Source organism: Panthera pardus, unplaced genomic scaffold, assembly GCF_024362965.1.
Source record: "Panthera pardus isolate Hobbes unplaced genomic scaffold, ASM2436296v1 HiC_scaffold_1, whole genome shotgun sequence".
Classification (NCBI taxonomy): domain Eukaryota; kingdom Metazoa; phylum Chordata; class Mammalia; order Carnivora; family Felidae; genus Panthera; species Panthera pardus.
In genome coordinates, this window is record NW_026526654.1 from 5,587,842 (window position 1) to 5,659,930 (window position 72,089).

General features: G+C 40.0%; 1 protein-coding gene across 3 annotated transcripts; it reads right to left on the reverse strand.

The window, feature by feature from the left end:
- Window positions 1-18,338: 18,338 nt before the first annotated feature.
- On the reverse strand, window positions 18,339-54,881 carry PGBD2 (piggyBac transposable element derived 2). Of its 3 annotated transcripts, XM_019433141.2 has the most exons (4): window positions 54,738-54,881; window positions 51,538-51,662; window positions 39,181-39,244; window positions 18,339-20,346 (listed from the first exon to the last, which is right to left on the reverse strand). In XM_019433141.2, exons 2-4 carry the CDS (start codon window positions 51,539-51,541, stop codon window positions 18,585-18,587), a joined length of 1,830 nt encoding a protein of 609 aa, XP_019288686.2. In that variant the 5' UTR covers window positions 51,542-51,662; window positions 54,738-54,881; the 3' UTR covers window positions 18,339-18,584. The 3 variants fall into 3 exon arrangements, with proteins under 3 accessions (XP_019288686.2, XP_019288688.1, XP_019288685.2); XM_019433143.2 differs by lacking the exon at window positions 39,181-39,244; XM_019433140.2 differs by lacking the exons at window positions 39,181-39,244; window positions 51,538-51,662; window positions 54,738-54,881 and adding an exon at window positions 25,724-25,969.
- Between the last annotated feature and the right edge of the window lie 17,208 nt (window positions 54,882-72,089).

A 72,089-nucleotide genomic window follows, 5' to 3' on the forward strand; every position in this document is an offset into this window, starting at 1 on the left:
GTTTAGAGTGATAACTGAAAGATATGAACTTATTCCCATTATGTTGGTTGCAGAGTTGGAGTTTCTGGTGGCGTTCTCTGGTCCTTTCTAGTCTCTGTTGTCTTGTTTGTTTGTTTGTTTGTTTGTTTATTATTTCATCTTTTCTCCCCTCAGAGAATCCCCCTTAAAATTTCTTCCAGGGCTGGTTTAGTGTTCACAAACTCCTTTAATTTTCGTTTGTCTGGGAAACTTTTTATCTCTCCTTCTATTTTGAATGACAGCCTTGCTGGATAAAGAATTCTTGGCTGCATATTTTTCTGATTCACCACATTGAATATATACTGCAACTTCTTTTTTGCCTGCCAAGTTTCTGTGGATAGATCTGCTACAAACATGATCTGTCTTCCCTTGTAGGTTAAGGACTCTTTTTCTCCCTTGCTGCTTTCATGATTCTTTCCTTGCCTGAGTATTTTGTGAATTTGACTATGATATGCCTTGTTGATGGTCAGTTTTTGTTGAACCTAATGGGGGTCCTCTGTGCTTTCTGGATTTTGTTGTCTGTTTTCTGCTATGATTTTCTCACATAACCCTTCTACCCCTATTTCTCTCTCTTCTTCTCCTGGGACCCCTATGATTCTGATGTTCCTTGTTAATGAGTCACTGATTTCTCTAATTCTTAAATCGTGCTCTTTTGCCTTAGTCTACCCCTTTTTTGTGCATTATTCTCCATAAGTTTCTTTTCTATATTGCTGATTCTCTGCTCTGCCTCATCCACCCATGCTGCCGTGGCATCCGTTTGAGATTACAGCTCAGTTACAACATTTTTTATTTCATCCTGACTAGCGTTTACTTCTTTTATCTCTGCATAAAGTATTCTAATCTATTTTCAATGCCAACTAGTATTCTTATTATCATGATTCTAAATTCTGGTTCAGACATCTTGCTTCTGTCTGTGTTGGTTAAGTCCCTGGATGTCATTTATTCCTGCTCTTTCTTTTGGGCTGAATCCCTTCATTTCATCATTTTGAAAGAAGAAAAGGAATTGATGAGGTAAAGATATTAATATTAAATTTTTTTATTTAAAAAAAATTTAAGTTAAAAAATTAAACACAACACACACACACAAATCTAATCAGTGATGCTAGATCATAGGTGTGTTTTGGTCTGGGTATTGAAAGGGGCTTCATAGATTAGAGATAAAAAGGGAAATAAAGGGAAAAAATGAAATCATTTGAAAATTTGAAAAAAATGAATACCCTGTAGTAGAATAAAATGAAATGATGGAATTAAACTAGAATTTGAAAAACCTACACAAAAGTAAAAAATAGTAGAAAAAGAGTTAAAGAAAAATATTTTAATGAAAATTGAAAACAAAAATAGTTTTTTTCTGTATTCAAGAAAAATAAAAGAAATGAAAAGGAGAAAAAAGAAAAAAAAACAGAAAATTTAATACATAGACCAGAGAACAGACTGAAATGTGATTGAAATTACTTCTTTTTTCCCTAGAAGTCAAACTGTGAAGCACTTTATAGTCCATAAACTAAGCAGGCAGAAAGACTTGTGCTCCTGAAGAGCAAGGTTAGCCCAGTTGGGAGGGACTTAGTGTAATGGCTCCATTCTCTAATAGATGGCACTGCTTAGCTTCCTGGGGTGATTGTTTTGGCGCTTGTAGGTGCATATGCACATGTGCAAAAGTGGTGAAATGACGTTACCCAGCAACCCAATCTCTAGTATCCGAACTCTGGTCTCCCTGATCAGCAATTGAACACAACTCCTTTGTATTCAAAGTGTCTTCCGTACACTCCCCACTTTTACAGTGTCTGTGACCAAACCCCAGGAAGCACCTCCCTCCTAAGTTTTGTCTCAGATGCGGCTGTTTTCTCAGCCCCTTACTTCTGATGGACTGTGGCCCTGACACTCTATGGGAGGATCTCACCAAGCAATGGCCAGGTGCCAGCCACACCAAGGAATGTTTGCAGGACCATTCTGTGGCCAATGCTCAGAGACTGTGACTGGGTGCCAGCCTGCACCATAAAAAGTTTGCACAATCATGTAGCAGTAGGTTTCAGGGATTGTGGAAAATCACAAGACACATCTGGCACCAAGCTTCATCCTTAACGACCATGTTCCAGCATGAGTGAATGTGGTTGTTCTCTTGGGTAAACCTGGGGCCTTTGCCTTTGGGGGAACCACACAGCCTCTACCAGGTGTCCACCTAGCATGGGAGCCATCTCTCCCCATGTGACCTGAAGACCCCTGGACTTCACTGTGCTCCTGGGAATTCACCTTTCTCACCAGAGCCACCAGGTATCGAGCTTCAGCATTTCAGACTCTACACTTCTCCTGTTTATGAAGTCTTAATGGAATTTCATCCTTCTCCTTCCTCCCTTTTTATCAGTCCCTGTGGCTGTTTCCACTTTTCCACTTTCCAGCTGCTTTTGGGAGGAGTGCTTTTCCCTTATTCCTCCCACCCCCATCTCTGTCCTCTCTCTGCTTGCAAAAAGAGCTACCTGCCCTCTGTGGCTTCTCTCTCCCCCAGTTCACCTTTCCACGCTGTGTACCTGCTGAGTTCTGTGGTTCAGCTTGTACAGATTGTTGTGTTAATCCTCATATCAGTTTTCTAGGTATGCAGGATGGTTTAGTGTTGATCTGGTTGTACTTCATGGATGCGAGACACAAAAAAACTTCCATACTGTTCCTCCATCTTGGCTCCTGCTCTAAACCCATATTTTTCAATAATAACACTGAATGTATATGGACTAAATGTTCCAATCAAAATACACAGGGTATCAGAATAGATTAAAAAAAAAAAAAAACCCAAGACGCATCTATTTGTTGCCTACAAGAGACTCATTTAGAACTGAGAACACCTTCAGATTGAAAGTGAGGGTATGGAGAATTATCTATCATGCTACTGGAAGTTCAAAAAAACAAAAAGCTGGAGGAGCCATACTTCTTTCAGGAAAACTAGACTTTAAATTAAAGGCTGTAACAAGAGATGAACAAGGGCATTATATAATAATTACAGGGTCTACCCATCAGGAAAAGCTAACAATTATGTTAGCTTTAGACATTAACAAAATGTCCTTTGACCAATTTTGGGAGGCCCCAAATAACAAAAAACAAGTAATCATAAACATAAGAAATCTTATTGAAAAGAATGTGGTAATTGCAGGGGACTTTAATACTCCACTTACAACAATGGACAGATCATCTAGACAGAGAATCAATAAAGAAACAATGCCCTGAATGAAACATTGGTCCTAGATGGACTTGACAGATATATTTAGAATTCTACATCCCAAAGCAGCAGAATGTACTTTATTCTCAAGTGAACATGGAACATTTTCCAAGATAGATCACATACTGGGTCACAAAACAGCCTTCAATAAATATAAAAGAATTGATATTTAAATATAAAAGAATTGTGTATGGTAACATGCACACTTTCAGATGACAATGCTATGAAACTTGAAATCAACCACAGGAAAAAATCTGGAAAACCTCCAAAAGCATGGAGGTTAAAGAACATCATACTAAAGAAAGAGTGGGTAAACCAGGCAATTAGAGAAGAAATTTTAAAAAATATATGGAAACAAATGAAAATTAAAATAAAACAATCCAAAACCTTTGGGATGCAGCAAAGGCAGTCCTAAGAGGTCTTCAATCGAGGACTATCACAAGAAACAAGAAAAATCCCAAATACAAAATCTAACAGCACACCTAAGAAACTAGAAGCACAACAGCAAAGACACTCAAAACCCAGCAGAAAAAAGTAAATAATAAATATCAGAGCATAAACAATAAAGAATAAAAAAAACACAAAAAACAGTTGAACATATCAATGAACCCAAGAGTTGTTTTCTTTCTTTCTTTCTTTTTTTTTTTTTTTTTGAAAAAATAAGCAAAATTGTTAAACCTCCAGCCAGGCTTCTAAAAAAGAAAAGAGACAGGACCCAAATAGACAAAATCACAAATTAAAATTGAATTATTACAACCAATCCCTCAGAAATACAAGCAATTATCAGGGAATACTATGAAAAATTATATGCCAACAAATTGGACAACCTGGAAGAAATGGACAAATTCCTAAACATCCACATCCTACCAAAACTCAAATGGGAAGAAATAGAAAATTTTAACAGACCCATAACTAGTGAATATACTGAATATATTGAATCAGCTATCAAAAATCTCCCAACAAATAAGAGTCCAGGACCAGAGGGATTCCCTAGGAATTCTTACAGACATTTAAAGCAGAGATAATACCTATCCTCAAGTTGTGCCAAAAAATAGAAATGGAAGGAAAACTTCTGTATTCATTCCATGAAATCAGCATTACTTTGATTCCAAAACAGAGACCCAGCAAAAAAAGAGAACTATAGGCCAATATCCCTGATGAATATGGATGCAAAAATTCTCAACAAGATACTAGCATATCAAATTCAACAGCATATAAAAAGAATTATTCACCACGATCAAGTGGGATTCATTCATGGGCTTCAGGTCTACTTCAATATTTGCAAATCAATCAATGTGATATATCACATTAATAAAAGAAAAGATAAGAACCTTACGGTCCTGTCAATCGATGCAGAAAAACATTTGACAAAATTCAGCATTTCTTAATAAAAATCCTCGAGAAAGTCGGGATAGAAGGAACATACTTAAACATCATAAAAGCCATTTACAAAAAACCCACAGCTAACATCATCCTCAATGAGGAAAAACTGAGAGCTCTCCCCCTGAGATCAGGAACACAACAGGGATGTCCACTCTCACCACTGTTGTTTGACATAGGGTTGGATGTCCTATCCTCATAAATCAGAAAATGAAATGAAATCAAAGGCATCAAAATTGGTAAAGAAGAAGTCAAACTTTCACTTTTCACAGAGGACATGATACTCTACATGGAAAACCCGACAGACTCCACCAAAAGTCTGCTAGAACTGATGCATGAATTCAGCAAAGTAGCAGCACAGAAAATTAACCTGCAGAAATTGATTGCATTTTTATACACCAGTAATGAAGAAACTGAAACAGAAGGAAAGAAACTGATCCCATTCATGATTTCACCAAGAATCATAAAATACCTAGAAATAAACCTAACCAAAGATGTAAAAGATCTGTATGCTGAAAACTATAGAAAGCTTATGAAGGAAATTGAAGAAGACAAAAGGAAATGGAAAAATACTCCATGCCCATGGATTAGAAGAATAAATATTGTTAAAATGTCAATACTACCCAAAGCAAAAAGGTCATTGCAATCCCAATCAAAATAGCACCAGCATTCTTCTCAAAGGTAGAACAAACAATCCTAAAATTTGTATGGAACCACAAAAGACCCCGAATAGCCAAAGTAATATTGAAGAAGAAAACGAAAGTGGGAGGCATCACAATCCCAGACTTTAGCCTCTACTGCAAAGCTGTAATCATCAAGACAGTATGGTATTGGCACAAAAACAGACACATAGGCCAATGTAATAGAAGAGAACCCAGAACTGGACCCACAAATGTATGGCCAACTAATCTGTAACAAAGCAGTAAAGAGTATCCAATGGGGGGGAAAAAAAAGACAGTCTCTTTAACAAATGGTGCCTGAAGAACTGGACAGCAACATGCAGAAGAATAAAACTATACCACTTTCTTACACCATACACAAAAATAAACTCAAAATGGATAAAGGATCTGAAAATGAGAAAGGAAACCATCAATAAACCCTAGAAGATAAAGCAGGCAACAACCTCTTTGACCTCAGCCACAGCAATTTCTTACTCAACACATCTCCAAAGGCAAGGGAATTAAAAGCAAAAATGAACTATTGGGATCTCAAGATAAAAAATCTTCTGCACTGCAAAGGAAACAATAAAAAAAAAAAACTAAAAGGCAACAAACGGAATGGGAAAGATATTTGTAAATGACATATCAGATAAAGGGCTAGTATCAAAAACCTATAAAGGACTCACCAAACTCCACACCTGAAAAAAAAATAATAATAATAATCCAGTGAAGAAACGGGCAGAAGACATGAATAGACACTTTTTCAAAGAAGACATCCAGATGGCCAACAGACACATGAAAAGATGCTCAACATCACTCATCAGGTAAATACAAATCAAAACCACACTGAGATACCACCCCATGCCAGTCAGAGTAGCTAAAATGAACAAATCAGGAGACTATAGATCCTGGAGAGGATGTGGAGAAATGGGAACCCTCTTGCACTGTTGGTGGGAATACAAATTGGTGCAGCCGCTCTGGAGGTTTGTCAAAAAATTAAAATTTGTTTTACCCAAGGGACACAAGAGAACTGATTCATGTGGTCACATGTACCCCAATGTTTGTAGTAGCACTTTCAACAATAGCCAAATTATGGAAAAAGCTTAAATGTCCACCAACTGACGAATGGATAAAGATGTGGTTTATATATACAATGGAATACTACTTGACAATGAGAAAGAACATAATCTGGCCATTTATTGCCACGTGGATGGAACTGGAGGGTATATGCTAAGTGAAATAAGTCAGAGAAAGATACCATATATTTTCACTCATAGGGGGATCTTGAGAAACTTAACAGAAAACCATGGGGGAGGGGAAAGGGGAAAAAAAGTTGCAAAGGAGAGAGGCAAACCATAAGAGACTCTTGAATACTGAGAACAAACTGAGGGTTGATGGGGGGTGAGGGAGAGGGGAAAGTGGGTTCTGGGCGTTGATGAGGGCACTTGTTGGGATGAGCACTGGATGTTGTGTGGAAACCACTTTGGCAATAAATTATATTTAAAAATAAAATAAAATAAAATAAAATAGTATTGAATGATAGTAAAATAAAATCTAGTTTGTCTGATATAAGTATAGGTTCTCCAGGTTTCTTTTGACTTGAAAAGTTCTCCCTTTCAATCTACAGGTGCCCTCAGGTCTAAAATGAGTCTCTTTCAGGAATAGCACTACTAGGAATTTATCCAAAGGATACAGGAGTGCTGATTTGTAGGGAAATATGTACCCCCAATGTTTATAGCAGCACTATTAACAATAGCCAAATTATGTAGAGTCCTAATGTCCATCAACTGATGAATGGATAAAGAAGGTGTGGTATATGTATACAATGGAATACTCGGCGATGAAAAAGAATGAAATCTTGCCATTTGCAACAACGTGGATAAACTGGAGGGTATTATGCTAAGTGAAATCAGTCAGAAAAAGACACATATCATGTTTTCACTCTTATATGGAATTTGAGACACTGAACAGAAGACCACAGGGGAAGGAAAGGAAAAGTAAGTTACAAACAGAGTGAGGCAAACCATAAGAGACTCTTAAGCACAGAGAACAAACTGAGGTTTGATGGGGGTGGGGAGTTGAGGGGATGGGCAAATGGGAGATTGGATTTGAGGAGGGCACTTGTTGGGATGAGCACTGGGTGTTGTATGTAAATAATGAACAACAGGAACCTACTGCCAAAGCCAAGACTACACTGTATACGTTGTATGTTATCTGAATTGAAAATAAATTATAAAAACAAACAAGCATTAAAATAAAATAAAATAAAATAAAATAAAATAAAATAAAATGAGTCTCTTATAAGCAGTATATAGATGGATTTTTTTTTATCCAGTCTGATATGGGGTTTGAGGTAAGGGGGTCCCACTGCCACTGGGGGCTGCTGTGTTCTCTGAAGTCCTACAATGGTGGTATTGGACAGGAAAATGGCATCATCCCAATTCTCATCCCCAGACTGAGAATTTCAACCCATGCTCTTCTGGTGGCTCTCATAGAATAGTGAGAGCAGGCAGCTCATCCCATGCCTCATCTTTCCTGTGCCTTCTCCTTGGCACTTGGCTGAGATAAACGAGAAGTCTTAAAACTGGCATGGCACAGCTCCACTCTCCTGCTCCTGAATAGAGCCTCTCCACCTGCTGATTAAAGGCCTTTGGCTGGAACCTCCTGGGTCTTCTGTCCCTGGGATGCAATAAACCCTCTTCCAAATACACTCCAGAAAGGGGACTATTCCCTCCCAGTGGGCCATGGAAATCTCTACACTATGCTATGAATTCTGCAGCCAACTCCCTCCTCACCAGGAGTGCATTGGAGAAAGTCATGCACTTCCAAAACCTCCAAGTTTGAGCTCTCAAAGCTGTTTGCAAAAAAGTACTGGGACACTCAGTACCTTATCACCCAGTTGATGGTCCAGAGAGGTTTTCCTCTTGTGTTCATTTAATGCTGTACTATCTCAACTACCACCTCCCTTTTGTCTTCCTACAGAAAGGGTTCCCTCCCCTCCATAGCTCTGACATTTTTTCTTCCCCAACTCAATCCACACAACTTGCACATCCCAAGATGTCTCCCTCCAAGTGTGGAGATCTTTCTGGTGCACTTCAGACTGATTTCCTGACTGTGCCAAGTAACCTTACCTCAATAAAGCTGTGTTTGAGGGACATGGGAAGCCCAGGGATCCCCTACCTCTCTGCCATCTTAACTCCTCCAAAAATTTTCTTCCTTTTTGAGGAAGGTCTGTAATGCTATACACTTCAATCTTATGGCTGCATTTGTTACATCTCAGAGGTTGAGGAATGGCATGCTTTCACTTTAATTTGTTTCCCTGTGTTTCTTTTATAGTTCTTGAATTTCCTGGTTAATCCAGTCATTCTCTAGTAGGATGTTCTTTAAGAGGGAAAGGAAAGTATTAGATCGCCAGGGGAGAACTAGAAAAGTTTGTGATTCCATAAAATGAAACAATATCATATTATAGGAGTCCCAGAAGAAGACTAGGAAAAGAGGGCAGAAAGTTTATTTGAACAGTTTAGCTTGCAACATCCCTAGTCTGGGGAGGAATCAGGCATTCATGTCCACAAGGCACAGACAACTCCCTTCAAAATCAACAAAAACAGGTAAACACCATGACATATCATAATGAAACAGGAAAAATACAAAGATAGAGAATTCTAAAAGCATCTAGGGATAAAATGACCTTACCCTACAAAGGTAGACACCTAAGGTTAGCAGACCTGTCCACTGAAATGTGGCAGGCCAGAAGGGAGTGGTAGAAAATATTTAATATTCTGAATGGGAAAAATATGCAGCCAAGAATCCTTATCCAGCAAAGCTGTCACTCTGAATAGAAAGATACAGACTTTCCCAGACAAACAAAAATGAAAGGAGTTTCTGAGAACTAATCCAGCCCTGGAAGAAATTTTAAGGGGGACTCTCTGAGTGGAGAAAAAAACCCAGAAGGCCAAAGCAACAAACACTAAAAAGGGCCAGATAACATCACCAGAAACACCAACTCTACAGGAAACACAATGGCACTAAATTCATATTTTTCACAATCACTCTGAATGAAAATGGACTGAATGCTCCAGTCAAAAGACATACAGCAGGTGCGCCTGGGTAGTTTAGTCAGTTAAGCATCCGACTTTGGCTCAGGTCATGATCTCGCAGTTTGTGAGTTCGAGAACCACATCAGACTCTGCACTGACAGTGCAGAGCCTGCTAGGTTTCTCCATATCTCTCTCTCTCTCTCTGCCCCATCTCGCTCGCTCTCTAAAAATAAATATATAAACTAAAAAAAAAAAAAAAAGATATAGCGTATAAGTAGATCAAAAAACAAGATCAATATATATTCTGCCTGCAAGAGACTCATTTTAGACCTAAGGACACCAGGTTGAAAGTGAGGAGATGTAGAATCATATATCATGGTAATGGAGGTCAAAAGAAAGGCAGAATAGCCATTCTTATATCAGACAAACTAGATTTTAAAAGAAAGGCCATAACAAGAGATGAAGTAGGCCATTATATCATAAGTAAGGGGTCTATCCATCAAGAAAATGTAACAAATGCCAATATTTATGTCCCCAACTTGAGAGAATGAAATATATAAATCAATTAATTATGAACATAAAGAAACACATTGATAATAACACCATAGGAGTAGGGGACTTTAAAACCCACTTATAACAATGGACAGATCAACTAAGCAGAAAAATAAGAAAACAATGGCTTAGAAAGATACACTGGAAGAGATGGACTTAACAGATATATTCAGAATTTTCATTCTAAAGCAGACTAATACACATTATTCTTGAGTGCACATGGAGCATTCTCTAGAAGAGATCACATACTGGGTCACAAATCAGCCTACAACATGGACAAAAAGATCAAGATCATACTGTGCATATTTTCAGATCACAACACTATGAAACTTGAAATCAACTACAAGACAACACCCTCAAAAATACATGGAGGTTAAAAAAATATCCTACTAAAAATAAGTTGGTTAACCAAGAAATTAAAGAAAAAACAAAAAATACATGGAAGCAAATGAAAATAAAAATTCAGTCCAAACCCTTTGAAGTGCAGCAAAGGAAGTTCTAAGGGTAAAATACATTGCAATTCAGACCTGTCTCAAGAAGCAATAAAGGTCTCAGATATGCAACCTAATCTTATACCCTAAAAGAGCTAGAAAAGAGCAACAAAGAAAGCCTAAGCCAGAAGCAGAAGAAAATAATGAAGATTAGAGCAGAAATAAATGATATAAAAACAAACAAACAAGAAAACCCACAGTAGAACACATCAATGAAAACTAAGAGATGGCTCTTTGAAAGAATAAACAAAATTGATAGACCACTAGCCAACTTATCACAAAGAAAACAGAATGGACCCAAATAGATAAAATCATGAATGAAAGAAGAGAGATTACAACCAACAACACAGAAGTACAAGTAATTATAAGAGAATACTATGAAAATTATATGCCAACAAACAGGGCAATTTGGAAGAAATGGATCAATTACTAGAAATTCATAAACTACCAAAGCTGAAACAGAAAGAAATGAAAAATTTGAACAGACTCATAACTGGCAAAGAAACTGAATAATTAAAAATATCCCAACAATAAGCTTTATGGCTTCCCAGGGAAGTTCTACCAGATATTTAAAGAAGAGTTAATTCTTATTCTTCTCAAACTGTTCCAAAAAAATAGAAATGGGAGAAAAGCTTCCAGCTCAGCTATGAAGCCACCATTACCTTGATTCCAAAACCAGTCAAAGACCCCATTAAAAAGGAGAATTACAGGCCAATATCCCTAATGAAAGTGGATGCAAAAATTCTCAACAAGATACTAGAAAATCAAATTCAAGGGGCGCCTGGGTGGCTCAGTCAGTTAAGCGTCCGACTTCGGCTCAGGTCATGATCTCGTGGTCCATGAGTTCAAGCCCTGCGTCAGGCTCTGTGCTGACTGCTCAGAGCCTGGAGCCTGTTTCAGATTCTGTGTCTCCCTCTCTCTCTGACCCTCCCCCATTCATGCTCTGTCTCTCTCTGTCTCAAAAATAAATAAACGTTAAAAAATAAAAAAAAATAAAAAAGAAAATCAAATTCAACACTACATTATAATTATTCACCATGAGTAAGTGGAATTTATTCTTGGGCTACAGAGCTGGTTCAATGTTTGTAAATCAATCAACGTGATACACCACATTAGTAAAAGAAAAGATAAAAACCATATGATGGTCTCAATAGATGCAGAAAAAGTATTTGACAAAATACAGCATCCTTTCTTGATAAGAAAAACCCTCAAGAAAGTAGGGATAGAAGGAACATACCTCAACATCATAATGGCCACATTTGAAAGACCCACGGCTATTATCATCTTCAATGGGGAAAAACTGAGAGATCAGGAACAGGACAGGGATGTCCACTCTCACCACTGTTGTTCAACATACTACTTGGAGGTCCTAACCTCACCATCAGACAACAAAAGGAAATAAAAAGCATACCAATTGGCAATGAAGAAGTTAAGCTTTCATTCTTGGCAGATGACATGATACTCTATGTGGAAAACCTAGACTCCACCAATTAATTGCTAGAACTGATACATGAATTCAGCTAAGTCACAGCATATAAAATCAACATAATTAGTTGCATTTCTATACACCAATAATAAAGCTGCAGAAAGAGAATTCAAGGAATCGATCCCATTGATGGTTGAACCAAAAACCATAAAATACCCAGGAATAAACTTATCCAAAGAAGTTAAAGATCTGTACACTGAAAACTATAGAAAACTCAGAAAGAAATTGAAGAAGATACAAAGAAATGGAAATAGAAAAACATTCCATGCTCATGGATTAGAAGAACAAATAGTGTTAAAATGTTGATACTATCCATAGCAACCCACACATTCATGCAATCCCTATCAAAATAACGACAGCATTCTTCACAGAGTGGGAGATGCAGGAGAGAAGCATCAAAGGAAAAGACTTCAAAAGGGAAGGGCTGGAGAAGGTGCAAGGCCTTAGGACATGTTTACACAGCTGAATGCAGGTGGCTACAGCTTGGCTTTGGCTCCTAAAGAATGCCTAGAGTCATTAACATTGCCCAGGGCCAGATCCTCCTTCACACCTGACACTTCCTAGTGTTATAGAAACCAATTAACTTGAAATTCAACCTTGAAAAGCTAAACTATTAGATTGATTAACACACTTGCTTAGCTGACTTTATGCACATAGTCTTTAGGAATTATCCTAATAAAAAGAGGCTTCATTCTGGAGTCAGGGCCTCATTCAGACTGGAGTATGAGGACCTTCACTTAACTGCACTTTGTGTGCGGACTCATCTTTGTGACTCCGGCCATACTCCCTGCAACAACAGAGTTGGAACAAATGATTTTAAAGTTTGTATTGAACCAGAAAAGACCCCAAATAACCAAAATAATGTTGAAAAAGAAAACCAATGTTGGAGGCATCACAATTCTGAACTTCAAGCTGTATTACAAAGCTGTAATCATCAGGATGGTATGGTACTCGCACAAAAATAGACACATAGATCAATGGAACAGAATAGGGAACAAAGAAATTGTTCCACAAATGTATGCCCAATTAACCTTCAAAAAGTAGGAAAGGATATCCAAAGGAAAAAAAGAAGTCTCTTCAGCAAATTGTTTTGGGAAAACTGAACAGGGACATGCAGAAGACTGAAGCTGAACCACTTTCTTACACCATACACAAAAGTAAATTCAAAATGGATGAAAGACCTAAATGTGACAGGAAACCATCAAAATCCTAGAGGAAAAAACAGGCAACAATCCTCTTTGACTTTGTTATGCCCAGAATTCGTGATCCCCGAAGACCACCATGGAGCCGAGTCTGAGGCAAAAGCAAAGAGCCTTTATTCGAGCTAGCTCGAGCTCAATCCCCTACATGCACCGACGCAGCGGTGAGATGCCAGAGAGAGAGAGAGCATGTTTCAAAAGCACAAAGGTTTTATAGGGATCTAGGGGCAGTTGGGGGGCCTTAGCTAATTGGCTGGGGAAGGGTCAGAGTCCCGTTGCACAGGTTGCTGGGCGTGGTTTGAACGGGAAGTTTGAACTGGTGAGCAGGAAGTTACTCAAGGGGAGGAGGCATGGTCTGAGATTTGAGCAGGAATTTCTTTCCATGGTTTTTCCGGAAAGGGGGCCATGTTGGGGACATAGTCACTCAAGATGGAGGACACAGAACAAAATGGAGTCGGCCGGTCTAGGTCTACTCTTTCAACCTCAGTCACAGCAACTTCTTATGTCTCTGGAGGCAAGGGAAACAAACCCAAAAGTGAATTATTGGGACCTCATCAAGATAAAAAGCTTCTGCACAGAAAAGGGAACAATCAAGATAACTAAAAGTAACCTGACGGAATTGGAGAAGATATTTGCAAATGTGTAATCGGGTGAAAGGTTGTATCCAAAATCTATAAAGAACTTATCAAACTCAACACCCAAGAAACAAATAATCCAGTGAAGAAATGGGCAAAAGACATGAACAGACACTTTTTCAAAGAAGTCATCCAGATGGCTAATAGACACATGAAAAGTCACAATCTGGTGCAGCCTTTCTGGAAAATAGTATGGAGGTTCCTCAACAAAATTAAAGTAAAAATGAAGCATTGGGACCTCATCAAAATAAGCTTCTGCACAGTGAATGAAACAAAAAAACTAAAAGGTAACTGATGGAATGGAAGAAGATATTTGGAAATGAAATATCAGATAATGGGTCAGTAGCCAAAATGTATAAAAAACTTACCAAACAACGCCCAAAATCAAATAATCCAGTGAAATGGGCAGAAGACATGAATAGCCACTTTCCGAAGAAGACACCCAGATGGCTAACAGACACATGAAAAGAGCAGAAGACATGAATAGCCACTTTCCAAAGAAGACACCCAGATGGCTAACAGACACATGAAAAGATACTCAACATCACTCAGCATCAGGAAAATACAAAGCAAAACCACAGTGAGACACCAGTCAGAATGGCTAAAATTAACAACTCAGGAAACAATAGATATTGGCGAGGATGAGGAGAAAGGGCGACCCTTTTGCATTCTCAGTGGGAATGCAAACTGATATGGCCATTCTGGAAAACAGTGTGGAGGTTCCTCAAAAAACTAAAAAAAAGAACTACCCTGCAACCCAGCAATTTCATTATTAAGTATTTATCCAAATGATAGAAATATGCTGATTTGCAGGGGCACAGGCACCCTATTGTTTATAGCACTAGTATCAACAATTGCCAAATTACAGAAAGAGCCTAAATGCCCATCAATTGACCAATGGCAAAGAAGATGTGGTATATATATGCAATGGAATACTACTTGGCAATGAAAAGGAATGAAATCTTGCCATTTGCAATAAGGCAAGGATGGAACTAGAAGGTATTATGTTAAATGAGATAAGTCAGTAGAGAAAGACAAATATCATATGATTTCACTCATGTGGAATTTAAGAAACACAACAGATAAGGGAGAAGGGGGGAAAAAGATAAAAATACAAAGAGAGATAAAACATAAAAGACTCAAATACAGAGAACAAACTGAGGGTTGCTTGAGGGGAGGTTGGTGGGGATGGGTTAAATGGCTTACAGGCAGGGGTGCCTGGGTGGCTCAATTGGTTAAGTGTCCAACACTTGATTTCGGCTCAGGTCATGATCTCATGATTCATGAGATCAAGCCCCATGTTGGGCTCTGGGTACTGACAGTATGGAACCTGCTTGGGATTCCTCCCCCCACCCCCTCTGTCCCTCCCCTGCCAATGTTGCTCTCTTTCTCTCTCTCAAAATAAATAAATTTTTAAAAAATGCGTGATAGGCATTAAGGAGGACACCTATTGGGAGGAGCACTGGATGCTATATGTAAGTGATCAATCACCAGGCTCTCCTGAAACCAACACTACACTGTAGGTTAACTAACTTGAATTTAAATAAAGTTTAAAGTAATTCTTCGAGAACTGTTTTATTGTTCACAAACTCCTATAGCTTTTGCTAAGGAGTTTTGCTAAGAATCTACAGATTCTTAGAATCTCTTCAGATATCCTTCTATTCTGAATGATAGTCTTGCCGGAGGAAGTATTGTTGGTTGCATATTTTTCACATTTAGCACATTAAATATATCATATCACTCCCTTCTGGCCTTCCAAGATACTGTTGACTTGTCTGCTTCCAACCTCATGTGTCTACCCTTGTAGGTTAAGGACCTTTTGTCTTTAGCTGCTTTCAGAATTCTCTTTATCTTTGCATTTTGCAAGTTTCATTATATGTCGTGGTTTTGACCTGTTTTTGTTGATTTTGAGGGGAGTTCTCTGTGACTCTTGGATTTGAATGCCTGTTCCTTTCCGAATATCAAGGAATTTCTCAGCTATAACTTATTCAAATAAATCTTCTATCACTTTTCCCTGCTATTCTTTGACTCTTATGAGATGGATATTATTGCACTTTGTAGAATCACTGAGTTCCCTAAGTTTATATTTGTGATCTAATAGTTTTATTCCCCTCTCCTTTTCTGGCTCATTATTTTCTATAATTTTACCTTCTGTATCACCTATTCAATCCTCTGCTTCTTTCATCCTCGTTGTAATTACACCCAGTCAGTTTTGATCTCAGTTATAGCATTATTCATTTCAGACTGACTAGTTTTTAGCTCTTTTACCTCTACAGCCATGGTTTCTCTGGAGCCTTCTATGTTTTGTTTTGTTTTGTTTGTTTCAAGTCCAACTAGTTATGACTGTCGTTCCAAATTCTCCTTCAGATATATTACTTATATCTGTTTTGAACAAATCCATGCCTGTGGTTTCTTCTTGATCTTTCTTTGTGGAAGAATCATCTTGTCATTCTGTCCAGGTTTCTGGTTTTGGTGTGTTATGAAAGTTTGTTAGGCTTCCTGTTCCTGGATATAATACTATATTAAGCGTTATACACTCTCCAGGGCCTTGTACTTCAGGAAGTGTTTCTGGTGTATGGTGTGTGCACCATACATCTCCTGTTGTGATTTGGCTGCTCTTTCCCCCAGGTCAGTCCTCTGTAGAGTTCCTCCTTACCTGTAGCAGGGAGTGTTTGGACCTTTAACCAGGTATGCTTTTGACTTATTAAAATAAGCCCGATTTAAAAAACAATACAAATTAACGAAAACAAAAAGGTCTTATCCAAAAAAAAAAGGTATAGCAACCAAAAAACAAAAAAACAAAAAAACCCAAATACACAGACAAAATACTATAAGCTGAATTCAAGAATAAAAAAAAGAAAAAGTAGTCAGTTTCAAAACATGAGAAAAGGAAACAAAAAAAAACTATAGGCCTGATTAAAAAAAAAAAAAAAAAAAAAAAAAAAAAAAAAGGCCTCTTCTTGTTTCCAGCATAACTGATGCTGATGCTTTGGAGCACTCTATGATCATTAGACTTAGTGCATGTGGGGGAGCCTGTGTTGTTCCTCTGGGGGAAAAGCCCAGTGCACTGGCTCACAATCAGACCTGCCCCTGTAAGATAACCATTGTAGGGGCCAGGGGGCCAGGCTTTGGTATAAGTAGCTGTAGCCTCAATTAGGAGTGCTGTGTATGATGGGCTGGTGTGATGGGCTGGTAGGTGGGGGTAGACGGTACCATACCACTCTCTTTTTCCCCAGGCAGAAAAGATGGAACCTGCAGCTGTTCAGGTAGCCCTCACAGACAAGCAACCAATCTCCTCTCCTGTGACCCATGGTTCATCAGATTCTTCCCCTTTTGTGCCTGGGCCATCAACTTGCCTGGTGCCACAGCTCTCCAGTGTTTTATCTATGGCATACAACTGGGATTCCCAACTCTCAAATTTTAAAGGACCAGGCAAGGCACAGACCCGCTCCCCCACTTCAGAGGAGAGCTTCACAGCACTGCATCTGGTACTATTCTGTCCCAGAAAAGCAGTCCCATGGCCATTCTGGTGCCTAGAGTTTATGGTGAAGCACAACGAAAAGCTACGACCACTTTATCCACCCTCTGCATGTGCCCCTGTCCCTTGCTGTTGAATACATGTTCAAAGGTGCCAGCTGGGTCTTTTGTCCTTGGAAAGGCATTATAGTCTCTTCCAAATACACTTGGGGAAGGAGAACTTTCTCTCCCAGTGAGACCAAAGGAATCTTTGCACCACACTGTCCACTGTCTGCTCTTGGGCTTCCCCTCCTTCTCCCCAGGAGCACTGCTGCCCATCCAGATCTATTACAGCAAACAGCACAGACTTCCAAAAACTCAGAATTTCACCTCCACTGTTTGCAAAACCTTGGGATATTCAGTTCCTCACAATTCCCCCATCAATGGTTTTGGGGGATTGCTTTTCTTATGCAAATCTGACACACTACTCTCTCCCCACTTCCCTTTCTCCTCTCTGCAAGTAGGACTCCCATCCCTTCTGCAGCACCATGGCTTTTCTCTCCCCCAAATCTCCTCTCCACACCTGCCATGTTCTCTCCCTCAAATTATGCAGACTGTTCTTTTAATCCTCAGGTCAATTTCCTAGGTGTTTAAAATGATTTGATGTTGATTGAGCTGTGTTTGAGGGACTGAGACTAGCCCAGGTTCCCCTTACTACACCACCATCTTAACTCCTCCCCCCTTATAAAATTAGAATTTAAATCAGTGGGAAAATATAAATATTTTAATAAATGATGCAAACCATTGCTTAAGGGGGAAAAACCAGATACCTATCTTACACTAGTTATAAAAATGAATTCCAGAAGGATATACTTGTATTAGGAAAATAATTTTATCAAGGAAATACAAAGTCTACAAATCTAGCCCTCTGGATAAACACAAAGCTGATTATCTATTCCTAAACAGCTTGCTAGTGTTAAAGTGAAATAACTATGATTAAAATCTCTTTCATCATATTGATACCATACTTACACAGTATTGTCTCATCTTATGTTAAAACCAATAGTATACAATTATAAAATCTTTTTACTATTCATGAAAGTTTCTCTAAAGTTTTTGGTTCTATTTGATTTTCCTAACTAGGACTCATCTATCACCCACAGGAAATTTTTTATTTGAATAAAAAGGGGCCCATTATTTGAAATAAGTAACAGTATAATCTATAGATTTACAAACATCTATAATTACCAATATAAATATTAATTTATGTTACATGTAGGTATCACAGAAGACAATAAAAAGATAACTGTAATGGAGGTCGGTAGAAAATACAAGACCAAATCATTAGCGATTAGATGTTGTTTTTCCAACACAAATAAAACACAAGTGCTCTATCTGCTTTATGAAATTAGCTGTAAACATTTCATTATAAACCAAATATCCACAGGGCTCCCTCTGTCCATTCTGCATCACCGAATGTGGTACTCCCTGAAACACTTGGCATGGACACCCTTCTGGCATTTCTCGCAGCGGGTGTTGGTCTGCGAGTGGCAAAGGGCACACCGAGTCCTCTTGTCCTGGTGGACGATCCAGTGACCAATCATGTCAAAGCGGCTCTCAGTTTCCAGCCGTCTGCTTCGCCTCCCTTGGGAGGACATGTCAGCATTGCTCTCTAGGTACACACAGGCCACATATCTCCGGAAGGCCAGGAGGTCTACCTGGGCATCATGGCTGCAGATCCTGTGTAGTTGCCAAGCATTATTGAGGGCAGCATCAATGACATAGCCAATGAAGCTTGAGTACCACTTCATGCCCCGGATCTTTACCTTGTATTTGGCAATATTCTGGTCCATCCGGCTGACACCCCCCACTTTCTCCTGGTACAGCTTCACCAGGGATGGTTGATGGACTTGGGTCCGTGTTTTGGCTATTCCTGAATGATGGCTGGTCAGCTCCACTGGCTCTATGCCCACAGCATTAGAGCAGATGTTAACCACACTGCTATCATGCCAGCGGCACACGATAATCTCCTCACTCTCATCAACTTTATAATCAAATGAACCCCTCTTCATTTTCTTAAGTTCTTTGGGATCTTTGAGGGGACATCGCTCAGTCCTGTATTCACGAACAGTTCCTGTGGCCTTCACCCCCTTTTTCCTCAAAATGGACATGAGTTTGACACTTGTAAAAACCTTGTCAAAAAATATGTGGTATGGCAAACAGCCACGCTCCTGAAGAGCATCCACAAATTTTACCACCATACTACCTCCTAAGTCTAAGCCCCTGTCTGACTTGGTGAACAGTGTGCCCTGTGAGGGCTCAAACCACACCAGATAGCCCCTGCTGGTTGTCCCACACCAGATCTTGTAGCCCAGACGCATGGGTTTCCCTGCTGGCAGCTGTTTGGATCCCCGGTGTCCAAAGTATTCACACATGGATTCACCAAAGCTGTAGAACTCTTCCAAGGGTGCGTGCTTCTGGAAATTGCAATTCATTCGGACAATGAGAGGCCTGACCTTGGCAAACCTATCACTTTCATCCAGCTCATTATTATCTGCAAAATGCAGGTATGAAAAGATCAGTTCAAATCTGTCCCTTCTAATTGCATCAGCCACAAGATGATGATGTGAATCAGGAGATGTTTCCCAAAACATCCTTCTCCTTGGATAGGATATATACCCACTTAAAATCAAAATTCCCAAAACACACTTTAATTCCTGGGCTGTGAGCCCAAGGTTGACATTTTTTTGCCAAGCGTAACGATTGGTTTCATTAACAATAAAATTAATAGTTCCTTCATCAAAAAACAACTCAAATAGGCCTACAGGACTCAGTTCCTGGCTTTTGAGATCCTCTATATGGGGATCTGATGGAGTCCAGCTGCGGAAGTTGGGCTGGATATCTCTTTTGATCCAAACACGCTGAGGTTCCACTACTGCCTTCTGCCTCTTCATGGCTGGTGGTGGCTGCAGGTCGTCATCCTCCTCCTCAGTGCCAGAGTCCTCAGGTACAACAGAGGCATGCAGCACACTACCGGGCACATGGGAGCCTCGCTGGCCATCTTCATCACCTGAGTCCTCATCAGTGAAATCCCCTGAGGCATTGTCAGGTGGCGCAATGAAGATCTCTTCCCTGCGGTGGCTAGGACTCTCCTCCTCCAATGCATTCAGAACCTCAAGTAGCTTCATGGACTTGAGCTTTGAACTGGCATCTCTCCCAACAGTGGGATTGCTGCAATGACAGGAAACGAAATAAAGCGAGGTCACACAGGAGACAGTGTTTCAGCAGAAAACTCTGTTGAAGCATCACCTGAGAGGAGGGCGCTCCCACTGCAGACCACCTGAGCTTGAACCGCATTTTGGAACCAGTACCACCAGGCACAGTACCAGGTAAGGGAATTTTCCTAACATAGGTTACTCTTTCAAGTGCAAAAGTATTTTAATGATAGGAGGCATTCTAAAGAGAAGTTCCAGGGGGAGGAGGTAAGATAGAGGAGAAATAGGGGAACCCTGAGCTTTCTCATCCCCCAAACATAGCTATACCGAGGTCACATCACTTGGAACACCCAGGAGATCGATCTGCAGAGTGGCAGAAGGACCTGCATGGTTGGAGGGAGACAGGGTGGCAGGTGTGAGGCACATGGATATGAATTGGTGGATAGAAAAATGGCAGTGCTGCAGAGGGGGAGGAAACCCTTTCTGGTAAGAGAAAAGAAGGGAGGGAAAGAGAGAGGTGTTGACAGAGTATAGCACTGGGTTCACACAAGAGGAAAATCTCTCTAGACCACAGACTGGGGTGCAAGAAGTACTGAGAGTTACAGGTTTTTGTTATGTTTTGTAGTAGTTTGCAAACAGCGTGTGGAGTTCAACCCTGAAGTTTTGGAAGTGTGTGACTCTCTAGCAGAGAGCTGTAGTGTGTGATCATGGGGGGAAGGAAGGAGCTGGACCCAGAGTGCATAGCCTGGTGTAGGGACCTTCAAGGCACACTGGGAGAGAACATTCCCCTTCCTGGAGTACTTTTGGAAGAGGTTTATTGCCTCTCCAAGGACAAAAGAACCTATAGGTGCCAGCTAATGGCGTTTCATCAGCAGGGGACAGAGATACAGCAGATAGCATATGACCTTGTTGCTGCTTTCAGTGGTGCTACAGTATACACTCCACACAACATGCTGGCGAGGAACTATTCTTCTGGGACAAAAACCATCTGACACAGCACGCAGAGGCTCTACTCCAGAGGAGGGAAGCAGGTCCATGTAGTGCTTTGCCCATTAAGTTTTCAAGTTTTGTATTCCAGCTGCACACCAAGGAAAAACTCAAAAAAGCTGTGGTGCAGGGCAAGTTGACTGCCCTTACTATCTGTGAGGACTGCCTGAATGGTGGGGGATGTGAGATTCTTTCTGGGGACAAAGATTGGGGTGGTGTCATTTTCCCCCAACACCAACACAGTGGGACTTCTGAGACCAACACAGCAGCCCCCAGCAGAGGTGGGACCCGGTTACACCACAACCTGCCTCAAAGTGCCTGGTAACTGCTTATTTACTGGAGTAAGACTGACTCTGAGCCATTTCAGTCAGTCTTTCACGCAGAAGACCACCATAGGCAGCACCCTGCATGTACCAACTGTACTGAAAATTGAATGCTTCAAAATGACACATGTAGTTCTGGTGGAAACAGGACCAGGTTTACTTTTTTTCTACCACAGCCCCCCCCCCCCCCCATTTCCCCATTTGTTTGTTTATTTGTTTTTCTTTCTTTTTTCTTCTAGAATCAGGCTCATACTGTTTTATATGTTTGTTAGTTTGCTATTTTCATTTCCTTTCTCCTTTTTGGGAGGGTCAAGCTTCTTTTTTCTTTTATTTGTCTTTTTTTTTTTAGCTTTCTTTCTCTTTGAATTCAGCTTATAGTTTTTTGATTGGTGTTTTTTGTTCCTTTTCCCTTTCTTCGTTTACAGGATCAGGTTTTTTATTGTTTGTTTGTTTGTTTTGTTTGTTTTTTTTTCCAGGCTTATTTTAATGAACAAATCAAAGCAATCCCAGCTAAAGGTCCAAACACTCTCCACTGTAAGAAAGGAGGAGCTCTATGGATGAATGGATAAAGAAGATGTGGAGTATTACTTGGCAATCAAAAAGAATGAAATCTTGTCATTTGTAACTACATGGATGGAACTAGAAGGGGTTATGAGCAAATCACAGCAGAAAACTTTCCTAACCTGGGGAAAGACACAGACATCAAAATCCAGGAATCACAGAGGGCCCCCATTAGATTCAACAAAAACTGACCATCAACAAGGCATATCATAGTCAAATTCACAAAATACTCAGGCAAGGAAGAATCATGAAAGCAGCAAGGGAGAAAAAGTCCCTAAATTACAAGGGAAGACAGATCAGGTTTGCAGGAGACCTATCCAAAGAAACTTGGCAGGCCAAAAAGGAGTGGCAGGATTATGTTCAATGTGCTGATTCAGAAAAATATGCAGCGAAGAATTCTTTATCCAGCAAGGCTGTCATTCAAAATAGAAGGAGAGATAAAAAGTTTCCCAGACAAAAGAAAATTAAAGGAGTTTGTGAGCACTAAACCAGCCCTGGAAGAAATTTTAAGGGGGATTCTCTGAGGGGAGAAAGATGAAATAATAAACAAACAAACAAAAAAAAGGCAACAAAGACTAGAAAGGACCAGAGAACTCCACCAGAAACTCCAACTCTGCAACCAACATAATGGCAATAAGTTCATACCTTTCAGTTATCACTCTAAATGTCAACGGACTCAGTGCTCCAATCAAAAGACACAGGGTAACAGAATGTATAAGAAAACAAGATCCATGTATATTCTGTTTACAAGAGACCTACTTTAGACTTAAAGACACCTTCAGATTGAAAGTAAGGGGATGGAGAGCCATCTATCATGTTAATGGTCCACAAAATAAAGCCGGAGTAGCCATACTTATATCAGACACTCTAGACTTTAAACTAAAGACTGTATCAAGAGATGAAGAAGGGCATTATATCATAATTAAGGGGTCTATCCACCAAGAAGACCTAACCATTGTAAACATTTATGCTCCAAATGTGAAAGCGCCCAAATATATAAATCAATTAATCACAAACATAAAGAAACTCATTGATAGTAATACCATAATAGTAGGGGACTTCAACACCCCACTCACAGCAATGGACAGATCATCTAATCAAAACATCAACAAGGAAACAATGGCTTTGAATCACACACTGGACCAGATGGACTTAATAGATATATTCAGAACATTTCATCCTAAAGCAGCAGAATATACATTCATCTCCAGTGCACATGGAACGTTTCTCCAGAATAGACCACATACTGGGACACAAATCACCCCTCAACAAGTACAAAAGTATTGAGATCATACCATGCATATTTTCAGACCACAATGCTATGAAACTTGAAATCAACCACAAGAAAAAATTTGGAAAGGTAACAAATACTTGGAGACTAAATAACATCCTACTAAAGAATGAATGGGCTAAGAAGTTAAAGAGAAAATTAAAAAGTTCACGGAAGCCAATGAAAATGATAACACCACAACCCAGAACCTCTGGGACTCAGCAAAGGTGGTCATAAGAGGAAAGTATATAGCAATCCAGGCCTTCCTAAAGAAGGAAGAAAGGTCTCAGATACAAAACCTAACTTTACGCCTTAAAGAGCTGGAAAAACAACAGCAAATAAAACCCAAGACGAGCTGAAGACAGGAAATAACAAAGATTAGAGCAGAAATCAATGCTATGGAAACCAAAAAAACAGTAGAACAGAACAATGAAACCAGAAGCTGGTTCTTTGAAAGAATTAACAAAATTGATAAACCACTAGCCAGTTTGATCAAAAAGAAAAAGGAAAGGACCCAAATAAATATAATCAAGAATGAAAGAGGAGAGATCACAACCAACACAGCAGAAATAAAAACAATACTAAGAGAATATTATGAGAAATTATATGCCAATAAAATGGGCAATCTGGAAGAAATGGACAAATTCCTAGAAACATATACACGACCAAAACTGAAACAGGAAGAAACAGAAAATTTGAACAGACCCATAACCAATAAGGAAATCGAATGAGTAATCAAAAATCTCCTAAAAAACAAGAGTCCAGGGCCAGATGGCTTCCAGGGGAATTCTACCAAACATTTAAGGAAGAATTAACACCTATTCTTTTGAAGCTGTTCCAAAAAATAGGAATGGAAGGAAAACTTCCAAATCCTTTCTATGAAGCCAGCATTACCTTGATTCCAAAATGAGACAGAGGTCCCACTAAAAAGGAGAACTAACTATAGACCAATTTCCCTGATGAACATGGATGCAAAAATCCTCAACAAGATATTAGCCAACCAGATCCAACAATACATTAAACAAATTATTCACCATGACCAAGTGGGATTTATACCTGGGATGCAGGGCTGGTTCAATATCCACAAAACAATTAACGTGATTCATCACATCAATTAAAGAAAGGAAAGAACCATATGATCCTTTCAATAGATGCAGAGAAGGCATTTGACAAAATACAGCATCCTTTCTTGATAAAAAACCTCAAGAAATTAGGGATAGAAGGAGCATATCTCGAGATCATAAAAGTCATATATGAATGACCCAACGGTAATATCATTCTCAATGGGGAAAAACTGAGAGCTTTCCCCCTAAGGTCAGGAACAAGACAGGCATGCCCACTCTTGCCACTGTTATTCAACATACTATTGGAAATCTTAGCCTCTGCAATCAGACAACACAAAGAAATAAAACGCATCTAAATCAGCCAGGAGGAGGTCAAACTTTCACTCTTTGCAGATGACATGATACGGTATATGGAAAACCCAAAAGATTCCACCAAAAAAATGCTAGAATGAATTCATGAATTCAGCAAAGTTGCAGGATATAAAATCAATACACAGAAATCGGGTGCATTCCTATACACCAACAATGAAGCGACAGAAAGAGTAATCAAGGAATCAATCCCATTTACAGTTGCACCAAAAAACATAAAATACCTAGGAATAAATCTAACCAAAGAGGTGAAAAATCTATACACTGAAAACTATAGAAAGCTTATGAAAGAAATTGAAGATGACACAAAAAAAATAGAAAGAGATTTCATGCTCCTGGATAGTAAGAACAAATATTGTTAAAATGTCGATATTACCCAAAGTAATCTACACAGTCAATGCAATCCCTATCAAAATAACACCAGCATTCTTCACAGAGCTAGAACAAATCATCCTAAAATTTGTATGGAACCAGGAAAGACCCCGAATAGCCAAAGCAATCTTGAAAAAGAAAACCAAAGCAGGATGCATCACAATCCCAGACTTCAAGCTATACTATAAAGCTGTAATCATCAAGACAGTATGGTACTGGCATAAGAACAGACACTCAGATCAATCCAACAGAATAGAGAACCCAGAAATGGACCCACAAATGTATGGCCAACTAATGTTGGACAAAGCAGGAAAGACTATCCAATGGAATAAAGACAGTCTCTTCAGCAAGTGGTGCTGGAAAAACTGGACAGCGACATGCAGAAGAATGAACCTGGACCATTTTCTTACACCATACACAAAAGTAAATTCAAAATAGATGAAAGACCTCAATGTAAGACAAGAAGCCATCAAAGTTCTCGAGGAGAAAGCAGGCAAAAACCTCTTTGATCTTGGCTGCAGCAACTTCTTACTCAACACGTCTCTGGAGGCAAGGGAAACAAAAGCAAAAATCAACTACTGGGACCTCATCAAAATAAAAATCTTCTGCATAGCGAAGGAAACAATCAGCAAAACTAAAAGGCAACCGAAAGAATGGGAGAAGATATTTGCAAACGACATATCAGATAAAGGGTTAGTTGCAAAATCTCTAAAGAACTTATCAACAACACCCAAAAAAACAAATAATTCAGTGAAGAAATGGGCAAAAAGTATGAATAGACATTTCTCCAAAGAAGACATCCAGATGGCCAACCAACACATGAAAAAATGCTTAACGTCACTCATCATCAGGGCAATAGAAATCAAAACTACCATGAGATACCACCTCACCCCTGTCAGAATGGCTAACATTAACAACTCAGGCAACAACAGATGTTGGCAAGGATGTAGAGAAAGAGGATCTCTTTCCACTGCTGGTAGGAATGCAAGCTGGTGCAGCCACTCTGGAAAAGTGTGGAGATTCCTCAAAAAATTAAAAATAGAACTACCCTATGACCCAGCAATTGCACTACTAGGTATTTATGCAAGGGATACAGGTATGCTGTTTCAAAGAGACACATGCACCCCAATGTTTATAGCAGTACTATCAACAATAGCCAAAGAATGGAAAGATCCCAAATGTCCACACACGGATGAATGGATAAAGAAGATGTGGTATATGTATATATACACAATGGAATATTACTAGGCAATCAAAAGGAATGAAATCTTGCCATTTGCATCTACATGGATGGAACTAGAGGGTATTATGCTAAGCAAAATTAGTCAGAGAAAGACAAATATCATATGTCTTCACTCATATGAGGACTTTAAGACACAGAACAGATGGACACAAGGGAAGGAAGCAAATATCATATAAAAACAGGGAGGGGGACAAAACATAAAAGACTCTTAAATATGGAGAACAAACTGAGGGTTATTGGAGGGTTGGGAGGGGGGATGGGCTAAATGGGCAAGGGGCATTAAGGAATCTACTCCTGAAATTATTGTTGGACTATATGCTAACTAATTTGAATGTAAATTAAAAAAATAAAATAAATTAAAAAAGAAGATGTGGTGTATATGTATACATATATATACATACATACATACAATGGAATATTAGCATCAAAAGGAATGAAATCTTGCCATTTCCAATGACGTAGATGGAGCTAGAATATATTTTGCTAAACAAAATAAGTCAATCAGAGAAAGCAAACATCATATGATTCCACTTATATGTGGAATGTACGAAACAAAACAGATGAACATATGGGAATGGAGGGAAGAAGGAGAAGAAAAGAAACCACAAGAGACTTAACAACAGAGAACAAACAGGGCTGATGGTGGGAGATAGGCTAAATTGGTGTTGGGTATTAAGGAGGGCACTTGTGATGAGCACTGGGTGTTATATGTAAGTGATAAATCACTAAATTCTACTTCTGATACACCTATATGTTAAGTAACTTGAATTTAAATAAAATCTTGGGGAAAAAAATGCCAACTTTGTAAATCACTGAATTCTAGTTCTGAAACCAATACTGGACTGTATATTAACTAACTATATTTAAATAAAAACTAGGTAACAACAACAAAGAAATGTTACATACCTCCTTCCTTCTTAATGTGTCTTGAATACAGAATTCCCTTTACTGATAAATGACAGGTGCTACTGTCATTACCCAAATGACAGTAACCACCAAAAAGGAAGCCTAGACTGCTGAAGTGACATCCACTGATATCTTCTGATTCATTGGCTCCAGCAGCTCTACTTTCATGCTTCAGTCTTACCTTTGTCTTCCCTTTCCCTTATTAATTTGGCAAATACAAGGTTCCTCCCTCCCAAATTCCCAAGCTCTCCCTACTTGACCTCTTACTACCCAATATCAGGACCTGAACAGATTCAGACAAATTTTCAGATGGTTCCCTCAGTATCAGACATCTTACTATACACTAGCTGCAATTCAGAAGCCAAACAGATTCAGAAAACATGGAAACCCCATCTATCCTAACTTTCCCTGTGCACTAGGATCTAAATGGATGACAAGAGATACCTATATTTAATGAGCACCAACCACGAGCAGGCACTTCCCAGCAACTGACAATGGACACACTCCGCTCCTGACCTGCACAGCACTTGTCTACCTGGAGGTGAAAGATGACAGTTCAGCACACAAGTAGCTATGCAAGATGGGGGCCATCCTGGACAATGGGCAGAGAATGTAGCAAAGGAGTAGGACTGGGGTTACTATTTTAGATGGATGATAAGTGAAGGCTCCCAGGCAGGTGGCCTGAAAAAAGAGGGAGGGAGCCTTACAGACAGCTAGAAACAGGGTGTCCCAGGCAGAGAAAAAGAATTGTAGGCACAAGGCCCTGAGCCTGAAGGGACTTCAGGACTGTGAACAGCAAGGAGGTCAGTGAGACTTCAGATGTAGTAAAGGGAGGAGAGCAGAGCATAGGCTGCCAGGACCAGGACCCACAGGGCTCTATAGGCCCTAATGAGGACATTCAATAGTGTTCAGCTGTCACAGGAAGCCCTCTAGTAGGATGCAGAAGGGGCAGTGACACACATCACTGGCTATGAGAATGGACGGGCAAGGAAGGTGGGCTCTACTGCTGCCCTGTGTCACTCTGGCCCAACCTCCACATGAGAAGAATCTCAAACCAGAGGGAAGACACAAGCTTTACCGCAAAGGTTATTTCTCTACAGACCTACCCTTGGACTTGGGAGTTCACTGCATTAGAGATTCACTACAACCTCATTTGGTGAACACGGACTCCATCAGCCTCTGTGCTAGAGTCTACTAGGGCACAGGAGATCTGACCTCAGGGAAGGCAAGGTATTTCTCATGCTATGCCAGAAAGGGAACCCAGCTTTCAAGGATAGGAAATCTGAAGCACTTCCCATGGACCTCAGACTGAGAGGTTCTCAGGGGTCAATAGACAACTTGCCATCTTCTCAGCCTCTCCTATTTTCGAGCAGCAGATCCAGGCCTATATAGTCAGGGTTTCCACCACTCTCACTATCTAAGCTCCTATGTGCCCCCATGCCTCCAAAAACTTTCTGTACATAGTTGTTAAGACTCCTGGAGTAGGACAGGATTTAGATGTCAGAGTAGTAGGGGGACCCTATACTTGCTTTGTCCATCAAACATAGCTAGATAAATATCAAATCCATTCCAAACACCCAAGAAATGAATGTGAGGACTGAGAGAACAAACTGCACAACTACAGGGATAAAAGAGGCCACACTGTGGAAGGGAGGAGGTGCAGAGAAGTGATTAGCGAGAAAAGAATCGTAGGTGCTGTGGGGGGTAAAGAGCCCTGATCACACAGGAAAGAGATTCAGAGACAGAGAGCACATGTGAGAAAGCATGTGCATGCAGGGCACTGCACAAGAAAAACACTTCCCCAAAACCACTGAGAAGCAAAACAATTGCGGCTGACTATTGCCAAGTTTTTCCAGGCAGTGGAACTCAAAGTCAGAAGTTTTAGAAGTCCATGCCATGACCAGAGACAGAACCTGACCAGCACAGATGTGCTTCTGTTGAGAGGGAGGGCAGAGGCCTGGGAGAAGACAGATGGTCTGCAGATACCCTGGGCCACACTGGGACAGACAGATCTCCTCCTTACAGTGCATTTGAGAGAGGTGGCACTGCCAGCGGGTGCCACTGAGCTACCCTATTCATTCCAATAGGAGCAGAGACACCTGCTGAGACCAGGTAACCTGAAAATCAGCCTTTCGCTGTGCTTTACCATACTCCAAGTGGCCGCACATTCTGTGACTACCCTTCTGAGACAAGCAGGCACCAGCCACAGTGTAGTGAGACCCCACCCCAGATGATTAGTGCAGGGCCAACCATGCCAGGTCCCTTTGGAGTTCTGAAACTCAGCACAGGTTGTGTCCAGCACAGGACCATGATGCTGGGTGGGCAAAAGGCTCAGACACAGAATGGGTGAAGGCAGAGAGATCTGAGGGATTCCTGGGACACAGGAGGGGAGATTGTTCGATCTTCAGTGAGGGTTTCCTGAACATCAGTGGGCGCAAATGCCCCTCTGCAGGAAGACAGTGGGCTGAAACTATATTAATTCCCCACCTATCAGCACAGGCAGACTTAAGTGAGAAACACAGCACACACAGTAGAGGCCTGAGCCACTTACACCAAGACCCGCCCCTGTAGGCTCTGCAGGTGCTTTTTCATGAGTGCAATTGTGCCTGAGAGCCAGAGCAGAAGCAGGTCCCTCTGCTAGAAGATGAGCACAAACCCCTTGCACCTACCAAGTCTACTGACAATGGAGTGATGCAAAACTTCAGCTCTAGTGGAAAATGGATCTGGCCTTTTGAACAAGCAGACCAAAACACACCGAGTTAAAACTCACCACACACTGGGCAAGGTCCAAACACAACCCAGTACAGACAAGGTGAAACTGCAGAGGACTGATGTGAGGGAAAGAGCAGTTAAAACACAAAAGCAGAGTGTACAAACTGCACACCAGAAACACTTCCTGGAGCGCCAAGCCGGGGTCAGTATATAGCATCTTCTTAATATAGCCTTTACTCTCAGAAGCAGGAAATATAACAGGCTTTCCTAACACAGAGAAAACAGAGACTAAAGCAAAGTGCCAAGATGGAGAAATGGATCACAAAACAAAAAATAAGAAAAGGTCATAGCCAGAGATCTAATCAAAATAGATATAAGTAATATGCCTGTACCAGGATTTAAAACAACAATCATAAGGATATAGCTGGGCTTGAGAAAAGCATAGAAGACACCAAGGAGTCTCTTAACACAGAGATAAAAGATCTAAAAACTAGTCAGACAGTAATAAAAAATGCTATAACTGAGATGTGAAACCGATTCTAAGAAATGACCATAAGAATGGAAGAAGCAGAGGAATGAGTAAGTGATATGTAAGATAAAATTATGGAAGATAATAAAGCTGAGAAGAATAGGGAAAGAAAACATTAGATCAGAATGTAGACAATAGGGAACTCAGCAACTCCATAAGACGTAATAACATTTGTATCACAGGAGTGCCAGAAGAAGAGAGGAAAACAGGGGCAGAAACTTATTTGAGCAAATTATTGTGGAAAATGTCCCTAATCTGGGGAAGGAAACAAACATTCAAGTCAAGGACACACAGAGAACTCCCACCATAATCAACAAAAGCAGGGCAACACGAAGACATATTGTAGTAAAATTTGGAAAATACAGAGTTAAGGAAAAAATCCTGAGAGCAGCAAGGAAAAAGAAATCCCTAAGTCATAAGGGAAGACAAATAAGGTTAGCATACTTATCAGCAGAAACTTGGCAGGCTAGAAGGGAGTGGCATGATATATTCAAAGTGAATGGGAAAAATATGCAGCCAAGAATACTTTATCCAGCAGTGCTGCCATTTAGAATAGAAGGAGAGATAAAGAGTTTCCTAGACAGGTAGGAGTTAAGATGGCAGAGCAGTAAGGGGACCCTGAGCTTGTCTTGTCCCTGAAACACAGCTAGATCAGCATCAAACCATTTTGAACACTTAGGAAATTGATCTGAGAATTATTGCAACAATCTGCATAATTTGAATCAGAGAACTTAGCAGGTACATGGTGTGGAGAGGTGAACTGGGGGGAGAAAAGCTGCAGAGCCGTAGAGGGTAGGAAGCCATTTTTGCAGAGAGAGGACTGGGGAGAAGGCAGCACATCAGGATCATGCAAGAAAAGCACTGCCCCCAAAAGTAGCTGGAGAGAAAGAAAGAAAGAAAGAAAGAGTGAAAACACTCGCATGGGACTAGACAAGAAATCTGTTCACAAAAACCACTGATGGAAGAAAGGAGGGGATTTCAATACCACCAGGATTCTATATATAGCTATATTCTATAATAGGACAGAATCTGAAGTTTTGGAGCTCAGTGCTTGGCTGTGCTCTGGTGAGTAAGTCAGGTGAATCCCCAGGAGCAGGAAGCATGGTTTGAGGGGTCCATGTGCCACCTGGGGAAAAGTGGTTCTTCTGATTGGAGTGTACTTGGTAGAGGCCATAGGCTTCCCCATGGGCAAAATTCCTGGCTTATCCCAGAGAGCTACCATGTAGCTGTAGTACTGAAACAAAGATGCCACAGTGCACCATGACCTGTACAGGGTATGTGCTGTGATTCACCATAAACTCTGAGCCTCTGCTGCTGTGGGATCGTGCGAATGTTTTCTGTGGACACCCTTCCCCAAAGCATTAGCATGGGTCCAAGCCACAGGGATCTCTGAAGTGAGGGGTTTTGAAACACAGCTCTGTGTGAGATAAAACTCGGGAGGGAGGTGCCACCTGGAAGGGACACAGCTTGAACACAGACAGGGTGAAGGCAGGGAGCAGATAGAGGCCTGAGACCAAGGAGAGGCACTTGAATGTGTGTCCACAAGGGCAAAAATTCCCACATCAGACACTAGAGAGCTCTGTGAAGTCATTCTCACCACTAACAAGCATACATGCATGGATGCACTCCTTGATCGACACCTATAAGCTAAGCAGTGCCACCAAATGGAGAACAGAAACAGTTACCCCACGCCCCACCCAGCTGTGCCCTCTAGGCACATGCCCCAGAAGACCAGGACAAATCCTTCCACCTACTTAGTCTATGAATTATAGTGTCTTACGAAGATTTCATTCTAGGGGAAAATGAATGTACTTCATTCAGGTTTCATTCTGTTTGCTTCTTCATTTGTTTGTTCGTTTTCTTTCCTTCTGTTTTTGCTTATCTTTTTTTTCCCTTCATTCTTTTCTCTTTCTTGGATACAGAAAAAGCAATTTTTTATTTTTTTTATTTTCCTTATTTTATTCTATTACTTAAGAACTGTATTTTTCAATTTAAAATTTTGTTTATAGGGGCGCCTGGGTGGCTCAGTCAGTTGAGCATCCAGCTTTGACTCAGGTCATGATCTCACGGTTTGTGAGTTCGAGCCCCATGTCAGGCTCCATGCTGACAGGTCAGAGCCTGGAGCCTGCTTCCGATTCTGTGTCTCCCTCTCTCTCTGCTCCTCCCCCAGTCATACTCTTTCTCTCTCTCAAAAATAAATAAACATTAAAATTTTTTTTTAATTTTGTTTATAGTTTTTTGTTTTCCTTTTTTTTTCTCTCTTTTCTATCAACCTCTCAACAAGCAGAAAGAAACACACCTAGGGGCACCTGGGTGGCTCAGTTGGTTAAGTGTCTGACTTCAGCTGAGGTCATGATCTCACAGCTCGTGAGTTCGAGCCCTGAATCAGGCTCTGTGCTGACAGCTCAGAGCCTGGAGCCTGCTTCAAGTTCTGTGACTCCCTCTTCTGCCCCTCCCCTGCTCATGCTCTGTCTCTCCAAAAATAAATAAACATTAAAAAAAATTAAAAAAAGAAAAAAGAAACACACCTAGTATCTAGCTTCCATTATTTGATTTGTATTGTATTATCTTGTTTGTAATTTTTTTAATTTTAATTTTTTTTTTTTTTTTTTTGCCTCCAAAATGACAAGACAGAGGAATTCACCCCAAAAGAAAGAACATGAAAAAATGATGGCCAGGGATTTAATCAACACAGATATAAGAATGATGAGTGAATTAGAATTTCAAGCCACAATTATAATAATATTAGTTGGAGTTGAAAAAAGCACAGAAGATGCCAGAGAATCCCTTTCTGCAGAGATAAAAGAATTAAAATATAGTCAGGCCAAAATTAAAAATGCTATAACCAAGATGTAATCTTGAATGGACACCTCGTTGGCAAAGATAGACAAAGCAGAGAAGAGAATCAATAATACAGAAGATAAAATTATGGAAAATAAGGAAACAGAAAAAAGAAGGAAACAAAGGCAAAAGACTATGATACAAGACTGAGAGAATATAAATTATTAAAGAGGAATACCATTTGTATTATAGGAGTCACAGAAAATAAGGAAAGAGAAAAGGGGGCAGAAGGTTTATGTTAGCAAATTATAGCTGAAACTTTCCTAATCTGGGTAAAGATACAGACATCAAAATTCAAGAAGCACAGAGAATTCCCATTAGATTTAACAAAAACCAACATCACTACAGCATATCATAGTCAAATTCACAAAACACAGACAAGGAAAGAACCCTGAAAGCAGCAAGGAAAAAAGTCTTTAACCCACAAGGGAAGACAGATCAAGCTTGCAGTGGATATTCCACAGATACATGGCAGACCAGAAAGGAGTGGCAGTATATATTCAACGTGCTTATAGGAAAAATATGCAGCCAAGAATTCTTTATCTAGAAAGGCTGTCATTCAGAATAGAAAAAGAGATAAATAGTACCCCAAACAAAACCAGCCCTGCAAGAAATCATAAGGAGGACTTTTGAGTGGAGAAAAAACAAAACAAACAAACAAAAATCAGACCAAAGGCAACAAAGATTAGAATGGGCCAGAGAGAACATCAACAGAAACACCAACTCTACAGGACACACAATGGCACTAAATTAATATCTTCCAATAATCACTCTAAATGTAAAAGGACTGAATGCTCCAATCAAAAGACATAGGGTATCAGAATTGATTAAAAAAAAAAACAAAAAAACAAAAAAACAAAAAAAAACAACAACACCCATTTATATGCTGATTACAAGAGACTCATTTTAAACCTAAAGACATATGCAGATTGAATGTAAAGCGATGGAAAACCATCTATCGTGGCAATGAACATTAAAAGAAAGCCAGAATAGACATACCTATATCAGACAAACTAGATGTTAAAACAAAGACTGTAACAAGAGATGAGGAAGGGCATTATATAATAATTAAGGGGTCTATCTACAAAAAGATCTAACAGTTGTAAATATCTATGCTGCCAAGTTGGGAACAACCAAATTACAAATCAATCACAAACAGAAAGACACTCATTGATAAAAATACCATAGTAGTAGGGGACTTTAACACACAAATTACAACAATGGACAGATCATGTAAACAGAAAATCAACAAGAAAGAAAATAATCGCTTTGATTGATACAATGCACGAGATGGACTTAACAGTTATATTCAGAACATTTCATCCTAAAGTAGCAGAACACACATTCTTTTCCAGTGCACATGTAACATTCTCCAGAAAAGATCACATATTGGGTCACAAATCAGCACTCAGCAAGTACAAAAAGATTTACATCATACCATGCATATTTTTAGACAAAAACACTATGAAACTTGAAATCAACCACAAGAAAAAATATTTGGAAAGACCACAAATATTTGGACATTAAAAAAAAAATAAATCCTACTAAAGAATGAATGGGTTAACCAAGAAATCAAAAAAGAAATTTAAAAACACATGGAAGCCAATGAAATGAAAACACTATTGTCCAAAACCTTTGGGATTCAACAAAGGCAGTCATAAGAGGAAAGTATATAGCAATCCAGACATTCCTAAATAAGGAAGTAAATTCTTAGATACATAACCTAACCTTATACCTAAAGAAATTGGAAAAACAACAGCAAATAAAGTCCAAAACCAGAAGAAGAGGAAAATAATAAAGATTAGGGCAGAAATCAATGATATCAAAAAAACAAAAAAAACAAAACAAAAACAGAACAGATCAATGAAACCAGGAGCCGGTTCTTTGAAAGAATTAACAAAATTGATAAACTCCTTGCCATATTTATTAAAAAGAAAAAGGAATAGGACCAAGTAAATAAAATCACGAATGAAAGAGGAGAGATCACAACCGACTCACAGAAATGAAAACTACAATAAGAGAATACTATGAAAATTATATGCCAACAAACAGGGCAATCTGGAAGATGGACCAATTTCCTAGGAACTCACAAACTACCAAAAATGAAACAGGAAGAAATAGAAAATTCAAACAGCAAAGACATTCAGTCAGTAATCAAAAATCTCCCAACAAACAAGGGTCTAAGGGTGGATGGATTCCCAAGGGAATTCTACTAAACATTTAAAGATGAGATAATACCTATTATTCTGGAGCTGTTCCAAAAAATACAAATGGAAGGAAAACTTCCAAACTCATTCTATGAAGCCAGTATTACTTTGATTCCAAAACCAGACAAAGTTCCCACTAAAAAGGGTGTCTGTAAAAGTTACAGACCAATCTCCTTGATGAACATGGATGCAGAAATTCTCAACAAGATACTAGCAAGTTGAATCCAACAATGCATTGAAAAAATTATTCACCATTATCAAGTGGGATATATTCCTGGGCTGCAGGGCTGGTTCAATATTCACAAATCAACATTATAACACCACATTAATAAAGGATAAGAACCATAAGATCCTCTCAATTGATGCAGAAAAAGCATTTGACAAAATACAGCATCCTTTCTTGATAAAAATCCTCCAGAGAGTAGGGATAGAAGGAACATAATGCAACATAATAAAGGCCACATATGAAAGACCCACAGCTAGTATCAATCTCAATGGGGAAAAACTGACAGCTTTTCCCCTAAGGTCAGGAACATGAGAGGGATGTACACTCTCACCACTGTTGTTCAACATAGTAATGGAAGTCCTATCCTCAGCAATCAGACAACACAAATGAAAGGCATCCAAAATGGCAAGAAAGAAGTCAAACTTTCACTCTTTGCAGATGACATGATACTCTATGTGGAAAACTCAAAAAACTCCACCAAAATACTGCTAGAACTGATACATGAATTTGGCAAAGTCACAGGATATAAAATCAATGTAGGGGCGCTTGGGTGACTCGGTCAGTTGGGCGGCCTACTGCAGCTCAGGTCATGATCTCGTGGTCTGTGAGTTCGAGCCCCACATTCGGCTCTGTGCTGACAACTCAGAGCCTGAAGCCTGCTTCCAATTCTGTGTCTCTCTCTCTGCCCCTTCCCTGCTTGCTCTGTCTCTCTCTCTCTCTCTCTCTCTCAAAAATAATAAGCATTAAAAATTTTTTTTAATAAAATAAAATTAACATAAAGAAATCAATTGAATTTCTATACACCGATAATGAAGCAGAAGAAAATGAAGGGCTCAATCCCATTTACAATTATAGCAAAACCATAAAATACATAGGAGTAAACCCAACCAAAGAAGCAAAAGATCTGTCCACTGAAAACTACAGAATGTTTATGCAAGAAATTGAAGAAAACTGAAGAAATGGAGAAACATTCCATGCTCATGGACTGGAAGAACAAATACTGTAAAAATGTCTATACTATCCAAAGCAATCTATACATTGAATGCAATCTGTATCAAAATAACTCTAGCATATTTCACAGACCTAGAACAATTTCAAAATTTGTATGGAACCAAAAAAGACCCCAGATAGCCAAAGTAATATTGAAAATGAAAACCAAAGCTGGAGGCACCACAATTTCTGATTTCATGAAGCTGTATTACAAAGCTGTAGTCATCAATACAGTATGGTACTAGCATAAAAACAGACAAAAAGATCAGTGAAACAGAGAACCCAGAAAGAGACCCAGAGATGTATGTAAAACTAATCTTTGATAAAGCAGGAAAGAATATCCAATGAAGAGACAGACTCTTCAGCAAATGGTGTTAGGAAAACTGGACAGCAACATGCAGAAGAATACACCTGGACCACTTTCTTGTACCATATACAAAAATAAATTAAAAATGGATGAAAGACCTAAATGTGAGACAGGAAACCATCAAAATCCTAGAGGAGAATACAGGCAGCAACCTCTTTGACGCTGGCCATAGCCACTTCTTACTAGATACATCACTGGAAGCACAGAAACAAAAGTGAAAATGAACTACTGGGACTTGAAGAAGATAAATAGGTCCTGCACAGCAAAGGTAACTATCAACAAAACTAAAAGGCAACCTAGGGTACGGGAGAAGATATTTCCAAATGACATATCTGATTGATAAAGGGTTAGTATCCAAATCTATAAAGAACTTATAAACTGCAATACTCCCAAAAAAAATAATCCAGTTAAAAAACTGGCAGAGGACATGAATAGAATCTTCTCCAATGAAGACATCCCAATGGCTAACAGAAACATGAAAAGATGTTCAAAACCACTCATCAAGGAAATACAAATCAAAACTACAATGAGATACCACCTCACTCCTGTCAGAGTGGCTAAAATTAACACAAGAAAACAACGGATATAGGAGAAGATGCAGAGAAAAGGGGAGCTCCCTTTCACTGATGGTTGGAATGCAAATTGGTACAGCCACTCCAAAAGAGATGGAGGTTCCTCAAAAGTTAAAAATAGAATTACCCTATGATCCAGCAGTTGTACTACTAGGTATTTATGCAAAGAATACAAAAACACAGATTCTAAGGGGCATGTGCACCCCATATTTATAGCAACATTATCAATAATAGCCAAATTATAGAAGGAGACCAAATGTCCATCAATTGATAAATGGATAAAGATGTCGTGTATACACACACACACACACACACACACACACACACACACACACAATGGAATATTAGTTATTAAAAAGAATGAAATCTTGTCATTTGCAAATTCGTAGATGGAGGTAGAGTGTGGTAAGTGAAATAATTCAGTTAGACAAATACCTTATGATTTCACTCATATGTGGAATTAGAAAAAAAAAAAAGAGATGCACATAGGAGAAGGAATAAAACAAAAGGAGGGATGCAATCCATAAGAGACTCTTAACTATAGAGAACAAACTGAGGGTTGCTGGAGGGTTGGAGGTGGATGGGGAGATGCGCTAACTGGGTGATGGGCATTAAGGAGGACACTTGTGATGAGCACTAGGTGTTATCTGTGAGTGATGAATCACTAAATCCTACTACTGAAACCAATATTGTACTATATGTTAACTAACTAGAATTTAAATAAAACTTGAAACAAACAAACAAAAAGACTCCTAGAGTGGGAAGGCTTGCAGGGACTGAAGCAGGCCCAGTAGCAACCATCTTGTGGATTAAAAGATGAGGAAAGTAAATCACATTTTTAAATTTTTTTAATGCTTATTCATTTTTGAGAGACAGAGAGAGAGAGAGCGTGTGAGTGAGTGGGGGAAGGGCAGAGAGAGAAGGAAACACAGGATCTGAAGCAGGCTCTAGGCTCTGAGCTGTCAGCACAGAACCCGACGCAGGGCTCAAACCAACAAACCATGAGATTATGAGCTGAGCTGAAGTCAGACACTTAATCGACTGAGACACCCAGGCACCCCAGAAAGTAAATCACATTTTTAGATCAAGTATAGACACTGGAACTACAGGGCCACACCTATCCCACACACCCGACCTTGTCTGCCTCACCTTTTCTCCATCCTCCCAGTCTCCTCTCTCTTCCTACTTTTTCCTTCTAGAGACCAAATGCTTAGTGAGGTCAGTAAGACTAAGGGCTAAAAATGTCATGGGCTTGGGCATTTCAAAGAGAATTAATCACTTGCATAAAGTCTTTCATCAAACAGGACTTACCTTGAAGTTGAAGCCATGATATTCTGGGAACACAGAGTGGTCTTTATGTGCAAAGTCAAAGAATCTGTAAGGCAACAGAAATTGATTTTTAAAAATCATATCTTAAGTAGAAAGGCAACAGGACTTTCTATACCATTTAAGGAAAACAAAAACAAAAACAAAAAACATCTCTAGCTTAAGGTTCACCAGCAGAGTAAATGGACTGAGTATACAGGGACAGGGATGGTGTCTAGCCAACTGGTTAAGCAGAGGGAAAAACAACAAGATCTCCACCTCACACTTCACATCAAAATACATTGTAGGGCAGAGTTTCCCACCATCAGAATTATTGTCATGTTGGCTGAATGAGTCTTTGCTGTGGGGGGGCTGTCCTGTGTATTATGGGATGTTTAATAGCTCTCCAGCCCTCTATCCAAAAGAAACCAGAATACCCATCCCTTATTTGTAGAAATCAAAAATGTTTCCAGATATTGCCAAGTGTCCCATAGGGTAAAAATTGCTCCTGGTGAACAACTATTATTCTATATCAGGATTGCCAATGAAAGTTATTATAATAGTGGAAATGTTTTGTATCATTGGTACCTAATATGGTAGCTATGAGCCACCTATGATTATTAAACATCTGATATATGGCTCGTGACTGAGAAAGTGAATTTTTAATTTTATGTGATTTCAATTAATTTTAATGTAGATAGTCATATATTCCTAGCCAGCGGCCAGTGCATTTGACAGTGAAGTCCTAGATATGTAAAGAACTGACTATGAAACAAGATTCTCCTTAACAACCAATGGATTAAAGAAGAAATTAAAAAGAAAACTTAAATATATCTTGTTGGAGTGCATAGGTGGCTAAGTTGGTTAAGTGGTTTCAGCTCAGGTCATGACCTTATGGTTCATGAGATCAAACCCTGCATCGGGATCTGGGAGTCTGCGCTGTCAACACAGAGCCTGCTTGGGATTCTTTCTCTCCCTCTCTCTCTACCCCTCCCCTGCTCATGCTTGCACACTTGCACATGTGCTCTATCTCTCTCTCAAAAATAAGTAAATAAACATTAAAAAAAACTAAGGGGCACCTGGGTGCCTCAGTGGGTTGAGCATCCAACCTTAGCTCAGGCCATGATCTCGCAGTTCGTGAGTTCAAGCCCCACATCAGGCTCGCTACTGTCAGTGCAGAGCCCGCTTCAGATCCTCTGTCCCTCTCTCCTTCCACCCCTCCCCACTTGCACTCTCTCAAAAATAAATAAAATATTAAAAAAAATAAAAAGTATCTTGAAACAAATGAAAAAGAAACACAATATATCAAAACATATAGGATGCAGCAAATGATTTCTAGGAGAGAAGTTTATAGTTATAAACACATACATTAAATAGATAGAAAGATCCAAAAAAAAAAAACACTTAACTTCATATCTTAGGAACTATAAAAAGAATAGATGAATGGATTAAAAATATGTGATACAATAGAATATTATTCACCCATAAAAAGAACAAAATCTTGGGCCCCAGGTTACAAATGCAGAGGAGTAGGGTGACCCTAAGTTTGTCTCCTTCCTCGACCACAACTAGATAAATATCAAATCATTATGAACATCCAAGAAACCAATCTGAGGACTGAGAGAACAAAGTTGCACATCTACAAGCAGAAAAAAGACCACCTTGAGGAAGGTATGAGGTGCAAAGAACTGATTTAAGAGAGAAAAGTGCTGCAGGTGCTGCAAAGGACATGGAGCCCTGAATATGGACAAAAAAGAGTTAAAGAGAATGAGAGAAAGAGTGAGAAAAAGAGTGAAAATGTGCAGGGGATTGCACAAGAAAACTCTTCCCCAAAACCACTGAGTGGCAAAAGGAAAGGGTTTTAATATTGGAGGTTTTATAAACAGCAGAGTGCAGAGTCTAAAGTTGCAGAGATCAGTGCCATCACCATGGTCATGCCTGGCAGCATTAGCAGTGTTCTGGTGGGGAAGGACGGCAGACACCCAGGAGCAGGCAGATCCCCTGGATCAGACAGGAAGAAAGAGTTCCCCTGTCTGGGGTGCATTGGTAGAGGTGATATGGCCTCTCTGGGGGCAAAAGATCCTGCAGGAGCCATTGAACTGCCCTGTTCATCAGCAAAGGAACAAAGATACTGGCTGAGGACAGCAAACCTTGGTGCTGGCTTTGTGCTGTGATTTACCATAAACTCCAAACTGCTGTGCAGCCACATGACTGTTTTCTGGGACTGCCAGCACTGGCCACAGCACACAGCAAGACCCTCCCCCAGAGGATCAGCAGAAGTCTGCACCTCAGGGTGAGTTTTGAAACTCAGTCATGCCACAGATAAAACACAGAAGTGCTGTGCCTCCTGGTAGGCAGACAGTTCATACACAGGATGATGACGGGTATCTGACAGAAGCTTGGAACAAAGGAGGGGTGACTCTTTGATCATCTGTGAGGGCTTCCTGAGGAGCAGTATGCATGAGGTCCCTGATCCAGAGATAAGAAAGCAGGGAAAAACCATTCTTCCCCCATCCTTCAACTCTGACCAACTTCAGGGAACAAAACAGCATCACCAAGTGGAAGCTGGAGCTGCTTACTGAAAGCCTCACCCCACTGTGCTCTGCAAGTACAACTTGACTAGGGCAAGTCCTCCTGATAATCAGAGCAATCAGCTCCTACCCCAGAATATCAGCACAAATCCCTCACATGCACCAAGTCTACTGATAATAAAGTGCTACAAAGCTTCAGCTCTAGAGGAAACAGGATCTAGCCTCCTTTGGATTTATATATATGTATGTGTATATACACACACATATATACACATACATATATGTACATATGTATATATAAATACAGAGAAAGGAATTTTTGTTTATTCTTTTTCTATTTTTATTGTTTATTTATTTATTATAAAAGAGAGACAAAGTGTGCACGAGTGAGTAGGGGAGGAACTGACAGAGAGGGAGAGAATCCCAAGCAGGCTCTGCAATGTTAACACAGAGCCCAATGTGAGGTTCGATCTCACAAACTGTGAGATCATGACCTGAGCCAAAAGCAAGAGTCAGACACTTAACTGGCTAAGCCACCCACACGCTATTTTATTTTTTAAATTATTATTTTATTCTATTTGTTTTATTTTTCTTTTTTATTTTGGATCAAGTGTCTCTTAACAAGGAGACCAAAACACACTGAAGATCTAGCCTGCTTTCTTCTCTATCTCTTTCTCCCTCACTTTTTTTTTTTGACCTCCAAAGTGACAAGTAGAAATTCATCCCATCCCAAAAGAAAAAAATGGAAAAATTCATAGCCAGAGATTTAATCAACACAGATATAAGATGTCTGAACTAGAATTTGAAACAACAATTTTAAGGGTACTAGCTGATATTGAAAAAAGCATAGAAGACACTAAGGAATCCATTACTACAAAGACAAAAGAACTAAAAACTAGTCAGGCCAAAATTAAAAATGCTATAACCGAGATACAAACCTGAATGGGTGCCATGACAGAGAGGACGCAGAGGTAAGAATCAGTGATACAGAATCTAAAATTATGGAAAGCAATGAAACTGAAGAGGAAAAGAAAGGTTTCAGATCACGAATATAGACTTTAGGAACTCAGTGACTCCTTAAACTGTTATAACATTCCCAGAAGATGCAGAGAAAAAGGTAGAGGGTTATCTGAGTAAATTATAGCCGAAAACTTCCCTAATCTGGGGAATAAAACTGACACCACAATCCCAAGAAGCACAGAGAACTCCCATTAAATTCAACAAAAGTTACCCACCATGAAGACACATCATAGTCAAATACACAAAATAATACACACAAGGAAAAAATCCTGAAAGCACAGAGCAAAAAAGTCCTTCACCTATAAGGGAAAACATATCAGGTTCACAACAGATGTCCACAGAAACTTGACAGGAGAGAAGGGAATAGCATGATATATTCAACGTGCTGAATAGGAATCATATGCAACCAAGAATACTTTATTCAAAAAGGATGTTATTCAGAATAGAAGGAGAGATAAAGAGTTTCTCAGACCAGCAAAAACTAAAGGAGTTCATGACCACTAAACCAGCCCTGCAAGAAATAGTAACAGGGACTCTTTGAGTGGGGAAAAAAAAACCAAAACCAAAAAGGATAGAAGGGAAAAGAGAACATCACCAGAAACACCAACTTTACATGTAACAAAATGGCACTAAATTCATATCTTTCAATAACCATTCTGAATGTAAATGGACTAAATATTCTAATCAAAAGACACAGGATGTCAGAACAGATTAAAAACAACAACAACAAGAAAAAACCAAGACCCCATCAATATGCTGCCTATAAGAGAGTCATTTTAAACTAAAGACAACTGCAGATTGAAAGTGAGGGGATTGGGGCGCCTGGGTGGCGCAGTCGGTTAAGCGTCCGACTTCAGCCAGGTCACGATCTCGCGGTCTGTGAGTTCGAGCCCCGCGTCAGGCTCTGGGCTGATGGCTCGGAGCCTGGAGCCTGTTTCTGATTCTGTGTCTCCCTCTCCTCTGCCCCTCCCCCGTTCATGCTCTGTCTCTCTCTGTCCCAAAAATAAATTAAAAAAAAAAAAAAAAAAAAAACAAACGTTGAAAGTGAGGGGATGGAGAATCATCTATCATGCTAATGGCTGTCAAAAGAAAGCCACAGTACCCATACTTAGATCATACAAATTACATTTTAAATCAAAGACAGTAACAAGATGTTGGTGAGGATGCTGTGAAAGGGGAACCTTTTGCACTCTTGGTGGAAATGCAAACTCTGGAAAACAGTATGGAGGTGCCTCAAACAATTAAAAACAGAACTACCCTACGACCCAGCAATTGCACTAGGTATTTATCCAAGTATACAAAAATGCTGATTCAAAGGAACACATGCACCACAATGTTGATAGCAGCACTATCGACAACAGCCAAATTATGGAAAGAGCCCAAATGTCCATCAACTGATGAATGGATAAAGAAGATGTGGTATATATCAGGGCGCCTGGGTGGCTCAGTTGCTTAAGCGTCCGACTTCGGCTCAGGTCATGATCTCGCATCCGATCTTCGGCTCAGGTCATGAGTTCAAGCCCCACGTCAGGCTCTGTGCTGGAGCCTGCTTTGGATTCTGTGTCTCCCTCTCTCTCTGCCCATCCCCCACTCATACTCTGTCTCTCTCTCAAAAATAAATAAAATTTTTTTTAAATATTTAAAAAAAAAGATGTGGTGTATATGTACAATGGAATACTAATTGGTGATCAAAAAGAATAAAATCTTGCCATTTGCAACAACATGGATGGAATTAGAGTGTATATGTAAAGCAAAATAGTCAGAGAAAGACAAATAATCATGATTTCACTCATGTGGAATTTGAGAAACTCAACAGATGAACATAGAGGAAGGGAAGGAAAAATAAGACAAAAACAGAGAGGGAGGCAAACCATAAGAGACTCTTATATACAGGGAACTGATGGTTGCTGAAGGGATACTGCATGGGGGGATGCACTAAATGGGTGATGGGCATTAAGGAGGGCACTGGTTGGGATGAGTACTGGGTGTTATATGTAAGTAATTAATCACTAAATTCTACTCCTGAAATCATTTTTACAATATATTTTAACTAACTTGAATTTAAATAAAAAATAAATTAAAAAAAAAATTAAAAAACATAAAGCAAAAAATAAATAAATAAAAAATAAACCAAAGACTGTAACAGGAGATGAAGAAGTGCATTACATCACAGTTAAGCGGTCTATCCATCAAGAAGATCTAACAATTTGGGGAGATTAAGTGTCTGACTTCAGCTCAGGTCATGATCTCATGGTTGGTGGGTTTGAGCCCCGTGTTGCAGTCTGTGTTGACAGCTCAGAGCCTGGAGCCTGTTTCAGATTCTATGTCTCCCTCTCTCTCTCTGACCCTCCGCTGCTCATGCTCTTTCTCTCTCTCTCTGTCTCTCTTTCTCTCAAAAATGAATAAACATTTAAAAAATTAAAAACAAAAGATCTAACAATTTTAAATACTTAGGGTCCAATTGAGAGTTCCCAAATATAAGAATCAATTAATAACAAACATAAAGAAACTCATTGATAGAGAACTTTAACACCCAACTGACAGTAATGGACAGATCACCTAAGCAGAAAATCCACAAGGAAATAATGGCTTTGAATGACACACTGGAGCAGAGAGACTTAACAGACATATTCAGAACATTTCATCCTAAAGCAACAGAATACATATTCATCTCAAGTGTACATGGAACATTCCCCAGAACAGATCACATTAGGTCACATATCAGTCCTCAACAGGTACAGAAATATCGAGATCATGCCCTTCATACTGTCCTATCACAATACTATGAAACTTGAAGTCAACCACAAGAAAAAATATGGAAAGCCCTTGGAGGTTAAAGAACATCCTACTGAAGAATGAAAAGGATTAACCAGGAAATTAAAGAATTTAAAATGTACGTGGAAGCAAATGAAAATGAAAACACGACAGTCCAAACCCTTTGGGATGTAGCAAAGGCAGACCTAAGAGGGAAATAGATCACAATATAGGCCTACCTCAAAAAAGAAGAGAAGTCTCAATACACAAGGTTACACAATAACCTTACACCTAATGAAGCTAGAAAAGGAAAAGCAAATAAAGTCTGAAGCCAGCAGAAGAAGGTAAATAATAAGGATTAGAGCACAATAAATGGTATAGAAATTAAAAAAAAAAAAAAAAGATCAACAAAACGAGGAGCTGGTTCTTTGAGAGAATTAATAAAATTGATAAACCCCTAGCCAGACTTATCAAAAAGAAAAGACAAAGGACCCAAATAAATAAAATCACAAGTGAAAGAGGAGACATCACAACCAACACTTCAGAAATACAAACAACTCTAAGAGAATATTAAGAAAAATTATATGCCAACAAACTGGGCAATCTAGAAGAAATGGACAAGTTTCTAGAAAAATACAAACTAACAAAACTAAAACATGAAGAAATAGAAAATTTGAATAGACCCGTAACTAGCCAAGAAATTGAATGTTATCAAAAATCTCCCAACAAACAAAAGTCCAAGGCCAGACAACTTGCCAGGGGAATCCTACCAGACATTTAAAGAAAAGTTAATATATACCCTGCTCAAATTGTTCCAAAAAACAGAAATGGAAGGAAAACATCCAGTCTCATTCTACAAGGCCAGCATTACCTTAATCCAAAAATGAGAAAGAGAACCCACTAAAATAGAGAACAGGCCAATATTCCCAATGATCATGGATACTAAAATCCTCAACAAGATACTAGCAAATTGTATCCAACAGGACTTAAAAGATTTATTGCCCACGATCAGCGGTATTTATTCCTTGGATTCAGGGGTGGTTCAGTGTTCACAAATCAATATGATACACATTAAAAAAAAAAGCCACAAACCGTATGATCCTCTCAATAAATGCAGAAAACGTATTTGACAAAGTATAGCATACATTCTTGAAAAAAAAAAGCCCTCAGCAAAATAGGGATAGATAAAACATACCTCAACATAATAAAGTCCGTATCTGAAAGACCCCACAGCTCATACAATCCTCAATGGGGAAAAACTGAGAGCCTTTCCTCTATGGTCAGGAAGAAGACAGGGCTGTCCACTCTCACCATACTATTTAACATAGTATTATAAGTCTTAGCCTCAGCAACCAGACAGCAAAAAGAAACAAAAAGTATTCAAATCACCAAGGAAGAAGTCAAACTTTCACTATTTGCAGAAGACATGTTACTCTATTTAGAAATCCCAAAAGACTTCACCCAAAAATTGCTAGAACTGATAAATGAATCCAGCAAAATTGGAGCATACAATTTCAATGTACAGAAATGTATTGCATTAAACAACAATAACGACACAGCAGAAATCAAGGAATCAATCCCATTTACAATTGCACCAAAAACCATAAGATACCTAGGAATAAACCTAACCAAAGAGGTAAGAGATCTGTACTCTGAAAACCATAGAACACTTATGAAAGAAACTGAAGAGGACACAAAGAAATGGAAAACCATTCCATGTTCATGGATTGGAAGAACATTGTTAAAATGTCTACATTTTACACAATGCAATCTACACATTTAATGTAATCCCTGTCAATATCCTGACCCCATACCACCAGCATTTTTCACAGAGCTACAACAAAGAATCCTAAAATTTGTATGGAACCAGAAAAGACCCCAGATAGCCAAGCAATCCTGAAAAAGAAAAGAAAAGCTGGAGGCATCACAATTCCAGATATTAAGCTCTATTACAAAGCTGTAATCATCAAGACACTATGGTACTGGCACAAAAACAGACACACAGATCAATGAAACAGATAGAAAATGCAGGAATGGAACCACAATTATATGGTCCATTAATCTTCAACACAGCAAGAAAGAGTATCAAATAGAAAAATGTCTCTTTAAAAAATGGTGCTGGGAAAACTGGACAGCAACATGCAGAAGAATGAAACTAGACCACTTTCTTATAACATACACAAAAATAAATTCAAAATGGATGAAAGACCTAAATGTGAGACAGAGAACCATCAAAATTCTAGAGGAATTTTGCTGTATTACAGGCAGCAACCTCTTTGACCTTGGCCACAGCAACTTCTTACTAGATACATCACCGGAGGCACAGAAACAAAAGCAAAAATGGGCTATTGGACCTTGATGAATATAAAAAGATCCTGCACAGTGAAGTAACTATCAACAAAACTGAAAAACAACCTAGGGAACAGAAGAAGATATTTCCAAATGATATATCTGACTGATAAAGGGTTAGTATCCAAAATCTATAAAGAACTTACCAAACTCAGCACCCAAAAACAAATAATCCAGTAAAGAAATGGGAGAGGACATGAACAGAAACTTTTCCAAAGAAGACAGCCAGATGGCTAATGGACACATGAAAAGATGCTCACCATCACTCATCATCAGGGAAATATGAATCAAAATCACAATGAGATACCACCTCACACCTGTCAGAATGGCTAAAATTAACAACACAAGAAACAACAGGCATTGGCGCGATTGTGGAGAAAGGGAAACCCTTTGGCCCTGCTGGTGGGAATGCAAACTGGTACAGCCACTCTGGAGAACAGTACGGAGGTTCCTCAAAAAGTTAAAAATAGAACTACGTTATAATCCAGCAATTGCACTATTAGATATTTACCCAAAGGATACAAAAATACAGATTCAAAGGGGTCAACGCACCCCAACGTTTATCACAGCCTTATTAACAATAGCCAAACTATAGAAAGAGCCCAAACGTCCATCAACTGATGAATGGATAAAGAATGGACACATGGACACATGGACACATGGACACACACACACACACACACACACACACAGGAACATTATCACTCAGCCTTCAAAAAGAATGAAATCTTGCCATTTGCAAAGAGGTGGATGGAGCTACAGTATTTTATGCTAAGTGAAATAATTCATTCAGAAAAAAACAAATAACCACATAATTTTACTCAAATATTCAACTTAAGAAACAAAACAGATGAACATACGGAAGAGGGAAAAAAAACAGAGGGAAGGAAACCATAAGAGACTCTTAATGATGGAGAACAAACAAGGTTGATGGAGTGGTGGGTGGGGATGGGCTAAATGGGTGCTGGGTAATAAGGAGGGCACTTGTGATGATGAGCACTGGATGTTGTATGTAAGTGATGGATCATTTTATTCTACTCCTGAAACCAATATTGCACTGTATGTTAACTTGTACTTAAATAAAAATTAAATATATATATATATCATATATATATGGCTATATATGTTATTAAATTAAATTAAATATTTATTAAATATATTAAATTAATAAATATATTAAAATTAAATATATATATATATCATATATATATATGATATATATATATATGGCTAGATAAAGAAAATGTGGTATATACTTACAATGGAGTATTATTCAGTCTCAAAAAGGAATAAAATCTTGTTACATGTTATAGCATGGATGAAACTTAAGGATATTATGCTAAATAAACCAATCACAAAAAGACAAACACTGTAGGATTCCATTTATATGAGGTATCTAAATTATTCCAATTCATAGAAACAGAAAGTAGAAGGGTGGTTGCTAACACCAGTGGGGAGGGTAGAGGGGGAAATGGGGAGATGATGCTTAATGGGTATAGAGTTTCAATGTTGCAAGATAAAAGTGTTCTCAAGATTGGCTGTAAAACAATTTGAGTATATTAACACTAGTGAAAAGCAGTTAATATGGCAAATTTTATTTTATGTTAATTTTTACAATTATCAGAGAAAAAGAAGGTAACTTCTAGAGAAAAAATCTCCTACTTGCTAGAAGGATATAATAATTTTAAATTTTATGCACTTAATAACAACTTCAAAATAAAGTAAAAATTAACTGCAGAAGCTGACAAATCCATCACAGTAGTGAGAGATTCAATACACCTCTTTCAGTGATTAATGATCAAGCAGACAAAATTACTGAGACCTGAACAGCAAAACTGACAATGTTTGGTCTATCCTAAACAGCAGTGATGTCAGCAAGATGGAAGAACAGAAAGTCCCTATCTTGTGTCTCCCCACACAATGATTTGGCAGCCAACCACAGAAAAGTGCCTTTGTAGGTGCTTTGGGATCCAGGTAGCAGGCTTCTAAACTGGGGTGAACCAAGACTAAGGAAAGCTTCTTTGAAAAAAAGGCCAGCACTCTGGTGGCAAGTTCACCAAATGCAGCGTGGCCTACAAACCAAAGGCAGCCTCAACACCCTAGAGACTGAGCTCCAGGCCTGCCTGGCCATAGTCCTGCAACCAATCCCATGTGCCAAGGAACTTAGGAAGAGCCACAGTGTCCACACACCAATAATAGGTCCCCCAGCCTTGGACCAGACTACGGATCCCAAAGCACCCCTGTGTCCAGGCTCTAGTCCTGCCTTTAGTCCTGCTCACCCAGGGACCCAGCAGCACCCATCCATTCTTCTAGTATGAGGCCTGCTGACCTCAGTGTCAGCTGTGGACCCAGAAGCAGCCCTCAGACATGGTTTCAGCCTCTCTCTGCCACAGTCTAGGGTAGGTCCAGGGAACCAGTGGGAGACACACCGACCCAATCCCCCAGTGGCAGACCAGCTAATCTTAGTCCCAGCTGTGGTCCCTGAAGCAGTCCCTGTGGTTCAGCTGCAGCCTTGACTGAATGTGGTCCCAAAGGCAGTCACATCCACCTGGGGACCAGCAAGAACCACATCTTTCCGCAGAAAGTATTAACCATAAAGAAAATGATAAATTATACCACATTTAAATTAAGAACTTCTTAGTTCATCAGAAAAAACTCATAAATAGAAAAAGTTATCTGTAACAAATATAAGGGATTAGTATCTAGGAGACCCAAAGAATCTAAGATATACAAAGAAATCAGAGGAACAATTAAGAAAAACACAAATAACACAACAGGAAAATGGGTAAAAGGATATCAGCAGGTACTTCTCAAAGGAAATACAAACAGCATGCAAACATGAAAAGACAGTCAATCTCATTATTATTAGGGAAATAAAAATTTCAATCACGATTGAGGTATCATTTCACACATCACTTCACTAGGTTGGCAAAAATTTTAAAGGCAGACATTATCAAGTATTGGAGAGGACCATGAGTCATACAAGAGCCCTCATAGTGCTGGAAGGAGTGTAAAAGGTGCATTAGTATCTATGCCCAAACTCACACCCAGCAATCCACCCCAAGTATTTACCCTAGGGCAGGAGTTCTCAGCCTCAGCAATGACACTGGGGACTAAACAATTCTTCAGTGTGTGGGAGGGCTGGAGATGGGGAGGCTGTCCTGTGCATTACAGAATGTTTAGCAGCATGCATGACCTCTACCCATTAGAGACAGTAGCACCTCACTTGCCAGTTATGACAACAAAAAAGGATCTCCCTTTTTTTGTTGTATAATGAAATACAACAAAAAAAGTGAATGAAGAACTTCAGCCACACACACCACTGAATGAATTGCAAAAAAACTCATTAGCAAAAAAATTCATTAGCAAAAAAACCCCACATACTTCATTACATGCATTCATTTTATAAGGACCAAAAAGGTAAACAAAACTAAAGTATGTATTATCTGGAAATACATACATACACATGGTAAAACCATAAAGAAATGCAAGGAAATGATTAAAAGATACTTCAGGACAGTGGTTACCTCTGAAGAGAAAAGATGAACTGGAGCAGACAGATAAATGACTTCTAAGGTTTGGATAAGGTTCCATTTCTTAAACTGAGCAGGATATTCAACATTGTTTCATTATTTTTGTTCACATGCACTTTATATATTTTTTGCACACTCACACAGACACACACAAAGGCACAAGGATATTTGCACACCCATGAGCAAATACTAGCGAGTTGATCCACTCTGTGCCCCTCAGGAAGACTGCTGTCTCCGGTGATGAAGGAGTGGCAGGCAGAAGGTATTCTGTGGTGTTCCAGAACACATGTATCTTGCACAACTAGAGGAAGAAAATTAGAAAACAGTTATCTCCCCACTCTATAGTCTCATGAAGAGTCTCTTTACAGAATCCTTATTTCTCAAAGCCCAGCCAGCCCACATCCCAGCTGGTCCACACAGCGTCTCTGACCACCTCACCTCTTCCTCTGGTCTACTTGACGCTGCATATAAATTCCCCTACAGCCCAACCACACAAGATGCAGGCATCATGGAAACAAGTCCCACAAGCCCTTAGTGTATCTGAGTATGTGACTATAACCTCTATGGGCCTCCCACCTCCCTCCTCCTCTGACCTTCCTCAGCACTCAGGCAGGCTGGCTATAGATGCTAGGTGTCTAAACAGTAGGAGAAAGACCTTGGTCCTTCAACCCCTCTCCCCACCTCCCATTCACAAATCTGCAGCCTGGTAAGAATGTAGACCATGGAGCCACCAGTGGCAAGCTCTGTAACAATGGGTAAGTCGCTAACCTTGTCTGTGCCCACATCTCCTCACCTATAAAATGATATCTTCCATGGTACCAATCCTAGTGGGGTCACTGTGAAGATAAGAGTCAAGGCATGTGAAGCACATACAAGGGGCCCAGCTCTAAAAGTGTTAGCTATCATTTGAGATCCACAATCCCTCCCCCCACAATTCTCAGAAGTCAAAAATGCTGTGAAAACTGAACAATTCTTCAAAATGTACCAACAAACTCTGGCAGCAAAATCTAAAATGATGTGAGGCTCTCTGCAATCTCTATTTCTAACTGTAGGTATCCATACATTTTGCTGCAGAAATCCTGTGTTTGATTAGGGGTGCTTTAGTATGACTTTGATAAAATCCAAACACGTCTGGCCAGTTTGGGGTCAGATAATGTGACCTGCTTACCATTGCACAGTCATGCCTAACCCTCAGCAGCTCAGCTCATTACCTTTTTCTCTGTTGTGCCCTAGGCGGTCCTCTTCCACTCACTGACATTCAGTGACAGCCCCCAATCAGTCATTCTGACACTGGCCCATCCTCACAATCTGCCAGGGAGCTTCCCAGATCACAACTGCACAGGCCTTGGTATTAGATCAAGGCCACTAAACAGCCTGGTCCTGAGCCTTCCCCTACTGAGCCCCTGCCTAGGCTCAGGCCACCCTATGTCCTGCAATGTTCTTATCTAAGTCAAGAGTTACTGTATGTTGACCTCACCAAGTGCCCCCATGGCCAGGCAGTTGCCTGGTAAATTTATTCACCTTTATATCCCCAGAAGCCAACACAACTCCTGGCATGCAGTATGCACCCAATAAATACTTGCCGAACTGAACAAATGAGCAAATGGCCATAGTTCAGGGAACCTAATCCACCTTATCAGGCCTTCATTTTCATCTTCACCTTTTGACTTTCAGTCACTTATTCAGAACAGAACTAGGAACTCTTGATATATGATTGACCCTTACCAAAATATACTTATAAAGATTCTCTGAAACTGTGAGAAATAAGCCCTCTATTTTTTTTTTTTTTTTTAGCAAAGGAATATTTTTAAAGATTATAGGCAGAATACGACACAATCACTTGGACATTTTAACAAGCTTATTCTGACTGTGGTGCAGCCAACTGAGGGCACCAAAGCAAGTACAGGTAGACAAAAGGCAGGATGGTGGTTCCCATAGAGAAAAGTGGGCCAGCCCAGGGAGAATTCAAAAAGGTAACCAAATCTGTATTGACTGCAGGCTAGAGCTGGGGGAAGAGCTGACAAGGGATGCCTTCCCCAGGAGTGTCTGGGTGGCTAGGGTAAGGTGATGTCATTCACAGAAATTGGGGGCACTAGAAGAGGACCAGATGTGAGTGAGCTCAAGGTGCCTTATGCTCATATTGAGGCAGAAACGCTTTTGTGATAACCCAGAAACGCATCATGTAGGCCACAGGCTAAGCAAGTCTGGGACAGAGAAATGACCTGGGCTGGACCTGGGTTTGCTCAAAACCACAACAATCCTTAAAGCCACAAGAGATCACCCAGGGAAGATGCCCAGACTGAAAGAGAAGATGGCCAAGGAGGGCATCTTCAGAGATTTGAGGACAAAAGGAGATAGGCCTGATAAGTAGAAGGAGAATCAGGAGAGGCTGGCTAGGACCAGGATGGGTCAAGGCACAGAGGATGACCAAAGCTGCCACTCTCTATTGGGCCTGGCAGGGAGGAAGAAAAGAGCCTCTGATTTGAGATCTGGTGCTTCCAATGCCACTCTGAAGGGGAGAGAGCCTCTACTGGTTAAAATGTAAATTTGTCCAATGAAACAACTAAATGCAACTAAATACTGACTTGGATCCTATACCACAGAAAAGAAATGGGCTAGACAAACAGACTGATCTGAATAGAACCTGTAGATGTTAGTGTCCTAGTTTTGCGGTTCTGTTAAATTAGATGTTAACATTTGGGGAGTCCAAGTGAATAGAATGAGAATTCTTTGTACTAGTTTCTAAACTTTTTCTTAATTCTGAAATTATTTCGAAAATATTTCTTTAATAAGACATTTTACAAATGTAAATGCCTCAAAGTTGAGCCACGTGCAAAACGGCTGGGGAAAAGCCTTTGTGAGACACCAGCCCCCTCCCCTCCTCTTCCCATTACAAAATCAAACGGAGAATAGGAAAACAAAAGGCACTCCGCGAACGCAGAGGCAGGCAGAAGCACCCAGCAAGTCCCCGCTCAGGGTCACCCCTCCCTGAGGGTGCTCCCTCCCCTGAGGGAGCGCGACCCGAGACTCGCCCCCTACCAGGTCTCTCCGCAGCAGGGACTCCGCCCACAGGTGGCGACCACTCAACTCCCGTACATCCTGCTTCAGCGCATTCCCGCCCAGCCCAAAGGTTCTAGGTTCTCTCGGCTGAGTCCGCACCGCCCTCAGCCCGCCTCCCGCCCTACAGCGGGAGTGCCGCTGTTCGGCCTTAGGAGCCCAGACGCCCATTGTCCCCATACCAGTCCCTTGTAACCACTATCCGCGCGCGGCGCTGAGGGCCAAAGCCTGGGATGCCGTTGAGAAAACGCAACGCCAGGCCCCACCGCTCCCGAACCCAAACCGGGGCGGTCCGCAACGCGAGCGGGCCGACGCCTACCTGCGCGCCGTGCGGGCTGAAGGCTAGCTGAGCTGCGCTGGACACAGCGCGAGGCAGGGAATCCCAAAGCGCCGGGCCGCGCCCGCCTCGGGCGTCGCGGCCGCGCAACGTCCGGCACCAGAGCGCTCTGGGCGCCTGGGCTTGCCTTCTGTGTCCCGCCCCAGTCACGCCCCCGACCACGCCCCCGACCACGCCCCAACCCGAGCAACCACAGAGAGGCCAGGGCCTCCGCAGAGCCTAGAGGGACCTTGGAAGTACCGGTCTGAGCTGCAGAAGTGTCCGGAGAATCTCCTATTTGCTCCGCTCACACTGCTCTCTCCCGTGCTAGTCTAGGCACTTTTCTCGCCCCTGGTCACAAAAGCAGGAGGCTTTTTTCTATCTAGGATGGTGGTTCTGTAAACAGAATGAGTTGGGGGGGGGGGGGGGGGGCTCTGGAAAAGTACAAACTTCGCTTTCTCTACATAAGAAAAGTCATTTTAAGACCCTGACCATCTTGTGAAAGAATTTAAAAGCAAACAGCCGCTATCAAGCCAGAAGATACCCTAGTCACGTAAGGGACAACATAATCAGTGCTAAAACTCCCAGTGCTGACTCAAAAGTGAAGACTGACCTGACACACATACTTGAGTTAACTTTACAGAATCTAAACCACTTTGAGCACTCAGGTACAAGACCTATTGAAGCCATTGAATTGATAATGCTCATCTGGTTGGACCTTGTGAGTTCAACCTGGACACAGTCAACTTAAGATGACTATTACCCTAATTCCTTGTTGTCTTCCCCATTGTGCAAGCCTTTCAGGAGTATGCATGCTCCCTTAGCTTAAAATTTACCCAATTTTGTTGTTCAAGGAGACTCTCTTGGGAAAGACCACCCTTTACCTGTTGCAAGTAAAACTCTTACTCTTCCTATTCTTTGGGTTCGTTGTGTATTTTGGCTCCACATCCACCAAGAGGTGAACTTAGTTTTGGGTAACAGTTTTCCAGACCAATAGCTGCTTCACCTGGGAACTTGGTAAAAAAGCAAATCCTGGAGTTCCACCCCAAACCTACTGAATCAGAAACTGAGGGCAGGCCCAACATCCCTTGAGGTGATCCTGATACAAAGTAGGTTTTGAAAACCACTGGTCTGTGACAAGTTTTCTCAACCTCCATACTCTGGACATTTTGGCCTGGATAATTCTCTGTTGTGAGGGTCTGTCCTGTGCTTTATGGGTAGAGTCACCATAAAATACAAGGTGACCAGTTAAATTTGATTTTCAACTAAACAACAGTGTTAATTTAAGATTCAAATTTAACTGAGAGTCCTGTATTTTATTTGGAGACACTACCCTACATGTATTTTTATTTGCTAAATCTGAAAATTCTGATTATAGGATATTTGAACATCCCTGTCCTCTGTTAGGTGCCAATAGCACACCACACCCTTGCCCCTCCAGTTATGACTACTAAAAATGTCTCCAGTATGCTCATTGTTAAATAAAAAATTCATCTGACTAAATTTAAAGATCTAAGTTGTTTTATTAAATCATTCACAAATTGGGGAGCATTCCCTCTAGCAAATGGAGGAAAGTTCTGAGGAGTTATACAAAATTGAAGTTTTTTTATAGAAGAAAGGTGGGGCAAGAAAATTACTAGCAAAGGAAAAGGATTGTTCCTAGAAAGGCCACTTTCCTTGTGGGTAAAGGCAAGGGGTTTTATTGTGGAATTGACCTCATCTGCCTTTGGGGGATGGAGAGGGCCTATTATGGAAAACTGGCACTGATCAAAAAAAATTCCTGACTTACCAGTAAACAAACACTACATTTCTGGGCGAGGTTGAAATTGCAATTTTTAAATTTTTTTTTGTTTACAATTTATTTTCTTTTTTCTTTTTTTAATTTTTTTAACATTTATTTATTTTTGAGAGACAGAGGCAGAGCATGACCAGGGGAGGGGCAGAGAGAGAGAGAGAGAGATACAGAATCTGAAGCAGGCTCCAGGTTCTGAGCTGTTTGTTAGCCCAGAGCCTGATGCGGTGCTCGACGCAGGGCTCGAACTCAGGACTGCAAGACCGTGCATGACCCAAGCTGAAGTTGGAGGCTCAACTAACTGAGCCACCCAGGTGCCCCTATTTTCTTTCTTTAAGAAATCTCCACACCCAATGTGGGGCTCAAACTCATAACCCTGAGATCAAGAGTTGCATGCTCTACTGACTAAGTCATCCAGGCACCCCAAATCTGCAATTAGATTGGTATTAATCCCCAATGTAGGAACTCAATCTAAGTGACACATTTTGAGCCTGTGGTTTCCTTTTTAACACCAAGGAGGCAAAATTCCTCCTCTACTCCAACCCACCTCTACCTTCACAGCTTGAGAATTACTGCTTTATGAGATACATGGGACAGCGTACTTCACAGAAAAGGGTGACTTGGCCTCAAAGGCTCTGTCTAAACACAAATATTCTTGGGAACAACCTATGTTAAACATCCAAGAGAGTCAAGTAGCAAAGGTTTTGCATTTGCTTGTCTACCCTGGCAATTGTCCAGAAGATATTTTTTGTTTGGTTGGTTTTGTCACTGTTTGTAAAAATAAAATCAAAATGGTGTCACTTAAGTTAAGGCCTGAAGTCAGTAAACCAACAATTATTACCTAACCTAACTGCAGTTTCAACTCTGCAGAAATGTAAACTTTAATCAGTCAACATGGGGATTTCCTGGTCAGTGCTAGGAAATTTACTGAGAGACCCCGTCAGTACCCCTTAGGAGGACAACCTTGCCTAAAATAATGGGTTCATGGACAATAATTTCCTTTTTGTCAATTCCTCTCTATCTTTAAAAACCTTTCCCAGGGTGCCTGGGTGGCTCAGTTGGTTAGCATCTGACTTCAGCTCAGGTTATTATCTCATGGTTTGGTTCAGTTCCTGACCTCAAGCCCACATCAGCGCAGAGCCCACCTTGGATCTTCTGCCCCCACCCCCCTGCCCCTACCCCACTCATTCATGCTTTCTCTCTCTCTCTTTCAAAAATAAATTAAAAAACGTTTAATTTTTTTTCCCTTTTATGTAGACCTTTGGAACTCCCCTCTACTTTCCAGACAGGATGCTGTGTGATTCGTGAATCAATATATAAAGCCAATTAGATTTTTAAATTTATTCTGTTGAGTTTTTGTTATTTAACAGATTTGGTATCAGCAGTGTCATTTGAAGCAAACTTTTGGCAACATTCAGGGACAATGCAAAATAAATAAATAAATAAATAAATAAATAAATAAATAAATAAATAAATAAGCATGCTCTCCATGAATCCTTTGAAGTCCCTGTCCTTCTCACATTTCCAAGGGCTATAAGTAAGTTCTTCTCAGTTCTGACTTCCACACTTTCTGCATTCAAACTTTCAAATCTAATTGGCATTCTTTTACAAGGCACATCAACTTGAGCTGCCAGGAGATATTCCCAGAGGCAACTGAGCTTCCATAAATATGGAACCCAGTTGATCTGCCATGTTTGCCTGGTGCCCAACTGAGCTGGCAGAGGATGTTCCCAGGGCCAACCTCTAACCTTTCAGACCACAATTGCCTGGGTAGAAAACCTCAACAGTTTCCATGGGAATTGGTGATAGTGTGCACATAAGGCATTCTTGTGACCAGGAGGCACTAACATTTTGTGGTTACTGTCAATACATTAAGGTGCACACGTGGGGTGCCTGGGTGGCTCAGTCAGTTAAGCGTCTGCCTTCAGCTCAGGTCATGGTCTCGCGGTCTGTGGGTTCGAGCCCCGCGTCAGGCTCTGTGCTGACAGCTCAGAGCCTGGAGCCTGTTTCAGATTCTGTGTCTCCCTCTCTCTCTGACCCTCCCCTGTTCATGCTCTGTCTCTCTCTGTCTCAAAAATAAATAAAGGTTAAAAAAAATATTTTTAAAAAGGTGCAGATGTTCTTCTTGTTTTATGTAGATAAGGGCTATTGCTAACGGGCATTTCCGAGACCAAAAAGCTGCAAAATTGGGGGGTGTGAGTTTAGGACTGAAAGTCTATTAGATCATTTGCTACTTCAAGAAGACTCTTATGTTAGGATAAGTTGGTCATGGAATGGGTTAGGTTCACACTAGTTTGCCCGCCAACTGCAAGAAAATCTCCATGCAACAAGATATATTGTAAAACATGCACAATCCTCCATCCAGCGGCACATCCCTTTTAGGTAGTAGTTCAAGTCTGAGAAACCCAAAGGCTTAGCTAATGGATCCTTAAATTCTAGATTCAAGCATGACACCTTCCAGCATACCAATTTATTTTATGTCCAAGAACTATAGTCCTGAAAGTTGCAGATATTTACAAAAACAACAAAATCTTACTAAGCATGTCTTGTGTCCTGAGGAATTTGGCTTGGTAACCATCAGATTGGGGGGCCCCAAATAGGGCAGAGAAGAAAAGTGAGTTGCAAAATGAACAAACCTTTTAGAATGTCTAAAAGAAAGTTTCATTTGAACCAGAGTTGAGACAGCTGCCCAAGAAACACCATCTTCCCAAAGAAGGGAGTGCTCTGGAAAATGAAGTTTTTACAGGGTTATATACTTTTTATATCTTGTAAGAGCTCACATATTATAGACTAACATATAGGCAGGAATCACAAGTAGTAACATCAAGGAATGCAGGGATAAGAAGCATTGTCTTTAAGGACAAGATAGTTTTCCTTTAGAATACTCATTTACAAAGCAAATATACAATGCATGCTTGAAGGACTTGAATACAGTTTCAACTCCCTCAGATATGTAGCCTTTAACCAGTCACCAGGGAGATTTGTTGGTCAGTTTTAGGAAATTTAATGATAGACACTCTCTGTTCCCCTCAGGAGGGCAACCTTGCCTACAACAATAAATTCTTTGCTAATAATTTTCTTTTTTCTACTTTTAAAAACCTTTTCTATAGATTTTTGGACATCACATCTACTTGCTATACGTGGAGCTGCCTGATCCATGAATAAATTTATAAAGCTAAACAGGTCTCTAAAATTTACTTGGTTGAATTCTTGTTATTTAACATTGTAAAGTGTGTTACAAAATATAAGTTATATATAAGAAATATATACATAAGAAATATAAGTTATGACAATTTGTGACATCCTCAGCCAATGTTACACTCAAGTTTGTCATTGTTCATTTCACTTATATGCAGTGAGGCCATGGACACCAGATACAACAGAGAACAAAATGTGCTTGTTCTCATGGACTCACTTTCTAATAGGGGAGGCACTCAAGAAACAAGTAGTATGTAATGTGTCAAAATGTGGTTTATTTAACACATTTTTGTGGTATTGCTTTATTTAGCAAGTTAAGAGGATAAGGAATGATCGCTATAAGGGTGGGGTGCTATTTTAGGTAATGTAAAGGTAGTGTTTCTCAGATTACTTTACTCCCCAGAACCTGTGTCTCATTTGTTCCTTCATTCAACAAATGTCTAATGAATAGCACTCTGTGACACTCATTCTTCTCCTCTAAGCACTGTAGTTAAAACAGTGAGGAAAAAAAACCCACACCTTTTCTTCATGGTACTTACATTCCAGTGAGAAAAACAATAAACAAACAAGTAAAATATATGTTAGAGACTGCTATGGAAAAAAATAAAGTGGGAAAGGGAATAGTAAATCCAGTTTTACATAGTGTGGTCAGGGAAGACCTCACTGTGAAAACTATATCTGAGTGAAAAGCCAAGAGATATGAAGAACAAACCATTCAGAATTCAATAGGAAAAATAATTTAGGCAAAAAGAATGGCATGTTCAAAAGCTCTGGAGTGAAAGCATGCTTAGCAAGTTTGAGGAACAGCATGACGAGCTGAGTGAATAAGGAGAGTCAAAGAAATGAAGTCAGCCAGGAGGAGATCAAAGTTCACTCTTTGAAGACGACAGGGTACTCTATATGTAAAACCCAAAAGATTCCACCAAAAAGCTGCTATAACTGATTTATGAATTCAGCAAAGTTGCAGGATATAAAATCAACACACAGAAATCGGTTGCATTCCTATGCAAAGAGAAATCACGGAATCGATCCCATTGACAATTACACCAAAAACCATAAAACACCTAGGAATAAATCTAACCAAAAAGGTGAAAAAATCTATACACTGAAAACTATAGAAAGCTTAAGAAAGAAATTGAAGAAGGCACAAAAAAATGGAAAAATATTCCATGCTCCTGGATTGGAAGAACAAATATTGTTAAAATGTCAATACTACCAAAAGCAATCTACATATTGAGTGTAATACCCATCAAAATAACATGAGCATTCTTCACAGAGCTAGAACAAACAATCCTAAAATTTTTATGGAACCAGAAAAGACCCTGAATAGCCAAAGCAATCTTGAAAAAGAAAACCAAAGCAGGACGCATCACAATCCCGGACTTCAAGCTATACCACAGACTGTAATCATCAAGACAGTATGGTACTGGCACAAAAACAGACACTCAGATCAGTAGAACAGAATGGAGAACCCAGAAATGGACCCACAAACGTACGGCCAACTAATTTTTGACAAAGCAGGAAGGAATATCCAATAGAATAAAGATAGTCTCTTCAACAAATGGTGCTGGGAAAACTGGACAGTGACATGCACAAGAATGAACCTGAACCACTTTCTTACACCATACACAAAAATAAACTCAAAATGGATGAAAAACCTCAATGTAAGACAGAAAGCCATCAAAATCCTCAAGAAGAAAGCAGGCAAAAACCTCTTTGATCTTGGCCACAGCAACTTCTTACTCAACACGTCTCTGGAGGCAAGGGAAACAAAAGCAAAAATGAACTACTGGGACCTCATCAAAATAAAAAGCTTCTGCACAGGGAAGGAAACAATCAGCAAAACTAAAAGGCAACCGACAGAATGGGAGAAGATATTTGCAAACGACATATCAGATAAAGGGTTGGTATCCAAAATCTATAAAGAACTTATCAACCTTAACACCCTAAAAACAAATAAACCAGTGAAGAAATGGGCAAAAGACATGAATAGACACTTCTCCAAAGAAGACATCCAGATGGCCAACCAACACATGAAAAAATGCTGAACTTCACTCATCATCAGGGAAATAAAAATCAAAACCACAATGAGATACCACCTTGCCCCTGTCAGAATGGCTAACGTTAACAACTCAGGCAACAACAGATGTTGGCGAGGATGCGGAGAAAGAGGATCTCTTGCATTGTTGGTGGGAATGCAAGCTGGTGCAGCCACTCTGGACAATAGTATGGAGATTCCTCACAAAACTAAAAATAGAACTACTCTATGACCCAGAAATTTCACTACTAGACATTTATGCAAGGGATACAGGTGTGCTATTTCGAAGGGACACATGCACCCCAATGTTTATAGCAGTACTATCAACAATAGTCAAAGTATGGAAAGAGCCCAAATGTCCATCGATGGGTGAATGGCTAGAGAAGATGTGGTATATAGATACAATGGAGTATTACTCGGCAATCAAAAAGAATGAAATCTTGTAATTTACAAGTATGTGGATGGAACTGGAGGGTATTATGCTGAGTGAAATTAGTCAGAGAAAGACAAATATATGACTTCACTCATGTGAGGACTTTAAGAGACAAAGCAGATGAACATAAGGGAAGGGAAACAAAAATAATATAAAAACAGGGAGGGGGACAAAACATAAGAGACTCATAAATATGGAGAACAAACACGGTTACTGGAAGGGTTGTGGGAGGGGGGATGGGCTAAATGGGTAAGGGGCACTGAGGAATCTACTCCTGAAATCATTGTTTCACTATATGCAAAGAAATTTGGATGCAAATTTTTAAAAATTAAAATAAAGAATTATGGTGAGAAAAAAAGGAAATTTAAAAAAAGGAAATGAAGTCAGAGGGGTAATAAATAATGTGCCTGATGTGTGGGGTCTTATAGGCCATTGCCAGCTTCAGTGTTCACTCAATGTTAAAGCAGAGGAAGAATGCAGTCTAATGTAGATTTTAGAAGTGCCCTATGAGGTGAAGCAGAGCAAGAAGCCAGATGGGATGCTACTACACTTGTTCATATCAGTCATAATGGACAGGCCAATGGACTAGGGTGCTTATGATAAAGAGGGAGAGAATTAGGGTTACTCTGGACATTCTTTCAAAGTAGAGGCAAAAGGATTTCCTTCTAGATTCAATGTAGAAGATGAGAGAAAGGAGTCAAGGAAGACTCAAAGTGTTGGCTTTCACGGGACAACAGTGTTGACATAAACTGAGAAAGGAGGGATGACAGAAGAACAGGTTTCATGTGAGGCCAGGACTTTGGTGTTAGACATATTAGATATCTTGTTTAGCAAGTTAGTGTAGGTGACTGACTTATCTTTTCTAGGAGATAAATACCTATCTAGTTCATAACCAACCTTTCTCCAAATTAACAGGCAGGATCTCTAGCTAAGCCATTTTCTCCTGTGTAAGTGTTCAGTTGAAACTCTGAGACCCTCCTTGGTTGACAAGATTGTTCTACTCAGAATCAGGAAATGGAAATATTCACAACCTCTAGCTAAGTCAGAATTTAACCTGGGGAGGTATTACACAAAGACCTCTCCCTTCACCCTGGCTTCCTACCTCTCTCCTTCTCAGATAATAGAAAGGGCATAAGGAAGAACTTTATTATTCATATGGCAATACATGTCCTAGAGACTGTGACTCCATTTATGAATGAGCTCAAATGGGGAATGGAAGAATAAAAAAATGACAGGCTAATACTTTTCCAGAATAACTCAGCTTACCAACCACCAGAAACATCATATCCCTACTGTGGTCTACTAAGGATTATAGAGATATGGAGTAGGGGGATCCTAGGATAAAGGGAGAAATAGGTTTAAATCAAAATGAGAGAGAAAAAATAGTCATGGAAAGATGGACTGAGGTAAAGAGAGGGAAGAGGGGAATTATAGAGTGGTGGGTTCCAGATGGTGAACCCATTTAGTAGATCAGGTCTTATCTCCTTTTCTGAGATGTCTCCTTAGAGTGCATTGAGAAATTTTCTTTTTAATATAAAGACTCTTGCTTTGCTCGCAGTATTGAATGTCTTAATCATCACTTAGTGTGATTCATGGTGCTCCCTCAAAACATACATCCACTCAGATCCTCAACATTTGACATTATTTGGAGTAAGTGTCTTCACAGATGTTATTTAAAAAAGATCTTGAGATGAGATCATCCTGGATTAGGATGTGGCCTAACCAGTAATGGATGTCCTTACTTTCCTTGGCTTTTGGTACATTATGCCAATCTATACCTTTGTCTTCACATGGCTTTCTGACTGTGTCTTTGTATGTTCTCTCCTTTTCTATTATAAAAACATCCACTGTTACCCTCCCTCTGAGTTTTAAATCATTGCTCCTACTATTCTGGCCAAAAATAAATAAATAAAAGTAAATGGTTCTATCATTTTAGTTTAGGGCATAGCATATTGGGGTTTTAGTTATCCTGTTTTAGAATGGTTTAAGTCAGTTTTGTAGCTTATTTTTACTTCAAATGGAGATTTTTATAGCCTTGGTTAAAATTTTACTCTATTCCTTTCTTCTCTTAAACAAGTTTTGTGCCATATTTTACTAAGTTAATCATGTGACAACAATGACTGTGATAACATTTACCAACACTTATATATGTTTCTTTTTTTCTACACAAAAGTTTTTTTTTTTTTTTTAAGTTTTGGTTAAATTCCAGCTAGTTAACATACAGTATAATATTTGTTTCAGGTTTACAATATAGCAATTTAACACTACCATACAATATCCAGTGCTCATCACAAGTGCTCTCCTTTATCCCAATAACCTATTTAACCCACTCCCCACTCGCCTCCCTTCTGGTAACCAAAAGTTTGTTATCTTTAGTTAAGAGTCTTTTTTCTTGGCTTGCTTCTCTCTTTCTTTATTCACTTTGTTAATTTGTTTTGTTTCTTAAATTCCACATAGGAGTAAAATCATATGGTATTTGACTTTCTCTGACTGAATTATTTCACCTAGTATAATGATCTCTAGCTCCATTCATGTCATTGCAAATGGCAAGACTTCATTCCTTCTACAACTGAGTAATATTCCATTATAAATAAATATAAATAAGTATAACATATCATCTTTCTCCATTCAAAAGTCAATGGGCATATGGGCTGTTTCCATAATTTGACTATTGTAGATAATGCTGCTATAAATTTCTGTGTGCATGTATCCCTTTGAAATAGTATTTTTGTATTCTTTGAGTAAATACATAGTAGTGTACATGCTGGATCATAGAGCTTCTATGATCTGTCATATACTTCTGTTTTTAACTTATTGAAGAACCTGCATACTATTTTCAGTAGTGGCCAAACCAGTTTGCATTCCCTACAAAAGTGAAAGAGGGTTCCCCTTTCTCCACATCCTTAGCAACACCTGTTGTTCCTTATGTTGCAATTTTAGCCATCCTAACAGGTTGTGAGGTGGTAGTTCATTGTGGTTTTGATTTGTATTTCCCTGATGATGAGTGATGTGGAGCATCTTTCCATGTGTCCATTGGCCATCTGGATGTCTTCTTTGGAAAAATGTCTGTTCATGCCTTTTGATCCATTTGTTAATTGGGTCATTTGCTTTTTGAGTGAGTTTCATAAGTTCTTTATATATTTTGGATACTAACCTTTTATCAGATATATCATTTACAAATAACTTCTCTCATTCTGATTGTTGCCTTTTGGTTTTGTTGAGCCTTCCCTTTGTTATGCAGAAGCTTTTTATCTTGAATGAAATCCAAATAGTTCATTTTCCCCTTTGTTTCCTGTACCTCAGAAGATGTATCTAGAAACAAGTTGCTAGGGCCGGTGTCAAAGAATATAATGTCTGTGTTCTCTTCTAGGATTTTTCTGGTTTCAGATCTCTCATTTTGGTTGTTCATCAATTATGAATTTATTTTTGTGTATGATACAAAAAAGTGGTCTAGTTTTATTCTTTCACATGTAGCTGTCCCGGTTTCCCAATACAATTTGTTGAAGGGACTGCCTTTTTCCCATTGGATATTCTTTACAGCTTTGTCAAAGATTAATTGACAATATATTTATGGACTTATTTCTAGGTTTTCTATTCTGTTCCATTGATCTACACGTATATTTTTAGGCCAGTACCATACTGTTTTGATCACTGCAGCTTTCTAAAAAAGACTTGAAGTCTGGAATTGTGATGACTCTAGTTTGATTTTTTTATTTTTTTCTTTCTTATTATTTTAGTGACAATGAAATGTAGCTTTATTTACTTTTCATTTTTTTTCTTTTTTTAAAGTTTTTATTTAAGTTGTAGTTAGTGAGCATATAGTGTAATATTGGTTTCAAGAATAGAATTTAGTGTTTCATCCCTTACATATAATACACACTGCTCATCTCAACAAAAGCCCTCTTTAGTACTCATCACCCATTTAGACCATCCCCCACCCACCTCCCTTCCAGCAACCCTCAGTTTATTCTACATAATTGAGTCGGGACATCTGGATGGCTCATTTGATTGAGCATTGACTCTTGATTTCATCTCAGGTCATGACCCCAGACTCTTGGGATCAAGCCCCACATCAGGCTTCACGCTGGGCATGGAATCTGCTTAGGATTGTCTCTCTCTCCTTCTCCCCCACTCTCTCTCTCTCTTTCAAATAAACAAAGAGTCTCTTATTGTTTGTCTCCATCTTGTTTTCTCTTTCCTTAAGTTCATCTGTTTCATTTCTTAAATTCCACATGAGTGAAATCATATAGCATTTGCCCTTCTCTGACTGAATTACTTCATTTAGCATTATAAACACACACACACACACACACACACACACACACACACACACATCTTCATCCATTCATCAGTCAATGGACATTTGCGCATTTTCCATACTTTGGTTATTGTTAGTGCTGCTATAAACATTGGGGTGCATGTGCCCCTTTGAATCTGTGTTTTTCCATCCTTTGGGAAAATACCTGGTAGTGCAATCAGTGTGTTGTAATGTACTTCTATTTTTAAGTTTTTGAGGAACCTCCATACTGTGTTCCAAAGTTGCTGCACTAGTTTGTATTCACACCAACAATGGAAGATGGTTACCCTTTTTCCATACCCTTGCCAACATGTGCTGTTTTCTGTGTTATTAATTGTAACCAATCTGAGAGGTATGAGGTGGTTATCTCACTGTGATTTTCATTTGTATTTCCCTGATAATGAGTGACATTGAGCATCTTTTCATGTGTCTGTATCCATCTGTATGTATACATTGGAAAAATGTTTAGATTAAAGGAGTTAATATGGTAGAGGAGTAGTGGAACCCTATGCATGCTTCATCCTGTGAACACAGCCAGATAAATATCAAACCATATTGAATGGCCAAGAAATTGATCTGAGGTCTGAGAGAACAGCACATCTAGAGGTAGGAAAACAGCTACATCATGGAAGGTAGGAGCTGCAGAGAGCTGAGTTGGTGGAGAAAAGAAGGGCAAGTGCTGTGGAGGGGAGGGAGTCCTGATCACGGAGAGAGGAGCAAAAGAGAAAGAGGAAGAAAGAGTGAAAGCACATGCAGGTGACTGCATAAGAAAAACTCTTCCCCAAAACCAACGACTAGGAAAAGGAGAGGGATCTATTACCACAAGTTATTATAAGCAGGGAGCACAAAATTTGGAGTTTTAGTAGTCCACTTTTTGGCCAGGTCATGCTTCAGGAGGCTTAGTGGTGCTCTCATGGGGAAGGAGGGCAGAGATCCATAAGCAAGCAGTGTGGTCTAAGGATCCCCTGGGTCGTACAGGGAGAAAAATTTCCCCTCCTTGGAGTGCATTTGGGAATGGCGGCATGATCTTTCTGGGTACGAAAGGAACCAGCAGCACCACTGGACTGTCCTGTTCCCTGGCATAGGAACAAAGACACTGGCTGAGGACAGCAAACCTGGTGCTAGCTTGTCCTGTGCTTTACCATAAACTCTGAACTGATCCACAGTCATGTGATCACTTTTCTAGGACAAACTGGCAAACAGAGAAAGCGTAGCAAGACTCTCCCCCAGAGGATCACTGTGGGCCCCTGTTGTCTGGGTCCCTAAAATTCGGAGTTTGCAGTTTTGAAACCCGGCCATGTGTCTGGGATAAAACACAGGAGTGTTGTGCTACCTGGTAGGCAGACAGAACAATGGACACAGGCAGGGTGAAGACAGGGATCTGGTGGAAGCTGGGGACATAAGAGAAGTGATTGCCGGTTCTTCTGTGAGAACTTCCTAAAGGGTGTCAACTCCCTGCTCTGTGCACCAAAGAGTGGGGCAATGCCATTCCCCCTCCCCCCTCCCCATCCATCAGCACTGACCAACTTTAGTGACCAAAACAGCACCACCAAGGGGAGGCTGGAGCTGCTTACACTGAACGTCAGCCCCCTGAAGGAGGTGCATCTCCACTTGAGGGAGTCCACCTGAGAATCACGGCAGGCTCCACTCCCAGAAGCCCAGCACAAACCCCTCTAAACCCACAAAGTCTACTGATCAGAGTGCTACATAGCCCCAGCTATAGGGGAAATAAGATCTAGCTACCTTTTTTTTGTACCTCTTCTTAATATAGCTTTTATTTTCAGGAGAAGGCACAAACAGGCTTTCCTAACAATCACACACACACACACACACACACACACACAACAGTGATCCAGACAAAATGACAAAATAGGGAAATTCACCCCAAAAGAAAGAATATGAAGAAGTCATCTCCATGTGTTTAATCAACACAGATATAAGTAAGATATCTGAACCAGAAGTTAAAACAATAATCATAAGGTAACTAGCTGAGCTTGAGAAAAGCACAGAAGACACTAGAGAAACCCTTATGACAGAGATTTAAAAAAAAAAAAAACTAAACTAAACACTAGTCAAGCCAAAATTTAAAAATGCTATAACTGGGAAGGAGTTAAAATGGCAGAGTACTAGGGGGACTCTGGACTTGCCTTGCTCCTCAAACACAGCTAGATCAACACCAAATCATTTGAACACCTAGGAAATCAATTGGAGAATTAAGAGAACAATCTTCATGTCTTGAGGAAGAAAATGTGGCAGGTACAGGTGAGGGGACATGAAAAGGGGAAGCGAAAAGCCACGGAGCCACAAAAGGGAGGGAGCCTTTTCCAAAGAGAGGAGAAGAGAGGAAGAGAGAGCAGTGCATTGGGTTCACACAAGAAAAGCACTGCCCGAAACCATTCACTGGGGAATCAGAAGGAACTGACTATCACAAGTTTTTGCAAACAGTTGAGCTAAAATTTGGAGGCTTTGAAAGTTTGTACCATTCTCCCAAGTAGAACCAAGGGGATAGCAGTGTTCCTGGGGAGAAGAAGGCCAGAGGCCTGAGAGCACACACTGGACAGTGTGGTGTGGGGATCCCCTGGGTCACACTGGGAGAAAACATTCCCCTTCCTGGAATGCATTTGGAAGAAGCTATATTGCCTCTCTGAAGACAAAAAAAAAAGGCTAGTACCTTTGAGTAGTGCTTCAACAGCAGGGGACAGAGGCACAAGCAAAGGGTGGATACCTGGTTTCAGCTTTCCTCCGTGCTTCACCATAAACTCCAGGCACCTGTGCAGCATGCGATTGCTTTTCTGGGACAGAACAACACCAGGAGCAGAACTGTGATGTTCTCCTCCAGAGAAAGGGAGAGAGTCCAGGCTTTGCTGTTTTTTTTTTGTTTGTTTGTTTGTTTGTTTGTTTGTTTTTAAGATTTGAAGTTTTGAATCCTGGCTGCACACCAGAGATAAAACAAATACAAAAGAAGTGTGGCATCACGCATATTGGTGGCCCAGGCACAGAAAGGTTGAGGACAGGGATCTGATGGAAGCCTGAAACACAGGAGGGGGAGATCGTTCGCTGGTCTGTGAGGACCCCCCTGAATATCGGCAGACAAGACCTACCTTCCCCTGGGAAGAGAGAATGGGGTGACACCATCTTTCCCTTCTCCCCCACCCACAAGAACAGTCACAGTACAATGAGCAACACAGCGTCCCCAGGGGAGGCTGGAGCCACCTACACCAAACCCACCCTGCTGTGCCCTGCAGGGACATCTTCACTGGTGCAAGTCTGACTATAAGACAGTGCAGTGGGCCTCTCCCTCTGAGGGCCAACACAGCCCCCCCACCCCATCCCTGCATGTGCCAAGTCTACTATCATAGAGTACTCCAAAGCATCAGCTTCAATTCTGGTGGAAATAGGACCAGCCTTTCTTTTTTCTTTTCTTTTCTTTTTTCTTTTCTTTTTTCTTTTCTTTTCTTTTCCTTCCTTTCCTTTCCTTTCCTGTCTTTTCCTTTTCTTTCTTTCTTTCTTTCTTTCTTTCTTTCTTTCTTTCTTTCTTTGCTTGTTTTATTTCCTTTTCTGATTTTTTTTGGATCAGGCTCCTTTATTTATTTATTTATTTATTTTTCTTCTTTTTTCTTTCTTTCTTTCTTTCTTTCTTTCTTTCTTTCTTTCTTTCTTTTTTTGTCTTAAAGTTTTTTTGTTGGGTTGTTGTTGTTGTTTTTCCTTTTCCTTTTCTCTCTCTCTCTTTTTTTTTTTTGGACCAGAACTTAAAAAAAATCAGTCTTATTTTAACAAGCAAATCAAAGAACAACTAGTTAAAAGTCTAAACATCCCACTGTAAGCAAGAAGGAACTCTGCAAAGGACTGAACTGGGGGAAAGAACAGCCAAATCACAGCAGCAGAGTTGCACATAGCACACACCAGAAACTCTTCCTGCAGCATCAGGCTCTGGACAGTGTATAACCCTTTCTTAATATATCATTACACTCAGGAGCAAGAAACATAACAAGTTTTCATAACACACAAAAGACAAAAACCTAGACAAAATGACAGATGGTAGAATTCTCCCTTAAATAAAGATGTAGAGGAAACCACAGGCAGGGATTTGCTCAAAATAGATTTATGATGGTACAGGAGTAGGGTGACCCTAGCTTTCCTCCTCCCGCAAACAACTAGATAAATATCAAATCATTGTGAACACCCAAGAAATCAATCCGAAGTCTTAACAAAGCTGCACAGCTACAAACAGAAAAAAACTATCCTAGAAGTTAGGAACTGCAGAGAGTTTATTTGGGGGAGAAAGAGCTGTGGGCATTGGGGTGGAAAGGGATCCCCGATCATGAAGAGGAGCTAAGAGTGAAGAAAAAAGAGTGAAAACACATGCAGGGGACTGCACAAGAAAATTATTCCTCAAAACCATTGACATGGAAAAAGGAGAGGGTTTTGGTACTACCAGTTTTTTATAAACAGCAGAGTAAAGAGTCTAAAGTTTTGGAGGTCAGCATCTGGCAGTGCTCTGGTGAGGAAGCAGGGTAGAAACCCGAAAATGGCAGCAAGCTCTGAGGATCCTCTGGGTCACACAAAGAGAAGCGGTTCCCCTGTTGGAGTACATTTGGTAGAGGTGGTAAGGCCTCTCCACAAGCATAAGACATGGTGGGCACCATAGTGCTGTCCTGTTCACCAGTATAGGAACAAAGACACTGGCTGAGGGCAGCAAACACTGGTACTGGCTGTGTGTTGCAATTTACCATAAACTCTGAGCTACTGCCACTGTGCAGTTGCACGATTGCTTTCTGGGACAAGTCGGTACCTGCCACAGTGCAGCAAGACCCTCTCCCAGAGGATCAGCTTGAGTCCAGGCTACAGGGGTGTCTGAAGTGTGGGCTTTAGAAACATGAGATAGAACCCAGGAGGGCAGCACAACCTGACTGGCAGACAGCTCAGATACAGACAGGATGAAGGCAGGTTTTCCATCCCTAGCCCACCAACACCGACCTCTGTGAGCTAAACAGTGCCATCAAGTGGAGTACAAGAGCCCTTACACCAAGCTCCACCCCTCTGCATCCTCCAAGCACATCTCCCCTAGGGCAAGAAGGCCTGAGAATCAGAGCACCAGCAACCCCCACCCCCTGCCCACCAAGATAAATACCACAAATACTTTCCATGTACTAGGTCTACTAATCATAGATTGGTGCAAATCTTTTGCTCTAGAGGAAACAATTGATCTTCCTTTGGTTTTTTTCTTTTTTTTGCTTGCTTGTTTGTTTGTTTGTTTGTTTCCTGGACAAAGAGGAGCAAATTTTTATATTTTATTTTTTGTATTTTTAATTTGTTATCTTTTTAAATATTTTTTTCTATCAAACTTGTCTTAACAAACAGTCAAGGATAAGAGTTAAAATGGCAGAGAAGTAGGGGAAACCTGCTCTCTTCTCATCCCACAAACACAGTTGTATTGAGGTCAGACCACTTGGAATACCCAGGAAGTCAATCTGCAGAGTGGCAGGAGGATCTCCACAGTTGGAGGGAGGCAGGGTGGCAGGTGCAAGGTGTGTGGAAGTGAATTGGAGGAGAGAAAATCTGCAGTGCCACAGAGGGGAGGGAACACTTTCTGTTGA

Bases quoted from the DNA above. Each gene is read 5' to 3' on its own strand.
- PGBD2 (XM_019433141.2), bottom strand. The intron at 20,347-39,180 runs GTAAGTCCTGTT...CTGTCATTGCAG, and splicing joins ATCATGGCTTCAACTTCAAG to CAATCCCACTGTTGGGAGAG.